The sequence below is a fragment of the Ochotona curzoniae genome, unplaced genomic scaffold, assembly GCF_017591425.1.
Source record: "Ochotona curzoniae isolate NIBS_2020 unplaced genomic scaffold, NIBS_Ocur_1.0 contig_1302, whole genome shotgun sequence".
NCBI lineage: Eukaryota > Metazoa > Chordata > Mammalia > Lagomorpha > Ochotonidae > Ochotona > Ochotona curzoniae.
The window spans coordinates 7647479-7719567 of record NW_024465035.1 but is presented as its reverse complement, the minus strand read 5'-3'; positions in this window follow the sequence as shown (position 1 = coordinate 7719567).

Sequence of the window (72089 nt, the reverse complement as noted above, 5' to 3'; positions counted from 1 at the left end):
TATAATCAAACATGTATGTCAAATATAAGCATGTCATATACACGTGTGTGTGTGTGTATATATATATGCTACAAGCTAGATTAGTCAAGATTGACATTCTTGAAGCCTGCTGCGATTTGTGTCTTCAAAATTCATATGTTCAAAGCTTACTCTCAGCGCGGGACTGGGAGGCGATGAAGAGGTGATCGGCAGCTTATAATGCCACTATCATGGAATTGTATTATTTTGGGAATGAGCTCTTGATGAATGAATGAATTTGGCCTAGATTTGCTCATGAGTTCTGTCAGCATTGAGAGACACAAAGGCCTTTACCAACTGCTTGTGCCATTCTAGGCTTCAACTATTCTGGAACAACAAAGAAGAGATTTTATCATTTATTCCATCTGTGATATTCTGTTGTAGAAGCAGAAAATGGACTAAGACTTAAGGTTGCAGGATTCTTTAGCCTGAAAACCCCAGTGTTAAATGGACTAAGACTGAAAATTTCCTTACTTGCAGGTTTCTTCGGGTATTTAAAAATCAACGGGTTTTACGCACGCGGAAGGATTAAAGTCTTCTCAACTCTTAGGACTGTTACCCCGGAGGTCTCACCACCTCGCTGTCATGATCCCGAGTGTATATACTTAGATGTCATTAAAGGATAGGGACTTTCATGTAGCAAGCACTTCATGCACATGTTTAATTCTCAGTTGTCTGCTATGTAAGGCATTACTGTGTGGTGTTGTGATTAAAGGAAAAAATTCAGAGAGGTTAATGAATTCAACTAAAGCCACACAGCCAGTAAATGACTTGAATTTTCAATCTAGATACAAACTCTAGTTTCTTTACATAAGTATTGAATGCCAGGGGTGCTCCCTTTGTGCTGGAGAAGGTAGCATTCTTCCATCCATTAGAATTATTTTTGAGAAATGTAATGCTTAATTTACATGACTATTATAAAAGGCAGACTGATAAGAAAACAAAGGAATGATATCATTCCGTATGAAACAAGATGTAACCAAATTGTGATGTGAGTAAGACTTGAAAATTATTTTCAAGGCCACATGAATGCATCAGTTTACTGGCTTTCCCCTGGCTTAGGCTGTTTCTTTGCCAGATTCAATGATGTGATTTAATAAGCAACAATTTAAGAAAAGCCATTTGTGAAATATGCTTCAAATGCTCAGAAACACGTATGATTCGAAAGCATCTTGGAGAATTCGTTAAGTCACAGGGAGTATCCTGTGACTTAACGAATCCTTTCTACTTCACCTTTGTTTCAACCACGTTAAAGGAGACACAACTGCAAATCCAACCGCCTTCACCTCCCCAGGCACACCTCGTCATGCGCCTGATGGATGGTTTCTAACTGTTAAATACATGCAGTTTCCTGAATCTGGTGCTTTCAAACCAAAGCATATTTTCCTCTTCATTTCAACTGCATTGTGATTTTCTTACACTTGGTTCTATGAATTCAGAACTTCCCAATTATCATTAATGGTTCACGTTTTTGTGTGGTGACACAAACCATCTTCAAACTTAAACTCCTTATCTAGGCTGTCTATTTCAGTCATAAATGAGACATGATGAGGCTCACAGATCACTTACGGAGATGATTTTTCTGATTTCTAAGATGGTTCAGAGCCTAGGAGCACAGGTTGGGAAACTTACAGATTTTTGAGGGTTATCAAACCAGCATACCTCTTCGAAGAATGCTTCATATTTACTGCAGTCGCTTTTTCATTGTGTTTGTGTGTGTGTGGTATTAGTACTTATTAGATATATACCCTATTCAGATACTAACAGTTCTATTTGAGCCAGAGAGTATTCATTCATTGGATCACTCCATAATGCTCACAACATCATAGGCTGGCCTACACTTAAACCAGAAATCATAAGCCATAAACTCAATCAAGGATTCCCACATGGGTGTCAAGGACACAACTACTTGAGCCATCATCACTGACTCCCAGGGTGTGCAGCAGAAGGAAGCTGGAGTAAGGAGCTGAGTTATGGACCAAACCCACATACTAAGATACGGGATATGATCATTCCACCCACAGACATAACGATTGGGCTAAATACTTGTTTCACATGCTTTGTACTATATGTTATTGCATTAGAAATTATAGATCTAATTGATACGGCAGCTCTCTAACACTTACTTAAACTGTCTAGCTAAAACTGTATGAGCAATGATTAGTCACATGGAGCAATTTGTGTCACGAGGTAGAAGATGTCAGGAGAGGAAGGAAAAATTGTCCTGGGGATGTGACTAGGATGCTGAAAGTACAGATGCTCAATGAACTTTGAAATTCAGATAGAAAATGAAAATAACATGTATAAATATGTTCCATATAAAATTAGATTTAAAAAAATTCTCCAGTGTTTTCAAGTGCATTTTTGTTTAATAAATCTGAAACCACAGGTAACAAATCTAGACACAGCTCAAGGTGTTCTTGGGTGAGAGATGTTGAATTGGGAACTGGGTTTATCTTGAAGGGATTGGAACAGAGGATCCCATGAGGCAAGAATGACAGGAAGGCAAAAAAATATGCTTCTGGATTCCAGGAGTTACACTTCATGGAAATATGTAAGAAATAGACTAAAAACGTAATGGCTTTATAAACAAATGTCATTATATAAAACATCAAATATTGTTCTATCACATTGTCATCTAAAACATCAACTTAGGGCATTTGGAAATTCTGAATTAGTGTTTTACAAATCATTTTTCTTTTTATGTAAAATCATGACAGCAGAGCGGTAATTTGTTAAGTTTGATTTTTTAATAAAAATGTACCTTTAGAGAAAAGTTCATGTTCCAGGATTTGTGTGTGTGTGTGTGAAGCTAGTAATCTGTGTGTTTGCTACTTAAACCAAGAGGATGATTATTCAACACCTTTTCGATTATTTTACAAATAGACCAACAATGTATTCTGACCAGGTTGGCATCTTCAATTCCCCCAAAATTATCTACTCAACTAGGAAAAGCCTAATAAGTCAATGCTAAGATTATTTTTGAAGATAACTGGAGACACCGGGGGGTGTGCAGTTACTAAAGCAACAGTCATGAAGAAATCCCTTCTTTGAACCAGGGCCGGGAGGCTCTTTTTTGTAAAGCACATACACAAAACCAGCCTCCTACACTAGGTAAAATTGCTAATGTGGAGCAGTCAGACCTGAAGGGCGCCTGGGCTGTGTTCCTATGCCTCAGTGGTAACTGTGATGCATGGATGGCTCATGACTTTGTGACATCCTCATTCTTAGATTTCATCTAAGATGTCGGAACTTCTGCATGCCACTGGGCGAGGGGGTGGTCCGTGGAGTAACTGTGATTAAATTTCCCACCATCACAGCAGGATGACTCAGAATTAAGTTGATTTGAGAAAATAAAGAGTGAAATTTCCTGTACACCTGTGACCTAAGATTTATACTCACACCACATATTTGCTTCATTTGAATTTTGCATTTCTCAATTACTAGGAGGAAATCTTTTTTTTTCTTATAATTATGCCAAAGTTATCATGATATGGAATATCAATTTCATAAGTTTGTTCCTAAGATATTGTGAGTTCAGGAAGAACTTCTGAATTGTTTGATTTTGATGGAAGTAGAGCAGACTTTAACTAATTGTGTTGCCTCTAAGATTCTGAAATCATCAAATCTCCATTTTTGCCTTTTATTCAAGTCTTACAGTGTAGTTATCAGTTTAATAATATTTTCCCAGCATTACCACAGCAGTCAGAGAGGAATATAATCCAAAAAGCCCCCTGTATTCACAGAGACAATGCTCTTATGATGAAACCACAGAAAGAAGTTGTAATTAATGCAAGAAATAATGTGAACAATCTATTAACATAATCTGAATGAAATCCTTCCACTGTTAAATGCAGACACTAAGTGCTCATATAATACTTTATTAATTAACAAAGTATTTATCCACAGGGAAATGAGGATAAGAGACCATACACTTTGTCAGACTACAGGAAAATGTATTAGTGCTTCATAAGAAATGCATACAATTCAAACAATAGCGCGATTATCTTTTAAAAGCAATTACATTTTATCTCAGAAGAAAGAATAAATACATTAATTCTTCCATGTCCCCTGATAAGCCACTGAGATACGTAAGTGATCATTTTCTTTTTCCCGCAGCTCTGGAAGCTGGTGGCAATCCAGTCTGTGCTGCTCAGACAACTTATGCAGTGAAATGCCACTTAGCGCACAAAAACACATTATGAGATTAACTGACTTTGGGCTGAATAGAATTCTCTTTCCTGGGAAGCTGTGGCTTGTACTTGACTTTACCCATTCCTTTTAGCTTTACAGACTCGGATGATGAGGAGGTGTACTGCCAGTAATCATTGTGTTTGCTGCTGAACTCCAAGAGTTTTATTAACTGGTGGTGTGCTCAGCTGAACTGAATATCATCCCTGAGGACACCTTTCTCCTGTAAGGTTCCTAGTGAAATGGTATCAAAGAAGCTCACTCCAAGATTTCCTTCTCCTAGCTCTTCTTGATCATCTACGGACAGACAGCTCATCCCTCATCGGCTCTGGCTGACTGACAACTTCATGATGATCCTCTACAGGTCATGCGGCCAGAGACAATGAGAGAGAACTCCTCACAGCATCGCTCCAGCTGACCACGTCCTGAGCGGTAGGTAACCTGGTGATCACAGCTCCCACTGCCCTCCTCACGTCAGGCCCTTCTCTACACTCTCCAAAGGCAGGCTCCAGCCTCTCCTTGCAGGCGCTTCATCTGTTGCCTGATGGCTCCTCAAATTCAGCCCTTCCCAGTTTCTGTTAAGTAACAATATCAAGCAGAATCTGCTTTGTAAATAGATAGCACCCTAACCTGAAATTGAGAACACTTTACACTTAAACAAAACCAGATTGAAATCACAGCGTTTTGAGCCAGCGCGCGCGCACACACACACACACACACTTTTAATATATTTATTTATTTATTTATTTATCAAGAGAGAAGAGCAATTTCCACTTTCTGATGGACTCCCCAAAGGGCCACAACAGCCAGCCTGGGCCAGGACCAAGTCAGCAGCTTCATGTAGGCCTCCTGTGTGAGTGGCAAGGCCCCAACCACACCTTCTGCTGCTTTTCTAGACGCGTCAGCAACCAAGACATGAGATGGTGCCCTTGTTGGATGCTGTCTCTGGAGGTGCCACAGTGCCAGCCCCAAGCATAGCATAGTTTCAAGATGGGATGACCTCATCACTTCAGGGAAACTCATAAAAGATCTGTTGAAGTAGCTAAAATTGGAATGATAATAATTCTCACACTAATTCCCCAGTTCTTTGTACAGTCACTGAAAATCACTATTAATTGTACTCATTAGGAGTCACTACTTTATGTCAGCAATGGGGGCGAATTAATCTGCCTGAAAGGCCTTCCTTCCAAAGCGGCCAGGATGTACGCTCTCAGGAAGACTTTCTAGAAATACGCAGAGGGATCACCCAGCTGCACGCTCGCAATGAGCTGGCATTTCTTAGCAGAACTTAACACAATGTCATAGATGAGCTTACCACTGAGATCTTTCCATTTTTCAGTTTCTGGACTTGCCCCTTTGCAGAGAAAAAACGTAATGACCACTCTATATCCTTCAGGGTTTCCAGAAAATTTTTGCACTGCTGGTGGCAACACTGCTCCCAGGTCAGTTTGGTCAGCTTCTATTGTTTAATTACCATGCCCATTCACAGCCCTGTCCCTCTTGCCTTCATCCTCTGAGCATAAACAGTACACTCTTGAGGGTTCTTCTTGAGAAAATACTGAAGAAGTCCTAAGCCACCTCCGTTTTCTGAGACATTAACCTACAGTTTTCATATATACATATGAACATTGGTAAACAGTATATGAATATTACTGTATATATATATTTATATATATTTATAATAATGTACCTGATATCTATGTCATATTGTATTATATAGTGTGTATATACACCCAGGTGCGCACACATGCAGATATGTACATATGCATATACATGTGTGCAATATGTGTATGCATATAATAAACATAGATACATGTACACACATGCTATGCATACATTATGGCAATGTAATACATAATATATACACAATACATGTCCTTTGCATCAGAACCTAGAAGATTTCCTTCTCAGCTTCTTTGGAAACTAGACAGGTGGTGCGACCGACTCCCAACTGATGGAAATTGTGTAGACAATTCCTTGGAGACAGTCTTTGTGAGAAAGTCAGATCTCTGACTGAGGTAAATCTGAGGTCCACAGTACACAACTGGCACAGTAGTTAAGGCGTCCTCTTGGACACCTGCATGCAATTCCAGAGGACCCAGGACTGCAGCCAGGCTCCATTCCAATCCCAGTTTTCCACTAATTATTATAGTGCTATAATACACTTGGAGGCAATAGATAATGGTTCAACTATTTGAGTGCCTTCCACCCACGTGGGAGACCAGGTTAAGTTCAGGGTTCCTAGCTTCAATTCAGACCAGTCCTGGTTCTTGCAGACATTTGAGCAAACAACCAACAAGTGGATGATCAGACTGTCCCTCTACTTAAAAAAAAAAAAAACATTTAAAAAAAAAAACAACTGTTTAAAAGATATATGTGCACAATAACATTAATTGATTTCTATAACAGCATGATAACTTCCAAATTTATTTGTCATTATGGTGTAATATTTCCATACCTATTCAATGTATTTATTCAAGGAGAAAAGAATATTACAGAGAATTCAAATAACTTCCATTTAATAATAGCATGTAAGGCCAAAACTGAAATTTCATTTATTCATCATGATCCCCCTTGTGGTTCAAAAAGTCAACTTACATTAATTTATAAATTATATACATTTATACACATGAAAATAAGTTGACATATGTAAAACCCTACTCTTTTGAATTTATTTGTGCAAAGAAAAAGGAACTGAACCCAGTGAATTAATGTCATCATCTCCAGAGACATGACGGCACAGTCAAGATGGAACTGGACTCGACTCCATTCATTAAGACGTGCCTCAAGGCCGCATTATGGGATTTGGGACATAAGTCTCTTATTGTGCCTTTCATACCTTCAACAAGCAGGCTGTGTATATAAATTGTGTTAGTCTCTGGAGATTACGAAGATGACCAATGTCCTAGCTGCATAGAAATTCCATAAACTGACCATGAACACGCCATGCTCTTGAGCAACTTTAGAAATGAACCTAGGTTACAACATGGCACTAAGAAAGAGTGATGGACTACGTAGGAGATGACTACATGCCACGTATGAAGCTCAAGGAAAAGACAGATTGCTATTGGTGCTCAAGAACATTAACTCTTTGTTCTTATTCTAAAGCTCTGTTCTAGCCACTATAAAAGCACTTTTGTTCATACTGGAACCTTAGCTGTCTTTAGTTGGGTGCTGGTGAACTCTTCTCCAAAAGTTAGTCTTCGTAGCATTTATCAACTTGTGTGGTATAAATATTCCCATTAATTTCAAGCTATCACACAGAGTGGTTGAACATTGCTAGAGTTTATATTTTGTTCTTTGCTTCAACAATGGCAGGGTTCAGACTGCCAGAAAGTTGAGGGTTGGTGCACTGACTAGGAAGCAGACCTGACTGTGGTAAAAGGAGGGGAGGGTGAGTTGGATTAATGTACTAAAAGAGAAGGTGGTACGCTCAGTGTGGAGTTGTTGAACCATGTTCACCTACAGACAGATGCAAAGTGGCTGTGATATTCAAGGAGTGACTCATGGCTGTATCTGTGTTCCCCCTGCTCAGCCATACATAACACTTAGGAAGAAAGAAGAGATGAAAGATAAAGACTAGAAAGAGCCCTTACCATGTTCTGAGCAAAGTTTCATTCTCCTGAGAGTTAAGTGTTCAGACTTCCCCAGGAAATCCTAAGGGGAATAGGATGCAGAAGGCTTTGCCCAAATCAAATGCAACACAATCAGTCATGAGCCTGACACAGCACACTGTCTTTAGTGCCGATCTTCAGTTACACCATTATTTGAAGTGGATTAAATGTGTCTGTCCCCAATAGCAAAACTATGAAGGCATATGGGGGGAATCAGGAGCAATCCCAACAACCTCTTAATAGGAGGTCATATGCACAGAGCAGGGGGGGACCCCAGAGTGGAGCAGGCAGACAGGAGAAGCTTGTATCCCAACTCTGAAGACTCCTAGATCCTCACCAAGGACTATCAGTATGCGCTCCGAGGACTACATCCCAATCACCAAGGAGACTACGGGGAATTGGAGTGCCTTCGGAGGCCGAGAACTCTGAGGTCACCCATTTCCATTTGGGTCTCACACATGGGAGGGAAGAAGCCCAAACCCCGCCTTGCAGGATCCAAGGTCATCGGAACGACAACCAGGAGCACTGAGCGGTCCGCAGAAACAAAACAGTAAACTTCCTTCAGGACTAGGGAGAGGAGCTTTCTCTGGCTCTTGCCTGGTTCTAATGTTGGGTCCCCACTCTCTCTCATAATGACCATCTGGATTGCTCCAGAAACCCTTCAAAACAAAGTAACAAATAAACAAATAAACAAACAAAAAAAAACCCCACCCTAGAATAGATGGAGAACAGCAAGGAAAGCTTAGAAACAGGAAATGGGCAGGGGGGATGCACTTATAACTCACTGGGTGGGACACGAAGATTGGTTGCTCCTCACTAGGGTATGGAGGATTTTTCTGCACACCCATCCTAAAACCGTTCACCTAAACTGTTGACATATGTCTTGTTACAGTTATAGAGCTAGACTACCTGAAAAACAGCCAGGTTCTGCAAAATCAGGCTTCAACACTATGAACTGCTAAATACTAAAATTAAAATAGACATGAGACAGCTGAATAGTAATCTATAGCCATTTTAAGGTGTATAGAACCCAGCTGTATATAAACTAATAATTGTAATGTCAATGTAGAAGTCATAGGATGTGGTTCAGAACTTGTACTCTTTTTTTTGTTGTTGTTGTTTTCACTCTCTCTTTGACCATGCTGGTTACACAATATCATTTCAACTAATTCTGGTACATTATAAATTGTTACTGATGTAATGTCGGGGCTTTCAATTGATTGGGATGATACTCTTTCGGCTGTACCTTCAGACCAGAAACTGTCTCCCCATGAAACTGATGAACTTATCTGCACAATAAGATGCTGGACTCTATGTTTTGTAGATGCTTGCAAGGAAAAAAAATCTCAACTGAATTTGATCTGTGCTAATGAAACAAGATGGAAGAATCCACCATGGGGGGGAGCGGGTTTTGGGGAGGGGAGGGGGGAATCCAAGTGCCTGTAAAACTGTGTCTCATGATGCAATGTAATAAAAAAATAAAAATAAATAAATAAATAAATAAATGTGTCTGTCCCTAAGTTAGGAGTCAAATAGCAGGTTTGATGCCGAACATAAAGCAAAGAGAAGAAAAAGATTAGAACAATTAAAATGGGGGCAGATTTTGGGGAAAATGCTAAGCATGTTGCAGAGAGATTTTTTTTCTTAGCTAATGCAGAAGGAATCAAAAATTAAATAAATGCTAGCATCATGTTCAGTATGGAAAAATGTGTATTATAGCAGAGGAGGACCTCATCAAAAATGTTGCTTTTCAACCACATTTAAGCATCATAATGGTTTTATCCCAATATAATTGTACTTGGAGTTAAATTGATGAAGTGGAGAAAAAAAGCAGTGGCTTCTGGAGGATAAGGTGAGGCCAAGGGCTCTGTATCTCTGCCTCATGTTTTGTCCTGTAGCTGTTCTTGTAGCTCTGCCAGGGAATCCTTGCATTCTGTGGGACAAACATTGGAATGCTATAGCTTTCATCCATTTCCCAGTTTCACAAATATCAAATACTATTAGTGTCTTTTCCCCCAGTATACCTGCACAAAAACTTGGAAATGCCCGGGGTCTCCTTGCCTTTCATGTGCATCGCTCCACAGCTTTAAAATAGAATTGAACTATGCAGTAGGCTGAAGGATGAGATTTGAGCCAGGCCATCTCACATTTCTTGACATTCCTGCTAATATTGGCAGGGACAACTGTATGTAGACGATCTGTAATATTCACACCACACCAGTAATAAAATCCTCGCCTGCCCTTATGGTCAGATGTGTTTAAACTTCCTGTCGCCTCTCAGATCCTTGACCCAAGAACTGTTGGTAATTTGCATTGCATCTGCAGAGTAAGTCTGATACATTTAATATTTATCTGGAGGAGGTTGCAGACCTTGGGTGAACTCTGTATCTGGTTAGCTGAAATGATTAATTCATACAGCCAAAAGCTAAAGGGCACTTTCTGTGAATTGTCTGCATTATTCTTTGAAATGCAGCAGGATGGTTTAATGGCTTAAATGCACTGGTTATGAAGGTTTGAGGAGGACTCAGCACTGCTCAATCCCATGAGGAAATACAGCACAGAACCAAAAAAGGCTATTTGGTCCCTGGAAGCTGCAACTTGGGATGCAAGGGCTGTGGCCCTGTAATTTAAATGCTCATCGGTCTCTGGTCAAGAGGAGGAGGTGGGTATCTATGGCTTCAGAGAGAGTGAGCTGAGGAATGAGAAAACGGCATACAGCATATTCTTGCTTAAAAGCAAACAGTGGAGGGCGCAGGAGCTGTGAGAAACGCAGACATTTACATTTCAAGGCGTCCCTGCCTGCAGCCTGCTTTCTCACCTAAAGAGGGGAGCAAGACTGCATGCAAAGCAAGGTTTGATGAGCGATCAGAACAAAGGCACTGCTGGTCTGCCATCCTCATGGAGGAAGCGAACGTCCCTCTCACATCAGTGTTGGGTAGAGCCATGAGGCTGGCCTCACGCCAAGCAGAACGACCTCCACTGAGGTTTGCTGTAAGGGTCGCCATGTGATGCTCTTGTCGTGAGAAAGATGTGCACCAGCTGTTCTACTGTCCTAGGAAGAAGGGAGACTCCTCAGTAGGCCTGGGTTCAAGTGTCAACTGAAAGCCCCACACAGCTGGCATCACCAACTCCCAGCTTACTCATATTCCTTGTTGGAGTGCATGGTTTGAGTCTGCTCCACTTCCCATTCAACCTTCTGCTCAACTGCACACTGCTGGGATTAGAAGCGGGGCACATATGGGATCCCAGCGCATTCAAGGCAAGGACTTCAGCTGCTACGCTATCATGCCGGGCCCTGCATTTCTTTTGAAAAGTGATATTTAATGACAACTCACTGAAATACTCTTTCTTCCTCAAGCCTCCCTGGGCGTGGAGGTTGACAGCACCAGAAAGTGGCCTGCTATTGGCTCTGCTGTTGGCTTTCCTGGTGCTGAGGAAGTTAACCCCCCTGTACTGCACTTCCCTGATTTACATAATGGGGCTGATTATAATTGCCAACCTCACAGGATTGTTTTGTGAATTAACTAATGTTTGTAAAGTGCTCAGAGGGCCACAGATGAAAGGTGCTATATAAGCCTATTATTATGTCATCAAAAATGAAATGCCAATAAGATCACACTTTCATTTAAATTTCCATTAATTTTGTCATCATTCTAGATGAATTCTCACTGGTTTTCTAGAGCCGATAAATAAATAAATAAATAAATAGGAGATAAGGGTGATATGTTAAAATACGAAGCATTCAGATGGAAAGGAAATTAGCTAGAAAAATGCTAGCACTTAGAAGTGATTTTTAAATTATTATCCTCTAATGAGCCCTGATCATGTAATCAATATTATGTAAAACCTAGATATGGTCTCTGAGTTTACAAACTAAATTATGAACCTGACTGATTAAATAGCTTCACATTTCCCATTTCAAGTATGTAGAAATGAATGCTATATAAAGGTCTATAACTTAACTTGTTTTTAAATTGGACCTCTTGTTACAGGAAATAAGCTCAAAAGATTTAAAAAGATAGTAAATATTTAGAGAGACAAATTAAAGGTTTCTGTGTCTCCAAGTCTGTATTGGACCATGTGAGGTAGCTTTGATATTCAAATCTACAAAGTGACCTGAGAGCCCTGAGAATACACATTACTCATCTCTGTTGGAATATAGATTGTCTTCCACTTGTACTTGAATCAGGGGTTCAGGAGTTGCATTTTTCCAGATCCTTTTGCTCATTGAAGTAAACTTCTTGTATTATTAATAGAACAACACTTAGACCCATTTGGATGTCATGAGGATTTAAGAAAATAAGACATTATCCTGGATATCCTACATACAGAGTTCTTTTTCCAAGATTGCTGATAAATAATGGAAGATGGGACATGAAAATCAGTATTCTTCTTTCCGAATGCAGGGGGTGAATCAACTATCACCAACCTCTCAAACAGAGGCACATCTGAGATGCCAGGTGGAAGGAGGGAATGGGACCAGATCCCATGCTTATATAAAGGAGGTTTCATTGGGTCCCAGTGAACTGTGGTACCAGAAGGAAATAGGTGCTGCCACCTCATTTTCAATTGAACAGATGCCCCATACAGAGACTACGGTTAACATCCAGCTAGAGACCCAACGCACACTTATTTCTTAGGTTGCCTCATACTGCTAATATCAGATAGTGAATATTTTCTTTTTTAAATTGGGAGTGGTACCAAGTGCAACTAAACTTCACTAGGTTGTGGATGGGGAAAATTATGTTTCATTTAATGACTGCAATGACTGCAGTGATGCCAGAAAAAAACATTCTGAAAGACAAATGCTTGCCTTGAATATTGAGACAGAGCTCGATGGTCTGGTGGAAGCACTGCAGGGCGACTGTAGCGAGGACTTAGGCTGCTGGGAATCCGACTCCTTTCGATCGGATGTCTCCTTCCACTGCAGGGCCAGCTTTGCCCACGGATGCACTTTCTGTTTCTAAGAAATGGTCAATGTTGATTGATGAACCTCAGGGTGTATAATCTTGGGATTTCCTCCATTCATTCTTATGTTTATTCATTCAGGACTTTTGGGGGCCTTGTGACAGGTACAAAAGTGCAAATATCACTGTCAATTTTTTAAATCATGTTTCTTAAGTGTCAGGCACTGTTCTGTGTATTACATCCACAATGCACATATATAAATTCATTTAATTCTCACACCCCCACGATGTTATAATAACTATGATGCACTTTTTGCCGACAGAAAAGTGAGAAAGCTACTAGTTCAATGTTATTGAATTAATCATGCTATATCTTTTCTGTATCTTGTGATAATTTGACACTGTAAAAATCTTGATGTTCAAGAAGAGATTGCCCCTTGCGGGTCAGCCAGTTCCTAGAGATAACAAACAACTAGAACAGGAGTAAGCCCATCCTATCCAAAACAACAAATGCCACGCCAACTGCACAGCCACCTGCTTTGTCAGACTCACAGACACCACGTCCACTCCGACGACAGGGGGAAGTGAGGGAGGGGGCTGCTTAAGGTTTGAATTATGCTGTGGATTGTGTATACTTGACTTAGGTGCTTTGTGAATAAAAGTAAGGCACTTGCTATAAAGGTCACCGTTACGCAGGGGAAGGGTCAGAGCAGTCCAAAAACAGCCAGGAAGAGTCCTTTATTACACATCGAAACCCTACAGTCCTGTCCGAGTTAGAAGAACATATATCTTGGTTGAATTAATTTTTCATAGAGTTCACACAAGAACTTGCTGAGTGATTTAGTCTACCCAATTATTCAACAAATATTTAAGCACCTACTGTGCACAGGCAGTTTGTTAATTACTGGAGACACAAAAAGGACAGCAATAGAATTCAGGATTGAGTGTTGGAGAAAAGAAGAAAGACATCCGAATGGGTAAGTATAACAGGTACCATACATGCGAATACAGGATGACTGTGTCAGGGAGATTCAGGAAAAGGTACTTTGTTCTGCTCTTACCAAGAAGTTGGGGCTGGGAACCAGTAAAACCACTAGGACGAGATGAAAGTTAGAAACTAGTGTTGTGTGAAATGTCACAAAGTGGGGATATGGGGGTGTGGGGTTCCATCAGTTGGAATAAGAACTGTAAGGGTTTGAGACGTGTCATTATACAATCTGACATTGTTCTGCGCCTTTAAGGTTCTGAATGTGTTGAATGTGAGAAGTGAGGCTGGACAATATTGAGACTATCAAGCCCAAATCAAAGACCACCGAATGTAGCAGGTGGAAGGCCAGAACATGAGCAAGTGTCCATACTCAATAGAACTTAGCTCAGATCTTCACTTTCGAGCTAACTAGCTCTGTGTCTCTGAATCATTTTCTGAACCTTTCTGAAGCTCAACAGGAATTATTTTACTTAAATGGTGTTTGTTAAGTGCCTACTATATAATTAAGGTTAAGTGAAATTTACGTCTATCTTCCGGATCCCTCTCTAGTTCTAGTCAAAATATAAATGCCTAACATCCAAAGATCACATGAATCTTAAAACTATTCCCCAAACTGCAAGACACCTTGTAAATTTCCAGTAACACCCACTGCAATCAAGAGGGATTAAAAAAGTGAATCAAAACTGGCATTGGGAATGGCTACTGAAGCTCCCCTTGGCACACCCACAGCCTATATTGGAGTGCCTGTGTTTGAATCTCAGCTCTAGTCTCAATTCAGTTGATGACTCCATTTGTTGGATCTCTGAAATTCACAATGGAAGCCTGGACTGAGTTCTAGGCCCCTGGTTTTGGTCTGGCCCTGCCTCAGCTGCAGTAGGCATTGGGCAAGTGTAACAGGTGAGAAGATGCAATTTTTCTTTTTGTTTTCTTTCTCTCTCTCTTCCTCCCTCCTTCCTTCCTTCCTTCCTTCCTTCCTTCCTTCCTTCCTTCCTTCCTTCCTTCCTTCCTTCCTTCCTTCCTTCCCTCCTTCCTTCCTTTCTTACTTCCTTTCTCTCTCTCTCATCATTTCAATACATTGAATAATAAATAAAAGTTAAGAATCTGAGCATGGGGCCTGGTGTGACAGCCCAGTGGCTAAAGTCCTCACCTTGAATGCACTGGGATGCCAAATGGGCAGCGGTTTGCATCCCAGCAGCCCCACTTCCCATTGAGCTCCCACTGAAGCCTGGGAAAGCAGTCGAGGACAGCCCAAGGCCTTGGGACCCTGAACTAACATGGAAGACCCGGAGGAGGCTCCGGGCTCCTGACTTGGGATCAGCTCAGCTCTGGCCATTGCAGCCACTTGGGGAGTGAATCAGCAGATGGAACATCTTCTCCCTGTCTCTCCTCCTCTCTGTATATCTGATTTTATAATTAAAAAAAATGAATAGAACCCAGTAAGCACTCCAAAAAAACACTGTTGTTATTGTCACAGATAACTCAATTGTGCTATTCAATACAGTATCCAACTAGCCTCTAAATTTGAAGTTGGTAAAATTGAAGAATTAGACATTAGACCCTTAGTTGAAGCCATATTTCAAGGGCTCAATAGCCACTTGTGATTGCCGGTCACCGTACGGAATGGTGCAGGTACAGAACAGGTCCATAAACTACACGTTCCATTGGACCAGGGTGACTAACATCACCATCACATCCTATAAATACCTAAAAGAAAAACGTGAAATGTGCAATATAAAAAAAAAAAGAATTGGTTATGTATTGTATTGTGAGCGAAGGACAAACTTCAAAGAAATATTCCAGAAGACCACGTAGGGAGTTTTTCAACCTTTGAGACAGTAAGAATCGCTTTCCATGTTGTTTCCTCATTGCTCCCCACTCCCTCCCTGCTTCCAGTCTTTTTCTGCTGGAGTTAAGATCGATATGTAATATTGTTACAGGTGCAGAGTTGTTTCCATTCTGAAAGCACTTGCACATGTGCAGTGACAGCCTGAAGGCCAGCTCACTATTACTGCGCGTCCAGGCCTCTCTCTCTCACTGTCTGTGGGTCAACAGCGTTCTTCTATGCTTGCTAATGCTTTATTGTCTCTTAGTATACATCGGAATAATAATGGTAATTTATGCAGATATTTTGTATGCATAGCAAATAATGAGAAACACCTGCAGAAATTTCCCTCCTTCTCTGAGTTCAGCAACTAATTATATTTTTAAATAATGGCTACCATTGAACACAATTATCCAAATCATTTTAAGTAATGGAATCTTTTTAAGGTGTTTTTGAAAATTTTAGCACAGTTTCTAAACACTCATTTTTATACAGAAGATGGGAGGGAAAAAAAAAAGGATGAGTGGGTGGTTTACTCACTCAAAAACCCATTTTCCTAAGAAGAAATTGCTCCTAGATGTTGGTCTAGGCTGTGGTCTTGGCTTCCAGGCAATGACCAGTTAATGACGACTCAGTTTTTTTTCAGAGTTGTCACCCTGATTTGGGGGTCTCTTGCTCATTTTTTTTTTCAAAGTAATGAAACACAATTAAATTAACCCTAAAAATTTCCTCTTAAAAGTGTAAATTACCACCTGATCTGCCCTCTGTTCATTTGATTATTTGAACAGGAAAAGCACCGCCCAGGGAGCTGAAGGTTCAGGTTTTCTTATCCTACGTCTATTTGCTCTCCCACACATCTAGAAGGTGGCAGCACACACTCTCCAAGCAGCTCTCTTAAATCGAAAGAGCTGCAATCCACCACAGCAAGGCCTTCACAGAGGCCAAGCCCACTGCAAACCAAGTTAGCCAAAAAGAATCTGCACACCAAAGAGACAGAGTCCAGAGCAAGCCCAGTAAGAACCCCTATTTCCCACCCCCCATATTCATTACTATCTACACAGTGACTGAGGGGCCATGGGGCTGCGGGTCCTACAGCTTCCTCTTTGCCATCTCTTTTACTTCTAGTTTGATGCCAGGGCATCCAAACCACTTCCTAACATTGCTAGTCCTGTGTCTTTGTGCCTTTAACACATGGTTCATCATAGTGAGGTAAATTCCGTTTCGTTTTTGAAAAACTCTCATTTGGCTCACTTGGCCAACTGTTATTCATAGATGGCTTTGCTTTCTTTTTAATATTTACTTGAAAGGCAGTGCCACAAAGAGAGAGCAAGGAAAAGCGAGGCTGAGCTCTTCCATCGAATGGCTCACTCCCCAATGGTTGGGCCAGTCCTGAAACGCCATCCTTGCCTCCCACGTGGGTGACGGGGCGAACGTACTTGGGCCATCCTGTGCTGCTTTTCCATCCACTCTGGCATGGCAGTTTACCCTGCTGTACCCCAACACCCAACCCTATGCAAGGTTTCTCCTTTGATTTTTTTTTTCCTGGTAGACACGCTTTATTGAACACCGGGTATGAGCATGGGTTGGGCCTATGCGTGGGGCAGGGCAGCAGCGAGAGGCTCAGTGAAGTCATGGCAGGTGCCGTACCCACCCACGTCAGAGTCACCATCATCTTCACCATCCTATGGCTGCACCAGTGCTCCTTGCTATGGGGAATGAATGGACAGGTGTTGGCAGAGACCACAATGAGCAGGGCCCCGAAGAGCTCAAGACACAGAAGAGGTGCGTTCCGGGAGCAAGCAGCAGTCTGCGCTGGAGCTGGCAGATCAAGGTGGCCACGACATAGAGCAGAAGCAGAGGGAACAAGCAGCCATCGTTTGCAAAGTTGGAAGTAAAACCAGTGTAAAAGAAGCCCTTTATTATTTCTTTTCTTCTAAGATTATATATTTTTTTTACTTTTGTGGTTAAAGTTCCTTTTTTATCAAATCATGCACAGAATATAGAGCAACATCTTTTCAGGCTCGAAGGAAGAAAAAAAGAAGAATTTCTTGTTAAAATTAAAAGTATTTGTCACGCAGAGAAGCAGAGAGAGAGAGAGAGATCTTCTACCCCTCCAATTGCTGCCTCGGTGGTGAGAGCTGGTCCAGAAGCTAGGAGTTCCTGGGAAAACCATTTAGCAATTGGGTCACCCTGTGCTGCTTTCCAAGGCCACAAGTGGAGTAGCTGGGACAGCAACCTGCACCCGCATGGGATACGGGCACCGCAGGGGGCGGGAGGGGTCAGCCTATGTGGAACAAAGGTCACCTTTCTGGATCTTGAGCTTCTGAAAGGAATCCCACTGCGAAGGCAAGTTCAAGTGCTTCCAGTTAGCGCTGGCAAGGCCTGTGCCTCCAGACTCAATGGGGGCTGCCCAGTCAATCATCCAGGCAATGGTGTGAAGAGAGGGCAGCTGGGTGAAACCAGGACGATTCTGTTAGACTCAAAAGGGGTTCTGGTCTCAAGGTCTTTTCTCCTGCCATTCCCCACCACAGGCAGCCACAGGTCCCACCCCACCTCCTCCCTTAATCTTCCCAGTAAGCCAACCCGGGGAGCTTCCCAAGGGGAGAAGTCTCTGAGGGTGGAACAGGGCCGCCCTGGAGGAAGGCTGAGCAACACCAACAGAGCAGAGCAGGTGCGAGCTAACCCCTCTTCAGACAGACCTTGATCATCAAATGCTGGAACGCAACAGCGTCTGAATCGATCCTTGATGTTCGTGGAAAAAACACCTTTTAGGAATGCTGTCAGTGCGCAAGTTCTAGAGTCATTTCTGAGGCCCAAAATGGAAGCCCAAATGTCTGCTCCAATGCACATACCAGAAACTGTAAGGGCGTCCTAAACTGTGGGCCGAACAGCACGGTTTTCTGCTTTTGTGGTTTTTTTTTTTTTGATGTTTTATAACCCTAATACCACTAGCATACACATAGGGCTCTTTGTTCTTTTCCCCAATATGCCAAAGCTTGCAGCTTCATAAGGTGGTTAAGACAGGCCCGAGTATCCTGGAAAGGCTTTCAGACACAAGGTGCAAATGCGGTATGCTCCCTAGAAATCCGATCTTACATCGCAGGAGACATTTAGGGTAAGCCTTTGCGCAAGCCGCAGTACTGACGCATGACCACAGGAGGGAGCCATTGTTTAAATGTTGGAAGGTGCGGGTCTTGGGAGGCATTCTTTCTTCTCCAACCTTTTTAATCTAAGAACCTGGTCGAACGGGTTGAACAACAACAACAAAAGTAGAGACAGTTGTAATCACCAACGCAGTTAATCTTGAATAGCTGAACTCTCAGCTCTTAAATATCCAAGTACTCAAAGGTGTTCCTGCCGCTGGAGCCAGAAGACGGGAAAACGCAGACCCAGACTTGTACCCTAACAGAAATTCACACAATAAGGAAGCAACCGAGGAAGCTTTATTTTTCCATTGGTTTTACTTTGTCGAAAGCAAGACAAACTTTCGTCTTGCAAATAGAAAAAAAATTGAAATCTACGGAAACAAAGAGAAATCCAAATCTTCAAGCTCAGAGCCTTGCCTATCCAAATGAATAGCAGATCATGTTGACAGCGATGGGTAGGCAGAGAAGGGGAACAGCCGTGGTAAAGGGAACTCCTGCTCGGAGCCCGGGAAGCCACACAATCGGGACATGGAGACGGATGGGATGACAGACTTAGAGACTGGCTTCTTGGAGGTTGTGTGCCTCCGGGCTGGCACCAGGCCAGTCTGGGCAACAACAGAACTGCAAAAACAAACTGGGAACTACTTGATGCCAGTACGGCTTTCATAGGGAAACAGATGACGGCTGCGATTATTAATCTTGACAGTTTCCTGATTTATTAGGACGTTGTCATCGTCTTCTTTTGTATAATTTGGCAAATGATCACAGCATCGGGCTTGGTGGAGGCAGAGCCGAGAGCTCCCGTCTCCGTGCACGGGGGCAGCAGGTGAGGTGCGGCCAAGCGTGCCCCAAGAAGAAGGTGTTGGAGATGAATTTCCACGTGCACCTCGTCATCTGAGGCAAACCACGTCCACCCACAGAAGGCTGGTTAACTGAAATTAGCCAGGGCACCGTGCCTTCCTGCTCTAAACCCGAAGAATAAACCAAAACAAAGTTGGGGGAATTTGAAACTGAGTTCTCTGACAATCAGGAGTAAGCGGTGCGGCTTACCGGGCAGGCGATGAAAAACAAAGAAAACAATGAGACAATATTAGTGGTTTTTCAAAGCCCTTCCGAATGGGCCCACCCCCTTATTGTATAGAAAGACACACGGAATTTCTTGCTCTGAATCACTTCAGAACAATCCCGTGTGACTTCAGAACAGACTCAGAGTAAGAAAGGATTTGACTGATTTTCTTAGGGATCTCTTTCAACACGACACATACTATTTTTATAATCCCCTGCATTTAAAATAACTGCAACAGAAATTAAGCCTAAATAAAAAATGTATCACAATTAAAGATGCTTCCAATTAAACGATGTTATCCCCGAGACAGTTTTATCAAAATTAAAAAATCCCCAAACTCAAAATACTATAATTGAGCACTTTTTTTTATTAAGAAAAGCCATGTCTACACCTATGCTACCAGACTGACATATTGTGCAATAAACAGCAATCAGCCTAAAGATGCTATATTAAACAAACCAAGTTTTGTTTTGCTAAACTAAGCAAAATTAGTTGAATGCCCTAAGTAATAGTTGCTGGTATTTTTTTTTTTCTAAATTATTTCTCCACTTGTTTTTGTGTCTATGCATAAATTAAAAATCTGCTGAAATTTATTATTCATCTGAGATGTAATTAATATGCAAAATTATGCAAATTAAGATGCAATTAGGCTTCAATTCTCTAGTGGAATTTTCCATTATAATTTAATACAAAGTAATAGAGTAATTGGTGTCACGTGTAATTACGGTTACTCACGTGTACTTGCAGACGTGCAAATGATGCAGTATACGTTAGTTACCCTATGCAAATGGATCACGCAATCTCCTAACACTTGAGAACGGAGTACACAAAGCTGGTCTTGGAGAAAGGGTGAGAGGGGCCTTCTTTCTTCTCGGTGCTACCATTTTGAAGAACTCTGCAAACAACTGCAACCCATTTCCCTGCGTTTGTGTCTAGGGACGTTTCACTCGGGGGTTAAGCAGTATCTTGTTTGTTACTTCGGGAAAAATTATTTCAGCACAAAACGAATGTTTCAACAGACACCTGGGAATGCCATGGCTGCCACGCCGATGTGTCCCGAGGCTGGCCACAGCCCCGAGCCCTGAATCTGAGGGCGCAGACCGCTCCGAGAGCCAGCCTTGCCAAAGAACCCTCCTGGCCACGGTGTCCGGCTGTCTCCTGATTGCAAAGTTGACCCCTTCGTGATGCAACCCCTGTAGGGGCCATACAGCTGTGAGTTTTCACCCCACAATTTCTTCCATCTGATTTTTCTGAATTTTCAGAGAATTCGGTGTGGTTTCTTTCTCAAGGAACAGAGCACACAGCAAATCAAACTCTACAATACAATTCTGTCAGTTCCTCAGCCTGCCACATTTGATTCAAGGGACTACCCGGCACATTAAGGGCTCTCTCTCTCTCTCTCTCTCTCTCTCTCTGTCTCATTTCCACCACCCCCTCCTCCCGTATTCCCCACGCTCTTGATTCCCCAGACAGATGTAAAGAAAAGGTCTCCCTGGTGCTTGTCCTGAGCCCGGAGCTGCTGCTTCTAATTTCCCTATGAGAAATGATTACCGCTTGTTTTAAAACACCCATGCTGTGTTGAATCCCGCACAGAAAACATTATGATCTCGACACTTTCCTTCTCGGAACTGAAGCACACACTTTAAGACGAGTATTTTATATTCTCAGCTCCAATTAACCTGAAGTGTTTCTCTTCCCTAGGCCTCCCCCCCACCTCCAGCCCATGCACCCGGGCCTAGCCCTCCACCCCTTCCCTAGCAGGGGCTGTTGGATATTCCTGACTATGGGGAGTCGAGTTCTGGCACTGACAGGACAAAACCTCGCACAGAATAGCGGATAAGTAGCTCAAGTCTTTTCTCCAACACACCCGCATTTCCAACTGGACACGCATTTGAGAGAACAGGTATGTACAAACCATCCTTAGTTTCTAGAGGTGCCCCTGTGTGCAACGCCACCCAGACCTCCCAGGAAAAACACCAACCACGGTGCAATCACCCATATTTGCCGCTCACACTGGCCACTGAGACGGCAGTCTGGGCAACACGACCATCTTCCACGACATTGATTACACAGCTCTTGTACAGTCACTGCAGACAGAATCGGCGTGCCCGGTAAGTTCACAGCATCCTTTGTAGCTGTAGAAGGTGTGCTGGGACAAAGGTGACCTTCACTTTTGCCTCATCTTCTGTATCCTGACTCTCTCAAGGCAGAGGAGAATAGAACTGGCCCAAATAAAGAACCACAAGCTGAAATGCTTTAGGAGCTTTGCAACTCGGGTTCAGTAGGCGCCAGGAGACACCGCACCTTCAGACTCGCAGACACGGGGCTCCACAGGGACCAGCTGTGGCCACACACCCCGGGCCACCACGGTGGACCTCAAGGACATGAAGGTTAGAGTTGCCTCTGGGATCTTCCCTCATTGCTGGCCATGTTCTCTTATCTGTTCTCCTCTTCAATGGGCTACATGTATTGTCCAGAACAAACACTACTTGTCTGTTGTTATATATCCAAGGAACTTCACGGGTTAAATATATGCCGTCTGTAAATGCCTTGCCCCTCCTTTCTTTCCCCAGGTATGGCTCTTCTAGCCACGAGGTTGAGATGGGCAGAAATGTCAGACCAGTGGCATCCTGTGTGGGCAACATTCTCCCTGATACTGTCTTGCACAATCGTTACAGGTGAGATGTAGGCTATTTAAGGGACATTTAAGGTTCTTCTCTTCAGGCCATACAGAAAATACAAAGGCTCTTCAAAAAGTTCATGGAAAATGAGCTATGAAAAAAACAGATGCACGGATTTCAAAAATTTTTGCACCAAAATAAACTTATCTTCTAATTCCATTTTCCCACAATTTTTGAAGTGCTTTTGTACATGATGGAGCCGAGACTTAAATAGAAATACTAAGCTTTTTTCTTCTATAAAAATTTAATTTTTATCAAACCCTTTGATACCACTTTATCTTCTAAGAGCTCTGCAAAGACTCTATTCAATGTAATTTAATATGCATTTCTTTCTTTTTTTGTTTTACATTTTAACATCTAGAAAACCTGAGTATTTTTAATTAATGAAATTTTGACAGTCACTCTCAACAAAACAGCAGTAATTATGTAGTTGTCTATGTTTGCACATACACAAACTTTGTTTTGAGTGAACAACTGAAATCCTTTAACAATTTAGCCAGCAATCCTTAAGGACCATGTAAGGAAAAAAAAAAAATAAGTCTTTTGACAATTCCCCATTGACACCTTCTGGTAAGTTCAAGAAAGTACTTATGGGGGTCAGCAGCCTGGGAGAATCCAGGAGGCAGAGTCGAACATTCTTACAGGAAATGCATCACTACCCGTACTGTGGACAGCAACCACACTGAAGAACAGGCACGAAAACACTCATTGTCATCAGACTTGTAATTCATGACCGTTTCAGAGACTGCGCCCAATAACTTTACTTCTTGCATGCACATGTCGAGTTATACATGACAAAGTCTAACTCTGAAAGATTTTTTTTAAGAGTCATTAATTTCTATTTGAGAGGCAGATAAAAGGAGAAAGTGGATGATCCTCCATCCTCTGGTTCACTCCCCAAGTAGCCACACTAGCTGATGCTGAAGCCAGGAGTCAGGAGTTTCTTCTGGGTCTCTCATGGGTTAGCAGGGTCCCAAGGACTTGGGTCATCCTCGGCTGCTTTCCCAGGCCATAAGCAGGGAGTTGGATCACAAGTGGAGCAGTTGTGACTAGAACTGACATCCATATGGGATGCTAACTTTGTAGGTGGAGAATTAGTCAATTGAGCTACTGTGCCAGCCTCAGAATGCTAAATAATTGCCAAGCAAAAATTTGAAGCAAAGCATGTTTGGAAGACTAATTAACAGCCTCCTTCCCTTTCTCAGCAGTACATAAAGTACAGTGCATCTCTCAAGTAGTAACGTCTTAGAAACCAGGACCTGTGTTAACAGCTCAGTGGATGGACCTGGCAAGGTAGCCTAGCCACTAAAGCCCTTCCTTATAGGTGCTTGTTCTAATCCCAGTGACCCCATTTATCATCCAGCTCCCTGCTTGTGGGGTGGGAAAGCAGTCGAGGATGGCCCAAAGCCTTGGGACCTTGTACCCGTGTGGGAGACCCAGAACAGGCTCCTGGCTCCTGGCTTCGGATTGGCTCAGCCGCAGCCACTGTGGCCACCTGTGGAGCAAATCAACAGACGGAAGATCTTCCTCTCTGTCTCTCGTTTCTGTATATCTGCCTTTCCAATAAAAATAAATCTTTAAAAGCTTAATGGATCTTCATGACCATTGCCCAAGGCTGATGCTGTTTCTTGCATTTTACAGTCTGGCAGAGAGGGATGTGACACCTGTCAGTGGTGCTGTTGCAGGGTCCCAAGGCTCACAACCATGACTTTATTCATGCATCTGTCCCACTCCCCAAATCAGTATTTGATGTAATATTATTTTTCCTTCCTACAATTTTTTTATCATATCAAGAAACTCCTTTTCCAGACATATCTAATTAGTAATTTCTATCCAATTATCTTCCTTGCTAAAAAGAACAGTAATATTTTTTTGTTTTTAATTTAAAAGATATCCAGTTCTTTTCTGATGATTCAGTTCGGTTCTTCCAAGCCCAACAGATGTAACAGTTTAAGCCATAATCAATATTAGTCTATGACATTTTATGACTAAATTTGCCTTCATTTTTTTCTGCCTGTGTTCTGATCACATAATGATAAACACATACTAATCTTAGTGAAAAGTACAAATCAGAAGAGATTCTTGGAAACTGTTCCAACATGTTATTTTAAAATATTTGGTCCTCGGGGTAGGCATTTGGCACAGCAACTAAGGCACTATCTGGTGTGCCTGCAGCCCGCTTGGGGTGGATCACCCTCAGCTTCTAATTCCACATTCCTGCCAGTGCCCACCCCAGGAGACAGAAAGTCACTTCTCAAGTAGTTGGGCACCTGTCATCCATGTGGGAGACCTGGACTGAGGTCTTGGCCCCTTGCATTTGGGGAATTAAATAACAGCTCTCTCTCCAACTCTTTGCCCCTCCCTTCTTCATTCTTCCTTTCCTATCCTTCCCCCTCCCTTTATCTTTGTCTCTTAAAATATACAAACAAGATATTTCTTAAAATACTGAAATTTGCTTGAATATGTAATTCCATTGAGTAGTAATTTGTGGGAATTTCCCCGTCAACTTGTCTCATTCATGTTACTAGGTTTATTCTTTTTATTCTTTATTTTATGATACAGTTTAATAGGCATTGGGGTTTCCCCTCCCCCTCACCATCCCCCCCGTCTTATTCTCCCCTCAGTCTTTTTAAATTTCTTAAGAAACAAAGGGGGAAACATTTCTAATACATTTCACAGATGAAGAGGAATAAAAATAATTGGATGCTTTAAGAAAATTTCCCTTTGATATCCATTTAAAAAATAAGTTTTCCTTCCTATCTGTTCGATAGTTATCTGTTTTATATGTCTTCAATTGTCATCCTGTTTTTTTTCTTGAAAGCCATATATATATATGGCTTTATAATCTCATTTCATTACAGTAAGTTTTCTTCAGACATTGAAAATGGTACAGCCTAAGCAAAGAACAGCCTAAGCAAAAACTGTCACTGAAAATCCATAGTTAGAATGTTAGCAGGAAGAAATCTAATATCCAGACGTGAGGGCGAGTACATGAATGTTACTGGAGCTGCTGCCACAAAGTGCTGTAACCAGGGTGGCTTGAAGAACCACGGTGTACTGCCCCGTGTGACTGCGGGATGGAAGTTCAAGACCAGAGTGGTAACAGGGACTCCCTCTTGGGGACTGGTCTACACCGTCTTGTTGCTTACAGTTTCTGACATTATTTGCTTTCCCTTGACTTGTACAACGCTCCTTCCAGTTTTGCCTTCAGTTTCATGTGGTATAAGCTCTAGGTGTATATCTGTTCTGAAAGCTCCTCTTTTCTAAAAAAGAGAAAATATCAGTGTGTATCTGCATCTATATGTATGTATATGTGTAAGTATGTATGTATATGTCTGTCTGTCTATCCATCTATCTATCTTTGCAAGTTTGCGTTGCAGAGAGAGAAGGAGAGACAAAGAGAGAGATCTATCCGTTGACCACAATGGTTAGGCCTGGGCCAGACTGAAGCCAGGAACTGGGATCGTCTTTCAGGTCTCCCACACGGGTGTGGAGGCCCAAACACTTGGCCTAGCTTCTTTGGCCAGGCCTTTGTCATGGAGCGCGATTGGAAGTGGAGCAGCTTTGATTTCATCAGCTGTGCCACAATGCCAAGCCCTTCTCTTTCCTAGGTGGACACACGTCCTATTTTGGATTCAGAACCATCCTATCGACCTAACTGCCTGAGCAATGACCCTATTGCAGAAAAACAATCTCATCCTTAGGTGCTGGGGGCTAGATTTCATTGTGTGAATTTCAAGAACTAGAATCAACCCATCACAACGAGGATAGATGCCACGGGACTTGGGTTTTGCTGAGGTTACAGGCTGTGAGTTACACCCGTCACAGTTATCTGGTCGGCAGACGCAGTGAGCAAAATGGGCAGTCCCCAGAGTAAAAGGAGCAAGCAGTGTCCCGATGAGAGCTCAGCAGCAGCAAAGCTCAGAAGGCATTGCCTCCGTTCCATAAACTATGTTGGGAGGAAAACGATGGGGACCGTCTGGAGGAGTCAAACTGAGTGAACATTTACCTAAATGAGGAGGTTTTAAACTGGGGAAGAACAGGTTCTTGTAACTGGCAAATTTACGCTGTTCTTCAATCATCATTCGGACTTGAGACTGTGACGTGTGTATGTGGACATGTCATAAAAATTTTTGTGAATGACTGTAGACATGCATGATCTATTATACAGAAGAAATTCTTCCCTCTTTTAATGCAGAATCTTCTAAATGTGTGTATTTAAAGAGGTTTTTGATGTCCATACATGGTCCCTTCAGCTAGGATTAATGTTACATACATTGCCCTCTAGGGGGAAAAAAAAGATCCTCTGTTGCTATTAGGGTTATTTATCACATATAAATACATATAATACATAAATATTTGGTTGTTTCCCAGTTCTGAGTACTAAAAAAGGCTCAAAGGAACGAAATTCTACTGGCAGTGAGTACAGCTTAGCACTCAGATGTTGGTGCCTAAATACTGAACAACACTAAAAAGTCTCAGGGATCTGTAGGGAAAGATTAGTTCCAGAGCTAAAAAAGAGCATCCTAAATGAGTTGTTCAAAAAGACAAGAATGCCCTCAGAGAATGTTAGGGACATGCAAAGGGACAAAGAAGCCAGCTTGAAGGGGACACAAATATTTGAAATCTCATAAATTTATCAATAAATAATATCAGTTCTATTTTTAAATAAAATGTTAGAAATGGATTATCCGTGATTAGACAAAGTGAAAACCCACAAATTCAACTTCATTGTCCCCAGTTTTATGCGAATATAAATAAACCAATGAATGATGATCTCAAGTGGCAGAGCGGTGCTGGGAAATGGGGGGGGGTCTGAAGGCAGGCGTGAGATCATAGGAAGGGGGGGCTTTCTCCCAGGCCCTGCTACTGCTCACGGTTCCCTCTGCTTGGAATAACCCTCCTTCCCTTCACCAGCTTGTATCCACCTCCCCTCATCCCTCCGCAAAGCCCAACTTAAATGCCAGCTGCTTTGGGAAGTTTTCTTGGATACTTAGAAGCACTTCAGTGAAATAATTATCTAGCATTTGTTCTCTATGCTGTTTTGCACAATCCCTCTCTCAGAAGAGCCAGAGCAGAAGCTTCCTATATTTCTTTGAGCTCTCTTTTCTGCCAGCTTTGTAAAGCTTTCTACATTTGCTATCTCCTCTCCCACCCCCATTCTACTGACTGATGAGCACATAAGTTTATTACTCATGTTTTAATACTTTACTATGAAAGACCAGGCAGCATTTATTGCATTGTATTAAATTGTGACCCATCAGCTGGTGTGAGCTAGTGAAAGTGAAAGCAACAGGGGTCAGTTTAAGTAAAAATAAAATGGTTTATCCTGACGCCAGTTGTGAAAAACATAGAGGACGGGCTGGGCGCCATTCACGGAGGCTCTGTACAGTGCATCCTTCCACCTGTCTGAAAAAAAACCCACCTTATTTAAAGAAAAAAAGCAATATCTTCAGATTGCAGCCCTCTCTCCATCCTATGGTAGAGATGCTTTTTCTCTTGCTCCTTCACTGGACAATTCTAAACAGGATTCCTGAGCTACAGGTGTCTGCAGCTATCTTTTGGCCAAATGAGGGCATCAGAAATAAACTTCATAGTGGATTGTCTGCCCCTCTGCTCTTCTCCTAGGACCCTGATCATGATAAATTTATACAGATGCCCAAGACAATCCCACCACTAATTGTCCTTTATGAATATTAAATACAAGGATAGGAATAGATCAAGAGGAACAGACAGCCTTGGGAAAGGTGGGGGAATTCTTCAATATGGGTTTGATACTGGGGCACAGGGCAGACCAGTCAAAGCAGCAGAGTGCATGACAACCACAAGCCTTCTCCACCGATTGGGCGAGCAGCCGTTCCAGAGTTTTGCTTTGCTCGGACGAATGCCATCAGTGAGAGGAATCTGATCTTATCATTAGAATGACAACTGATTGGAAAACTGAACATCTGTTTGAGCCAAAACCCAGGAATCTGCAGTTCTGGAAGATGGGTGGAGCTCTAGGGTGGAAGGGCAACATCTCAACAGCCCTGGAAAAACTGCGATTCGGATGTTGTTCCTGGTGTTCTTAGAAGTTTCTTCAGGCTAGTTTGCTGCAGTTTCTGTTACTATACTTTTCCTACACATGATAATAATCATTATTAATAAGATAATTTCTGCTTTACAAAGTGAGATCAGAGTGTCATTTTAGCAGTTTAGATAGTGTGGTTGACGTGAGTTCCACAAAGATGACATAATATGTATTTTGTAGATTACAGAGAGTTGGAGAACTGAAAGCATTTCCATTGTAAAAGGAAGAGAAGTGGGGACCGCCCTGTGGCATGGAGGGTTACACCTCCACCTTTGGTGCTGGTGTGCCATACGGGTGCCAGTACCATCGCTAAGGCTTCCTCTTCTAATTCGGCTCCCTCCTAAGGGACCTGGGAAAGCAGCAGCAGCAGGTGGCACAAGCGCTTGGACTCAAGAAACCACATGAAAGGTCCAAGTACTGGCCGTTCTATTTGGAGTGTGAACCAGTGAGTGGAAGATAGATCGTGGCCTCTCTCTGCATTGTAGCTCTCCCTTTCCAATAAATAGAACAACAACAACAAAAAAATTAAAGAGTGGAGAATCATGCAATGCTGGGTTAAAAAAAAGTTAACAAAGAAAACTGTGTGGGACAGGAAAACATCCCCAGAAGTTTAGGTTGTTAGCTCGGAATTTTTTCAACACACGAATTTTGGGGTGAAATATTCAAATCATTGCCAATATAAACAGAGACAATTGATAATCTAACTATGCAGCTTATCAATTTTAGATGAATCTTAGAATATTTAGGAAAACTGACCATATGTTAATCTTCCCTCCTCCCAAATCCTTAATCCATTTCCTATTAAAAATAAATAGGAATCACTAATACAAACTTCTCTAACCCCTGTGCATACAAGAAAAAGATCATTTGATCTGGAATTATTGAAAACATTTCTTCAATGCCTAGGATGAAGGGGAAATGAAAAATGAAATTGGAGCAAATACAGAAAATATGTAGTGAAGCTCTAAATTCTATTCAATGTGGAAGAAAAAAACAGGGTTAATAGGAAAATTCAGAATCTTCAAATACATCTATAAGAAATGTGGGTTCAAACGGAGCTAGCACTCAAATTTTTAGAAAAGAGAGAGGAAAATAAATTGAAACAAAGGAGAGCAAATTTGGCGGACTGAATTTTGGTCCATCAACCTTGCCTGCAAATGCCCTTTGCCCTTGACTTTGAGTTAAAGCACAGAGATTTCCTGGGCAAATGAGATTCAGGAGATGGGACTCAAAAGGAAGCCTTCAATGTGGTTGTGCAGGTCAGCAGTCGCCTCTGGGCTTCTGACCTTATCGTGAGACCAACGCTCCACAGGCCTTCCCCGTTCTAGGAGGAGGATGATCAACACCCAAGAGTCATGCGAGTAGACCCAGGTGTGAGAAGCTCCTCCAGCCACTGGAATCTGGAGCGAAACCACCGCCACCAAGGTTGAGGTAGGAGAGAGACAAAGTGCCATGGAATCTTGGCAACTGATCACTTACTGGTAGTACAACAACGTCACTTAATGAAGCGGAAGACAGAATGATGGTAAATTTAATTCATATGTTTTTATTTCATAAACTTGTTTGTCAATTTTGTAAATTATTTCATAAATTTTTTATACGCCTTTGCTTGAAAGGAAAAAAAAAACTGTTGAAACTGTTAACCTCTTTGAGTAACAGAGAGAAAGAGAGACACAGGTAGCAAGAATGCATCAGAGAGACAGGTGGATGGGGGAATGTTAACAGCGTTAACAGCAATAATGGAAATCTGTATATAAGCCTGGTACCAAAGGAGTAAATTCTAAAATAAAATTTCTGGAGAAATAAAATGCTTTACTTTCTGGGTAGACAAAATTTTCCCAAATTGATCTCAGATGCAATCGAACATTTAAACGGATTCGATGAAAATAAGAATAAACCAACTCTCAGAAAATACCCTCCACAGGTTTTAAGAGGAATTGTGCTCCACTGTGGTTAGTAGACTAACTAATACTACTTGCACTTCTCCAGGGAATTAGAAAAACAAAAACAACTTTCTTGTTTTGTAAACTATGTAACACAGATGCTAAAATTATGCAAATAAGAGTAGTGCAAAGATGAAGGGATTAAAGCGCAATTGCATGCATGTATATCAATGCTAAAAATCCAATAAAGCCTAGACAAATGGAATTCAGGGGAAACTGAGCTACACGCAATCCAGAAATGCAAGGATAGTTCCATAGTAATACACCATAGCACATTTACAGAAAAAACTAAATTTCATTTACTAGTCAAGTAAGATAGTAATGAAAAAATATAACATCATAGGCCCAGTGCGGTAACGTAGTGGTTAAATTCCTTGCTTTGCATGTCTGGGATCCTATGTGGGTGCCGGTTCCAATCCCGGCTGCCCCGCTTCCCTTCCAGCTCCCTGCCTGTGGCCTAGGGAAGCAGTCAAGGACGGTCCAAAGCCTTGGGACCCTGCACCTGTGTGTGGGAGACCTGGAGGAGGCTCCTGGCTTCAGATTTGCTCAGCACTGAACTGACCATTGTGGTTACTTGGGGTGTGAACCAGTGGATGGAAGATCTTTCTGTCTGTGTCTGTCTTTCCTTCACTATGTGATTCTGAGTTTCCAATAAAAATAATTGAATATAGATATATGAATATATATATATACTAAAGTCTTGATAAACTCATTTGGTAACAAAACGTTCAAGAAAATTCTAATAAAGAAGAGCACTGGAGGCAAATTAAGTGCTTCTATAAATGAAAGAATCATTAAAATATCATTGTATTTAAAAACAAGTGGAAAAAAAAATATAATTCCAGAAATAAGTTCATGTACATACACAGAAACATTATATAATAGGGACCATACATTAAATATAAATTCTGACTATGTGTTAAAGCCAAATTCTTTCTTAAAGTTGGAGCCATATTTCACTTCATACACAACTGTATGTACATAAAAACTATGATTATGTATAGAAAATAAGTATCAAAATACACATATAAAATAAAAATATTAAAGAAAATATGAATTACAGATTGAGAAAAACACATGTGACTAAAAATCAAGAAATCATAAGAAAAAAGACTGGAAAACTGAATTGCAGAAGGAAAACATATACATAAAGATGTATTCACCAGAAAACCAGTAAAAATATAGAAAAGCAAGATACATTTGTATATGATTGCAAAAAGAGCTAATAACTACTTTATAATGAACTATAAATTAAGCAAAAGATCAATAACGATATAGAAAAATCAGCAACTACTGTGCGCAGATATTTCATGGGACGTAAAATGCAAATGGAAAGCGCAGGCAAAAACAAATTGTCTCACAATAAAAATATGTATTAAGTCAAAGGAGGCTATCATGTTTTAGCCAATATTGGGCAAACATCTTTCATTTGCAAAGGTTGTAGAAACAGATTCGGTGAGAACAGATTCTTATCAAAAGAATATAGTGTTTTTTTTTAAAGATCTATTTCCTTATTTGAAAAGCAGAGTACCATAGAGGGAGGGAGAAACAGGAAGAGAGATATCTTCCAGCAGCCGGTTCACACCAAGATAGCGTCACGAGCTCCAGGGTTGGCGGGGACCCAGATACTTGAGCTACCTAATGCTCCAAGACGTTTGGCACGGAGCTGGGTCAGGAGCAGAGCGGTTGGTATTCCAATACAGAAGGTCGGCACTCAAGTAGTGATTACCATGCTGCACCACTGTGCTGGCTCGGCAGAGGGCTTTTACAGGTAATCTGACAACATGGTTAAAGCTCTAAATACATTTGCTCCTTGACATAATCATCCAATATCGTTTAAAAGGAGAAGCACTGACACCTGCATTGTGGCTGAGTGGAATTAGCTCCCACCTACAAGACCGGGGCATCCCGTCTGAGCACCGGCTGCAGTCTTGGCTGCTGCATCTCTGATCCAGCTCCCTGCTGATGCCCCTGGGAAAGTGCTGGAAAAGAACACGAGTCCTCGCCTCTTGCCATCACATGGGACACCTGGCTGAAACTACTGGCTCCTGGTCTCAGTTAGGCTCACTAGCTGTTACAGCCATTTGGGCGTGAACTAGCAGCTTGAAGATCTCTCTTTGTCTACCTTTCCTTCTCACAGTAACTGTGTTTTTCAAATAAATCTTTAAAGGAAAGTATAAGGCATCTGAATACATGTGCATGTGTATTTGTTTTGTTGTTACTCAAATACAATATCAAAACTCAAAAGTCAGCTATCAGGGCGAAGGAACCGGGGAGGGAATGAGAAACAGAAAGGGGAAATCAAGATATGTCCCTGTGCAAGAGAATATAAACGAATGTAATGAATGTATCTATTTAGAGGAAATGTTGTAAGAGTAATCACAGCAACCAGAAAAAAAAAATAATGGGAAAACAATGGCATTCAACCACAAACACACTGATGGGTGGATGTGAAAGAAGCAAGAGTAAAATTAATTTTAAAAGTTTGGGTATAGCATTGTGTTGTTTGTGGTCCAGACTCTGGTGCCTAGCAGCTGAATTTAACAAACAAGCCGGTGAGTGTTTTGTTTTTTTTTTTTCCAGCCAACACGTTGTGGTATGTATCTTACAATGTACATGAGCCAGCACTTTCACATTGTTTTCATTGTAAACAGTTTCTAATATTTTGTAAGCACAAAATAAAAATATTTGCATCTGAAATGCCAATGCAGAGTTACTTATGACCATTTTTTTTTAAACACTGACCGTACAAGCCTTTTCCAGACCCTGGCCCAAGATCCCGCTCCACTATAGACATGTTGGGTTCTAGAAGCCCAAGTCTGAAGAGACGAACATCTGAACCCACTGCATTAGCCGTCAGGACACAGCAGCACAAGCAAGGAAAATCTGTGATTCTACCACCTGTAACCTATTTGACCTGTTTGTGAAAGCTTTTCATATGAGAACCAAATGTTCCCCTTAACATTTGCTTAAAAAATTAGAAAGTGCATTAGTAACAGCCTTATGTCCTAGGTTTGCACAGCAAAGGACAACATGACCTTTTAAATATTCTTTTTACTTAATTCTTAAGATCAAGATTGAGGAAAGAAATAGAGAATAAATATTGGAAAAAATATGACTGTTTAACAGCCAAACCTGGAAGAGCAAGCCCCACAAAAAGGAAAGTAATTGATAGATGAATAATACAATGTGTAAAGATGTATTAGTGTTTTCATTATTTTGTACTATTTCTATTCGGTAGAAACTGATTTCCATAGTAATATAGTTAGCTAAAAATCTGCCTTTGTATATAAGGTCTCCACAGGAAAAGCAAATATGAAAATGGCAATTTTTGAAACAATATTCTATTTTTTGTTTAATAAAACTAACGTTTTCAAATCTGCTTTTATTAAAACACAATAAATACCATCAATTTTTTGACATGAAATCTCGTTAGGTACTGTAAATATTTATCACTTTCCAGGGGGAAGATTATGCAGTAGATGTCTTCTCATTGATTCACTCAGAAAGCTGAGTTAGAAGTGAAACTCCTTTTTATTTTCATGAAAATAAGAGGGACTCAGAATTTGACATCCATTCCATTTGAACCTGCTAAGCAGATGAAGTGCAGATGGTACACTTTTCAAGTGCATTTTTTTTTTTTTTTACTATTAGGAAATATAGAAGCGTCAGTATTAAAATGTTCATGGTGAAAGAGGCTAGAAATGGACAGTGCTCTCGCATGGATGAGGCTGTCTCCATTCGCGGAATGTATTTTCCACCTACATTTACAGTTAACGTACCACATATTATATATTAGATGAATGAGCAGTAGCATACATACCTGCTTATGTTTATGCATCCTCAAAGTAATCAGAATAAGAGTTAACACATCGCAAGGCACACACGCACACAGTCTTGACACCGACTCAAAGGGCTCATGTCTCTTTGAGTACTCCCATAGCTATGCCACGGTTCAGTTTTTTGCAACCTTAGGCATTATCAATTGCAGCATTTATTAATCATTGATGCCCCCCCCCCAGAGAAGTAAACTATTGAGACATAAACATAACTCAGATTTCCCAGTCTAATTTATGACACCATGACTCAAAGTAAAATCATGGGGCAGAAGAAAATAGAAAGTATGTCTTTTAAGAATCGGTACTGTTGGGCCTGGCGGTGTGGCCTAGCAGCTAAAGTCCTTGCCTTGAACATGCCAGATTCCATATGGGTGCCGGTTCTAATCCCGGCAGCTCCACTTCCCATTGCGCTCCCTGCTTGTGGAAAGCAGTCGAGGATGGCCCAAAGCCTTGGGACTTTGCACCTGTTTGGGAGACCTGGAAGAAGTTCCTGGCTCCTGGCTTCGGATTGGCATAGCACCGGCCACTGCGCTCACTTGGGGAGTGAATCATAGGATGGAAGATCTTTCTCTCTCTCTCTCCTCCTCTCTGTATACCTGACTTTCCAATAAAAATAAAATAAATCTTAAAAAAAAAAAAAAGAATCGGTACTGTTAGTGACAGCAAAGAGACAAACAGATGAGTGAGTGATTCTCCAGGCAAGGACAGGATTTGCGGCTCAGTTGCTCAAGACAGCTCACGCCGGGGGATGTAGTCCTCCTTTTGAGTCTCCCTTTCTCCACCCCTAACTTCAGAGTATTAAATTACATTTGTGACTCAAACATTTTGTGACCTCGCCTTCTGAGAATTTGATGAAAAGCAGATACACACACACACATCTATAAAGTTTTGGATACAAATTCAAAAGAGGCCCAGACCTGCAGAAATATTCTAACTGAAGATCCTGTTTAGGGCCACTGAAATAAAAGACCTTTGAAAATGTTGCTATGTCTATGGGTCTTATTTTTGTTTCTGAGTCAGTTTCATTCTCTTTCAGAAGTATGTGAGTCATTAATTACCTGCAAGTATTCCATAACATAAAATCTAAATTTGACCTCACAATTAATGTGCTTATACATGCAATTCTACCTCTCAGGTCTGATCATAAATCTTTACTTTCAAAATCATTCCTGGAGCAAAAGAATGACATTCTTTATTGTATCGCTTTTGCTGTTTGAGTTAATTGGGGGGAGGACGGATTGTACAATCTTTACCGAGTAAATGAAAAATTTAGCCTAATGTGTAAAATTTTAGAAATGTAACCTTCTTTTTTTCCCCCCACCAAAAGGTATATTTTACTTATTGAAAGGACAGAGATAAAGAAAGAGACCTCCCATCTGTTGATTCATTCCCCTAATGGCCATGATGGCAAGTGTTTGGCCAGGTAAAGGCCCAGAGCCTAGAGCACATGGTGGCAGGGATCTGAGTACTTGGGGCCACCTTCTGCTGATCTCCCAGGCATATAATCAGGAAGGTAGCTGAAAAACGGAGTAGCCAACACTAGAAGTGACATTCCTGTTTCAGGATGCTAGTGTTATTGGCAATTGCTTAACTCCCTGAGCCACTAATTTACCCTCTGGAAATTTAACTTTCTATACTAACGCATTATTATTTTTTTATAGGACCAAATAATATTTACATATTTAATTGTATCTTTTTTTCGTTGGAAAGGCAGATATACAGAGAGGAAGATCTTCCTCCTACTGATTTGCTCCCCAAGTGGTCGCACTGGCTGGAGCTGTGCCGATCTGAAGCCAGGAACCCAGAGCCTGTTCTGGGTCTCCCACATGGGTGCAGGGTTCCATGGCTTTGGGCTGTCTTGACTGCTTTCCCAGGCCACAGGCAGGGAGCTGGATGGGAAGAGGGGCCGCCGGGATTAGAACTGACACCCTTATGAAATTCTAGGTGCTTGCAAGGCAAGAACTTTAGCCACTAACTACCACGCCAAGTCCAATATTTACATATTTCTTATTTTTTCCTTGAAAATAATTTTATTTAGTAACAAAAGCTAAAAACACAAAAGAGAACACACCAGTTAGCTTCAGAATACTATAGTTTATTTTTTATACTACAGTTTATTTTGATTTAAGTCATTTGGCAGAAAAACTTGACATATCATAATTTTTAAAATAATTTCTTTCATAATTCCCTTTTACACTAAAAATTTGTAAATGTAACTTTTAGAGGAATCTACTCTTTTGCACTAAAACAATTTGTCTTTTAATAATAGTGAGTTTTCGGGCCCGGCGCGGTGGCGCAAGTGGTTAAAGGTCCTCGCCTTGCACGCCCAGGATCCCATATGGGCGCCGGTTCTAATCCCGGCAGCCCCGCTTCCCTTCCAGCTCCCTGCCTGTGGCCCGGGAAAGCAGTTGAGGACGGCCCAAAGCCTTGGGACCCTGCACCTGTGTGAGAGACCCGGAAGAGGCTCCTGGCTTCGGATCGGCATAGTATCGGCCCGTTGCGGTCACTTGGGGAGTGAATCATCAGACGGAAGATCTTCCTCTCTGTCTCTCCTCTCTGTATATCCGCCTTTCCAATAAAAAAATAATAAAAATAAATCTTAAAAAAAATAATAGTGAGTTTTCAGTTCATACTCAGTGTCAATCTAAAAGAAATTTTATTTAATGAAAATGACTAATTATTCAGGATTACAAGTATTATGATAGGGGAAATTAGTGTGGGGAGAGCACTTGGGGGGGAGAGAAAGGGCCATCCCAGAGCCTATGGAACTATATCACAGAATAGATAGTTCAATAATATTAACAGAACGTCTAAATGCCCCAGACCCAGACTAGCTTAATTTCCAATGTCAGTCCAATTTGTCCTCAGACTCACAGTGTTTCACTCAGACCCCAGACTTGAAAAATAATGAAATGTATTCTGCTTGAACATGGTACCTCATTATTCTTAAAAGCCAATGTCCTTCAACGTGCCCTGGGGAAACTGGACCAAGTGTACAATTATCTTTCACCCACCTTACTATTTCTGAAAATGATGGAAAACAAATTCCCTAAGAATTTAGCTAATTATTGCGTGAAAAGGAAAGCATGTTATAAGTTCTGTAGAAAAAAGAAGAAAACGATATTTAATATTTACACTCCAGTTACTGCAGCAGGATTTACAATAGCAAAGAAGAAAACACTTATGCATCCATTCACTGATGAACAGATAAAGAAAATGTGGTACATATACAAAATGGAATATTAGTCAGCCATAATGATGGATAAAATCATACTTACAGCAACACGAGTAGATTTTGGAGGCCATTAGGTTGAGTGAAATAAGTCAAGCATAGAAAGGACAATATCATTTGATCTCACTTGTGCATGGAGTCTGAAAAAGTTGCCCCACAGGACTTAAAAATATAATGGTTATAGAACCTTTATTTGATATAGAGGGATAAACTGCCCCCGCAATGTAAGCCTCCAATATGTATGCAAATTCGAGTCCTAGATACGCCAACTTCTGATACAGTTTTCTCTTAATATACCTGAGAAAGCAGTAGGAAATGACCCAAATCCCTAGACGCCTGTACTAACATGGAAGGTTGAAGCTCGTGTTTCTTGGCTTCAGCTTGGTCCTTGGCCAATCATTTCAGTCTCTTAGGGAACGGACCGGGAGGTGGTAAATCTCTCTCTTTCTCTGTGTAGCTCTGTTGTCAAACAAACAAAATAAGTCATTATATAGTAAATATATATTTGTATGTACATAAACGTGTGTATATGTATGTATGTATATATTGTGGTTACCAGAGACTGGGGGTAGAAATAGAAATGGGAAGGCACAAGTTGAGAAAGATTCGTTAATGTGTTCTAGGTTATAGCCAGCTAGGAATAAGGAGTTCTGAGGTTCTGAGCTTGTTCAGTAGAGTGACTACAGTTATACTGTTAATGTTATATAGTTACATAGTTAATGTGCTGCATATTTCTGTGCTTAGAAAAACATCTCCAGAAAAGAGTATTTTGAAGTTTTCAGTATAATGAAATGTTAAATGTTTGAAAGAAACAAATATATTTGCCATGGTTTGACATTAAACAAAATATATGTGTAATGAAACTTGACATAGCATCCCACAAATATATCCACTACATTTTTTAAAGTTAAAAAAGTTCCCAACACAATTTTTTAAATTTCTCTGAGAATTTACCAGGGATACAGATAAAAAAATGGATTATGAAAGCTATTGTAATAGTGCTAGAAAAATTATAGCTGGAGCTATGTGAAATGGTATCTTGATATTATGAAATAAAACATCAAAAGATTGCTGTCTTTTTCCCAGAAAATTTTCTGTACCAAATGGTTTGTTGCTCATGTATGTTTTATATTTGATAAAATAAAACAAAGAAAATAGAAAGGAAATCCAATGAAAATGGACTTTTGGCTCTGAGTCATGAAAGGAAGAGGAAATGCACTGAAGATAACACATAATTCATTCATTCAAGAAAAAAAAGAACAATGTGACAAATAGGAAACATTAAATATGGTGACACAGCTTATTGCGACATCACAATAGTTGTGGATGTGATATATTTCTCTATTAAGATACAGACTCTCTTTTCTGTTACAAAGGATAATTCCATTACTGTTTGCAAATAACATGCAGAGATATGTAACTGACCTGTGCGGGGATATCCAAATACTTCTGATAAACTCCTTCTTTGGAAATCCTTTTCATTTATAAGTCTTTCTTCTCTATGGTAAAAGTACTGTTCTATATTCCCAGGATTGATGTGACTAGATTAAGTATCTGAGAAATTTTAAAATGACTATATAATCAATTACTAATTTTAGCCCTTTATAATACCCTTTCAATAACAGGTTTTTAAGAATTACACTTCATTTCCATGATAGTTTCAGACAGAAAAATTGAGCATAAAGGACAGAGCTCTCATAGACATATGGCCCCCTTTCCATGGGAACTACCATATGTCTTTCCTCTCCCACACAATTTCCCTTATAAACATCTTGCATTAGTGTGACACATTTATTACAATTGATGAATCAATATTGATACATTATCATTAACCAAATAGATCTAACTTTTGGTGTTGTGTGGTATTCTTGGTTTTCATGAAGGCGTGACACTTTGCATCCACCACTGCGAGATCATGCAGAATCGTTTCTCCAGGATGACAATCTTCTGTGATACACCGGTTCATCTCGCTCTACTTTAACCCTGGTTCCACTGACCTTTTTACTCTCCGTAGACCCTTGTTTTTTTCTAGGATGTTATATAACTGAGATTATGAAATATACAATCTCTTCAGACTGGCTTCTAGCACTGGCTAGTGTGTATTCATGCTTCCTTTTGTGTGACTTTACAGCTCAATTCTCTTATTGCTTTTCTGTTGTGTGAGCAATCATATATTGAAGAATGCCTTGATTGCTTCTGATTTTTGACAATTACAATTCAAACTGATATCCATAGGCAGGTTTCGTGTGAACATGAGTTTTCAACAGGTTGGATAATTATGTAGGAGTACAAATACTATAGTGTATGTTTACATTGAGTGTTTTAAGAAAATATCGGCGTTTCGTATAGTGGTTACGACTCCGGGATGCAACAGTGGTTTCCTCTGTTTGGTTGCCAGTTCTGAGTCCCCTACCTGGCTTCATCCAGGTACAGTCTAGGAGACAATGTTGAAAGCTCATGTAGTTGTGGTTCTGCTACTTTCCTAGGAGACCCAAATTGTACCATACCCATCCATTCCTGGTTGCTGAAGGCATTTATTGAGTTTAGTGGTAGGGTTCTAGCTCTTTTCTCTCTTCTCTTTTTCTTCTTCTTTTTTAAAATAATTGTGCACTTGGAATTTATATATATATATTATACACACACCCACACATATATATATCTGTGTATATATATATATATATATATATATATATAGAGAGAGAGAGAGAGAGAGAGAGAGAGAGAGAGAAATAGGGAGAGCTCCCACCTACTGCTTTACTTCTCACTGGCTAAACAAAAGCTGAAGCTGGGATTGGTAATGGTCTCCCACACGGAAACTCCGTTATTTCAGCCATAACCACCACCTCCCAGTGTCCATTTTAGCAGGAAACTCTAGCTAAGGAATGGAGACAAGTATCAAGTCTAAGTACTCTGTCGGAATGCAGGTCAAACACCCAAACACTCACTGTACCTTTTGCTGTTGTTTTGACATTGTAGAGCTTTCACTTCCGTGCTACCACCCTTACATAGTTTCTCAAGAGCAATCATATGTAAAGCTTACCATTGTTCCTTTACAGCTAATGTTGATTTTCCCCTGTGTCTTGTCTCACGACCACCTCTCCCCCACCCCCACTTTTGTTTTTTGGCATCTGCAGTTCAAATATAATATTCTTTGGTGTGAAAATTCTGTTTCTTCCCTCTTTCTTTTCCTTCTAATGCACCTACTTGGCCTGTAGGTTTTTAATCATTCCACAGTTCTTGGCTATTTTTACTTACTACAAAAAATTGAGATTCATTTATTCAGTGGAAAGATAGAGTTATATAGAGAGGGAGAAACAGAGAAATTCCAGTCTAGGGTTCACACCCCAAATGGCTACAATGCTCAGGACAGTATCAGGCTGAAACCTGCGGTCAGAGGCTGAATATCCATCTGCATTTCCGACATGGGTGCTGAGATCCAACCTGCTGCTTTTGCAGGTGCATTATCAGAGAGCTGCATGAGAAAAGCAGCCCTAATCACTGTGGCCACTTATGGAATGAATCAACACATCAAGGCGCTTGCTCTCTCCCTAATTCTAGCTTTCAAATAAACAAAGTAGGTCTTTTTCCAAAAAGCAAAAGAAAGTAACAAAATAAAAGGTGTTTTGTATATATTTTAAGGAAGACACTTTCCTCTATATTTAATAAGAGATATGACACTCTAGAATACAGTTTTCGTGAAAACGTCATGTAGCTGTATAGCAGCTGTAAGAGATGTGTCTGTTGGTGAGGACTAAGCAAGGAAACAGGTGAGAGCCAGAAGTTTCTTGTTCTCCCATGCAGGAGCCGTGACTCTGGGACTTGGTCCGTGTTCTGCTGCTTTCCCAGGTGCATAGGCAGGGAACTAGATAAGAAGTGTTACAGCCTGGACTCCTACTGGTCCCCACAATGCAGCCTGATACTGCCTGCAATGGCTTAACCCACTACACCACAATGGCAGTACCCTTCCTTTCACTATTAAAATATGGTTGGAAATATATCTTAGCTCTCCTATTAGCTATGTTACAAAATGAGAAGCTTCTTATGTTCAATTGCTTGAAGCACTTATTGAGAAAAGTGCTGGGTACAACACAGACATTCTGTAATGCATTTTCAACCAATGAGAGAATGTGATGTACAAACATGAGAGATATTTGGTGAACATGACAAAGTCAGTGCTCTAATGGAGGTGGCAATCTTATGGGGAGACAGCCACCAACATGAGACGAACCTCAATCCAATTGTGGTCATTGTAACTACAGAGAAGCAATCACAGATCTATAAGTGAATGGGGGGATTAATTTTAAAGCCAGAGTTCATTTAGATCTCAGTTTAAGAAAGAGAAGAAAATGAGATTTTCTGATTAAACATAATTTTACCATTACTAAAATTTAAGAATTAGATTTGCACAGGGATCTGCCACAGGTTTAGTTACTGCCCAATAGTTTGCAGAATCCTTTTATGATGACTATTCTGGAATCCCAAGGACTGGTTTTGGAATCTGAATTCTCTCAGGATTTATCACTGTAAAGGCAATCCACCTCACTTGCATGATATGTACAAAGTATCCCTGACACCTTACCTCAGTGCACACGACCAGCAACACCTTCACGGAATACTTCTGGATAACCTTGGAAGCATTCTGCGTGAACACAGAAATGAGTCAGGCTCTCTGATTTGTGACTTTCCTCATAGGGTCGGGCGCCCAATCAGTGCTGGCCCATCAGTCAGGCTCTCTCCCAGCTCTTTTCTTGCAGTGAAGCCGTTTAGCTCCATGAGCAGTAAATGTCTCAGCCCCCAACACTGTGGGGCCCTTTGTGAAACCAGCAGTGCTGTAGCTCGTGCTTTCATAATTCATAGTCACTCACACAGACCCCCACACCAACACACACACACACACACACACTTATACGCACACATATATACACACATACACCACACACGCATACACACTGTCCTTTGTGAAACCAGCAGTGCTGTGGCTCGTGCTTTCATAGTTCATAGTCTCACACACACACATGCACACCCACACCAAAATATCTACCCACACACTTCTACACACACATACACCACACACACCAACATACATACCACCCATATACCTATGCATACATGCATGCATTCACACATACACAAATGCCCGTACTAACACACCCACACAGAGACACATTCTCATACATACACACATATGCACACACACACACACACACACACACACACATACACACTGTCCTTTGTGAAGCCAACATCGGTGTGGCTCGTGCTTTCATGATTCATAGTCACACACACACACTATATACATACACACATGGACACACACAGTCTTTCTGTTTTTGCCTTCATTTGAACTCAAAAGGATATCACTGAATCATCTTCAAAGACTATTTCCATTTTTCATAAACCTTCCTTATTTCTTTCTTTTAGACATGAACCCTCTCTCTACTCTTCCAGCTCAGGCCCAAACTCTCCTTCTAATGCCCAAGACGTAATTCATCAGCCTATCAGGTATCTTTGATCACTTCTAAGCCCCAGGTCAGGAAAGGAACCAGTGTTCACACACACACACACACACTCTCTCTCTCTCTGACAATCATTCTTTTTTGCTTTTGAGATCTTTCTTGTGTATTCGTTCTCTGGGCTTCATTTCACGTGTGGGCTATAGGATGGCATCGCAGGCCTTTCTGAGACCTTTGCCTCTGGAGACGCACTGCTTGCTCAGACGCTGCCAGGGCGAGCGCGCAGAATGTGGCTCTTACACCTTTGGCTCACTCGTTGATCTCATTCCAGAGACATCTGGTTGCAGGGATGAGGAAAAGGGGTTCCCTCTTCCTCTCCTGTTTGCAAGCAACTTTGCTACTTCCTAAATGCTATTTTGCTTTCTTCCTTGCACCTCTGTGGAATGCATGTGGATTCTGCTAAAGGCTTAGGTTGAGAAACAAAAAGCCAGGAAATCATGTGGTTTCAGGCTCGCAGCGTGCGTCCCCCGAGGCGATGCCAGACAGGGAAGTCTGTGTGCTGGAAATGAGGACGGGACGGAGGCGCCATATGAGGATAGCACAATGCTAAAACACACCTCAAATATTCACCAGCTACATGATCTATTTCAACAGTATTTTAGAATTGTAAATAACATGAAAGACAGCCTACTGCTATTCCAGATGAAGAGAAAAAAGAGGCTCAGAAAAATAAAGTCTATTTAAAGATATAGTTCTATTTACCTATTACTGTGTATGGAACCATTTCCAAACCATTGTGGTTCAAAATGCTGATTGTTGTTGTCAATATGATTATTTCTAAGAATCTTGGAGTTGACTGGATTTAGCTAAGCATCCCTCACTTAAAGCCCCATTAAACCTGAGTCAAACCATTGGAGGAGCCAGGATTTATCCTGCTCATTTAGATATCTATTAGTTGAGGCTGCCAGATTGGGCTTAGAATAGCTGGGGCTGGGTCTCCTCCATCCTTCTCTGACTTTGTATGATCTCCCTACATGGTACTGCTAACATGACAGTTCCAAGGTAGCTCAGTTTCTTACGTCATGGCTCAAAACTCCAAAGACACATGTTGACAGGTGGGTCGGGGAGGGGAACAGGAGAGAGAGAGAGACAGACACAGAGAGAGATGGAGAGAGAAGCTTACTTTCTATAAGCCAGCCTCAGAAAATAAATCACCAAAACAAACCAAGATAAAATCTAGTTCTTCAATGGTGAAGAAGTACTCTTACTTTTAAGAATGTCAAAGCATTAACAGACGCATTTTAAAACCCTTACAACTGTATTTCTTATCCAGAGGGTTGATCAAGCCTGCCTCCTTGACATCTCGTGTTACTACCCATCCTGCCCTCCCTCTCCAGCTTCTAGTTTATTCCTTTAATGTCTTCCAAATGGGGAATTTTTTCTTCACTTTTATAATTAAATGCCTTATTGGCTTCCTCGTCACTTCGCATGTGAAGTTCAGCCAATTTCTGTCTCACTTTCTTGCCTCCTCTACATTTTTGCTATTTTTTTTTTCTGGCTTCAGCCAGGCCTACATAGCAATGTTAAGATCATCTTTTAGATTCTTAGACTATTCTTTTCACTTCCTTTTAGATTGTTTTAAATGTAATAGATGTGATTTTTGTAGGAATACAAAGTCTGATCCCAGAATGTCATTCTGCTCAGAGTCTATTCTTGCTCTTGTAGAAGAGTGTGATGCTGATCAACAATGAGATGTTGTTCACAGAGGGGAATCAGCAAGAGAAGACGGTAAAGAGTCAACTGTAGATAATCCAGAATGTGAAAAGGAAGAGTCCAGGACAAGACTGGCCAACATCTGGAACGTGTGTGACCATGCTCTTTTTCCTTTCCCCGGAAACATAGGACTAATGAACCACAGAGCCACAGTTGGAAATGGCCTCAGCTTAGATCCTCGGAGCTACTATCAATGCATCTCTCAGAGTTGACACACACGGGTATTTCAAAGAGTTCATGGATAATGGAAATAAAATGTGTTCATTTGAGTGCAAATAATTTTTCATAGTTTCTGCATTTTATTCATTTCTGTAAATTTTTCAAAGACCTCTTGTATAAGATAAAACTCTGCTTGACTTTTTGGCATCAGAAATTAGAGAGAGATTAACTCAAGCTAGCGTTAACAATTTATTTACAGAATCCTATGGGAGTAATTTTGCTTCAACCATGTGTCCACAGCACAAGGCATATTTACAGTGATATAAGTAGGGTGGCTTTCTGGCTAACAGGAGACAGTTCTGCCAAAGGGTCCATCTGAACAGATGCAGTCAATAATCACTTGTGTTGATTGTGACATGTGGCACTTTCAAATTATTTTGTCCTCAGCCTCTAAGAGATTAATCACCTTGGGTGCACATGGGGACATGGCTTCCTATTACTCACTGCTTACTCAAGCCTCTACAACTTGTCATTGTAAGTGGCACAGAAATCTTTTAGCACCAAAGTAATGGACGCACTTGTGCTAAATCTGATTCCATCCTCAACATACTTCCTTTGCAGAGTTTCCACACTTCAGGTTTCTTTGGTGGAAAATTTAACACACCGTACAGGCACAAGGATTGATGATAATGTGATCACAATTTTCCCTTTTATATCCTCCAACATCCTACAGAAAAATCAAAGAAACCCAAAATTATACAAAGCATATTGCAGATGCCATTTTGCATACATGTAGTGTCCTGATGCTGCAGAAAACTGCTTAGTTGTTCATTTTATTAAAAGAAAAAAAAATAAGCCTTGTAAGAGCTAAAACTGAACCACATTCTTGTTAAAATGTTTACAAAATTGAAAAGAACATTTTGGCAAGGCCATTATTATTTCTAGTTTTCTTAGAGAACTCCTGTTCTGGGGAGAAGTGTTGATAAGAAACAAAGCATAGAGAATCGATTTTCAATGCTATTAATTGGATGCCAATGCCACACAAAAATAAATGACCATTCTGTTTCCTGCCAGCTCCTCCCACAGAGGGCACAATGTTAGAGCAGAAATGCCTGGGCAACCTTTAGGGTGAATCCCCGTGGAAGATCTGAGGAACACATGCTAGCTGGGCGTGCACATTTATCAAATGATTTGCACAATTTTTTTCCTAGTCTATATTACAGACATGACACAATTACTAGATTTATTAATTCCTTGTTGCAGGGACTAGAGATTTCCCCATGTGATGGACTAATGCATATTGCATTAGCTCTAACATCTGGGGCTCTACACCCACCAACACTGGGAGATTAAATGTAACATAGAAATACAACTTTCGCCTTTGCCTCAGTGCAAGTCTCCTCCCCCCGCCCCTCATCTTGCTCTTTCCCTTCCTCTCTTAGGCACTCAACAGGCTTTTCTGAGTAAGGAAAGCAAGCAAGTGTTTGATTTACAACCTCCTTTTGTCTCTGCTTGTATTTCATCCTTCCATCTTCACATTTCTTAGATGGGGGAGGGGAGAGGCATACAGACTATCTATTTTCCTCTCAATCTTCCAAGTCTTTGGAGAAGCACCAATCACCATTCAGGTTGTCAAGTATTCTATCATGATGTAGGAGCAGGGCTCAAAAGAGCACAACAACATATGGTTCTTACATTAGACCTGGGGTCTGGGGGCCACTTCATCTTTTGGTGGGGCTAAAAGAACAAGCAGAGAATATGATGGTCATATGCCTACTGGGACCACTGTCCTCTCATCACACCTGCTCAGATAAATGCCTTCTGCCATGACGATTCTTGTTTCTCGAGATTCCTTTGCTGGCAGGATTGCTCTGTTGTTATCTTTGGCTTTCCTTTACCCATATTCCTCCAACCACTGTGTGCTATCTTCGTATTTTTGCCCTAAAGAAAATGTCTAAGGCCACAGTCTGAGCATCTTAGGCAGGACTTCCAATCTCAGTTATTTGCAGGGTTGCCTACTAAAGGAGAGGCCACAATATTAATGCAAGGGAGAAAGTGTTGTGATAGATAATGACGGGCACATAGTCTCCGAGTCATATAGGCAACATCAGAAGCATTGACTGATTAAATCATGACCCACTTAAATGGGAAGCTATAAATCCCAGTCATTTTATTATTTTTTTACTTTAATTTTTAACAGACATGTGAAAAATTGTATATAATTATAGGCCAATTTGTTACCATATGAGAATATGTGCCCTAAGTTGCCAGGTCTTTTGATATTTTTCTAAAGAAGCCAGAAATCTGGATTTCTATGTAAACTCTTCCTATTTATGAATGTTGGCAACTTATTCACATTTTTTAAAAACTGTAGTGCAAGCCAACCATAACCCATCTGTGAGTTTGATTAGACCCATGGGCTGATAGAGTGCCACCTCTGGTTTGGGACTCTATCTCGTAGTTGGCAAGGAAGAAAATATCAGGAAATTTTGTCCAGAAGATCATAACCCTTAAAACAACTCTTCTTTGGACTTGTACTAAATCTACTTTCATCTAAGCATCCTTTACTCTCTCATACAGTCTCTTTATTTATTCAAATTCTCCAAATGTTTGAGAATCTCTGAAATGCGAGCTCCTATGCATGAAACCCCTCAAGAAGTGAAACAATAGGTTTATTAGTGAGCATGGGTCCTGCTGCTGTAAAACTGATTCAATCAGTAATGTTTCAACAATATAGAGATTTATTTGTTACATAAATCTCAGGAGGTTATAGATCTGAACATATTACCTTCATAGTTTCAGGAACCTAGAATTCCTCTATAGCTTAACTCCAGCATCCCTAATGTTTGAATTGGACTGCATAGTTCAAGAAAACTGACCTTTTATTCTGGTCAAATAATGCCAGGCTATGCTGTAGGAAAATAAAAGGGCTTGAGATCTGAGAGCTTTGTGTTTGTGCAATGATCCTTGTTCTTGCAACTGTAGAAGTGGAAATAGTGTTCCCTAAGGTAACAGTGGCAAAGCAGAGAAATGAAAAAAATATATGTTGGATCATAACTGTTTCTTTCTGTACATGGCATAGCATATGCAGCATACAGTCATGCAGGCTTAATCTATATGGTAAATGTAGAGAACTAAATGTAAAATTAGTGATTATTAATGGTCTTTGCCACTCTGACACATATCAAGGATAATGTATTGGAGAAGAAGAGGGCATGTTCACAAAACAGTGGATAATACAGCATTTATCCCATCATTGGGATCCTTATCACATGGTCATCTCCAGCCATAAGGAGGCTGAAAATACATTTCAATTCTGGGTGGTCATTTCTTTAGCTAAAATTTGAGATTTTATTTTTGTATAAACAAGAATAAGACAGATACTGGGGGACTGACTAGGACATTTGGTTAGTCTGGAATGATCTTTTACCCAGGAGTAGATCTTTTAACCAGGAGTAGTTTACTGCTAAGTGAAATAAATAGTTGTGGAAATAAAGCATTATATTGAAGTTAATTGTGTTCCACCTTAGAATTTTTAAAACAGACTTGCTTGGAAGTAAAAAAAAAATTAGGAGGAGAGCTAAAGTATTGTTGATAATTTACAGAATCAAAGAGATTAACAGGTTTGAGAAACATTTATTCTTTTGAATACTTGGGTTTGTAGAGAAAGCTCACTGCCCAATCATGGGAGGTTATGGTACCAGCAGCAGGAGACAGAACTGCATTTACCATGGGGCAATTTAACAGTGGAGAAAAGTCACACGCTGACAGACTGCCCTGTATCTTGGTCTCTTCCTCATGTTCCCATTTTTTAGCTTCTGGCTCCATAGTAATAATTAATAGCATTCTTTCAATTTCCTAAGATATGGAGTAGGGAAAAATAAATCATTTGATAAGCCTATTGGAGAAGGTCAGGCTTTGGTTAGGTGGCAGAGAATGTGCAACAGGATCTTGGAAATTTGAGAAGGTTGCATGATGTCCAGTGCGATTTCTTCCATAGATTGCAATGGTCCGCTAATGTCATTAACTTTAGGAAAACATAGTTATGGCTGGATTTCTTGTGTGAAAAAGAGAATCGGATAAAGTTCCATTAGAGTCATTCCAAGGTGGCCTTGGTTAGAGCACAACAGTCTCAGGGTGTGTAAGGCCATCCTACTTGAGATTTGCAGAAATATGGGGAAAGGTACCATATCTCTCAGTTGTGAAACTGAATGTTCAAGCTAACTTTAGTGTATAGTGAACATGAATATCTAAGCATCATGGGTATAATATTGTATACTTTGTAGTAAGCAGTATCTAAGCAGAGCACCAAAGCATTTTTTATTGAGTAAATTTGCCTTCTGCCAACTGGCCTCTCATCTATGCTCATAGATCAACAGATCCCCCTCAATTTCTTTGGTCCTCAAAATCATTTTAATGGCATGACCCACAATCTTCCCAACTTATATTATCTCAGATAAAATTGCACCACGCAGCCAGCTTCAATATTGACCACTAGTACTTCCTTCTCCACTCTTCTGCGCGATACATTTAGACAAATGAAAATGGTTGGAAAATCACTGATTTAAGCAGTTTGACTCTCACGCCACTCAGTTAAAATATCCAGTGAATTGGAATACACAGTTTAAAAGCATTCACAATTATTGAGAACATTTCTTCACCTTTTTGAATTTGAGTTTCTGAATTCGTAAAGTGATGATGGATGATCTCTTCAGATCTCAACTAAACACGATTCACTAAATAGTCTGCTGTCCTTCAAGAACATATTTCTACCCAAGTCACAGAATTTCAAATTGCCTGAGACTTTAAAAAAGATTATTGGAAAATCATATATACAGAAAGGAGAGACACAGGGGAAGATCTTCCATCCACTTGATTCATTCCCCAAGTGGCCATAATGCCTTGGAGAAGCACTGATTTGAAGCCAGGAGTCTCTTACAGGTCTCCCACGTCGGTGCAGGATCCCAAGCCTCTGGGCTGTCTTTGACTGCTTTCCCAGGTCACAAGCAGGGAGCTGGATGGGAAGGGGGAGAACTGGCACCCATATGGGATCACTGTGCATGCTAGGCGAGGACTTCAGCAGCTAGGCTACCATGCTGGGTCCATTTTTAAATATTTATTTATTTAATTGAAAATACAAATCCACAGAGAAAAGGAGAGAGAGATAGAAAGATCTTCCATCTGCTGTTTTACTCCCCAAGTGGCCACAATGACTCATCTCAAGGAACCAGCAAGCACCTTCAGGTTTTCCTCATTGGTAAGGGTGCCAAAGCCTTGGGTTGTCTTCAACTGCTTTCCTAGGCCACAAGCAGAAAGCAGGATGGGAAATGCAGCAGCAGCATAGACCAGCACCCGTATGGGATCCTGGCACATGTGAGGTGAGGACTTTAACTGCTAGGCTACTGTGCCAGGTCTGAGAGTTCTTTTTGTTAATATTTTTTTATTTATTCAGAAGATATAATAATATAGGAAGAGAGAGAAAGATCGAGGGGTGGGGTGGGGTGGGGAAGGATATCTTCCATTTACTGTTTCACGTCACCAAATACCCACAACTACAACAGCCAGGCCAGGCCATGCAGAAATCAGGAGCTAAGCCATGAACTCATTCAAGTTTTTCACATGGGTTTTAGGAATCCAAGCCGTAGGCCATCAGGTGCTCCTCTCCCAGTCCCATTAGCAGAAAGTTATATCAGGAACAGAACATCTGGAATTCAAATCAGCTCTCAATAAGGGATGCTGGTGTCATCACTGTTTTTTCTAACTCACCAATTCAAAGTGCGAGGCCCCTCTGAAGCAGTTCTCGACCTGAGAGTCTCCATGTGGTTGTGTTAAGTCTAATCTTCTGACATCTCATGCAGAGAGGCAAAGGTGACTCCCTCATTTGGATGCTTACATGGATGCGAATCCATACACCTCTCTTCCCCTCTACCCTCATCCTGTTTCCTTCTAGTGTTTTCTTCCCCTTGTTTTTTCCCCCACTATACGTTATTTTTGAGAAGTTAGTTGAGTCAGTACTGAGGCAGCTTTATGCAAGTTCATTAGGCTAGTTCCCTCTCAAGGTCATTACTGCAGGCCTCCTTTAATGTAAAAGATAGCTAATGCTTCTGCTATTTTCAACTTTATTTAGAACTGTTTTATTTAAAACTTTGTTTAGAAATTTCATAGTTTGAGCCACAATATAGACAGTATCTCATTTCTTTAAAATTGTTGGTTAACATGGAGCACTTATTCATTATTGTATGATACAGTACAATGTTTCTATACGGAGACACAGTATAAGACAATTAAACCCAGTAATTAGCCTTTATATTTTCTTATCCATCCTTCTTAAATGAAGCTTAGCATTTCCTCTTTTCACATCTTTATAAAGTATGTAACACATTATTGTGAAGTTCTGCCATGTAGTCACACCGCTGTGCTATGGAACACTTGATTTTAAGTTCACATCAACTTATATTTTTAAATTTCCACAAATGAGAGAGAACATATGGTATTTGTCTTTCTTTGTCTGGCTTATTTCACTTAACATAATGATCTCCAATTCCATTCATTTGTGGCAAGTGTTCAGATTTATTCTTTATTTCTGACTGAATACTGTTCATTGTGCATATATATATATATACACTATATTTTTTGTAACAACTTGTCTTGCTTTGAACAACTCCAAAATAGAATAGGTAACTATGCTAGCACACTGGTATAGTTAGCACAAATTTGGTACTAACCAGGTTTCAGAATGCCCACAGGTTAGCAGGTGCTTGTCTCCTAGCAGTGTAACACTTGCCTAGGTATCAGGCAACCTAGGCAGTTGACTGCAGCTGGGATTGGTACCCAATTTAAGCTATTTTTATGCCTAGTTGCTTGATTTAGCTGTGCTGGTAGAGAGTAGATGGTAAATTTCAAAGAGTATCACACTACTCCTCTCGGCAGTCTCCAAGATTTTATTGGACAATGCCTGGTGATAAAGTCTTTTTTTTTTTTAAATATGCGTTAATTTATTTGAAAGGCAGAGTTACAGATAGAAAAGCAGGACAAACAGAGCTCTAATTCCCAGGTGGCTACCACACCTGGAGCGGAGCCAATTCAAAACCAGAAACTTCTTCCAGGTCTCCCATGTGGCAGTAGGAGCTCTAGCAGTTGGATCCTCCCAAGCACATTAGAAGGAAGTTGGATGGGAAGGAGAGAAGCCAGGACTTGAACTGGGATGTTGGCTTACCTGCTAAACCACAACATTGGTCCCCCAGCTGGTAAGCTCTTGAAAATGCGTCTATCCATTAAGTGTATTCACATTATAATGAGAAATGACTTTAATCATCTTACACTTTTAAGGGTAAATTACAAAAATATGTTCAGACAAAGGTTTTTCAAATGGAAATCGTATGCAACTTAATGAAGACACCTTATATGTCTTCTTAAAAGATCTTTCAAGTTGATCTAAGCCAGAACATCGGTGAAAGCAAAATCTCAATTTGAAAAAAAAATTAGTCTTCTATCACAAGAAAAGATGTTTAAACTTTAGGCTTCTTTCTGCATAATGGGCTATATTTAAGACATACTTGGCTGAAATACTAAAACATTTTCTGATTTTCAAACATCTTTGACTGACAAAAGTAGCAGCTACATATTTCAATCCCACAAGTAATAATTGATGAAGTAGCACAGGTCACCCAAACAAGCTGGATGACAGGAAGACTCGGCAGGACTCAAGCCTTCCAAAACGGAATGTGGGCATCCAGGCAGCAATGTAACTCATGATGTTAAGTTTATTTTCTTAACTTACCTTCTGTTCACCACTTAAACAGCACCCCTGTATTCCCTTGCTTTTCTTTCTTTCTCTCAAGTTTCAGTCATTCAATCAACTTGAAAGCTCAGGACCATTTATCTGAAAGCTCCTATTCATCTACCATAGCTTGTAAATGTTTCCTAATAAAAAATAGCTAATTTTCCACAGAAAAGTACAAAAACTAGGAAGCACAAAAATATTTAAAAAAATGATAACAACTCATCATGCATCCATACCCCCAAATTCATGACTTATTTTCCAATTAAACTTTTAGGTATGTGGAAAAACATAAAAATAAAACACTCAGGGATCAGCATTAAGGCACACGGGGTTAAGCTGCTGCTCTCAAAGCTAGCATCCCACATCAGAACACAGTGTCAAGTCCTGGCTACTTTGCTTCCCTACATTTCCTGGCCAGCTCCCTGCTAAAGCATCTGCTAAAGTAACGACAGGTAGTGCAAACACTTGTGGCTAGATCCGCACAGAGTTCCAAACTCCGGGCTTGAGCCTGGACCAGCTCTCACCATTGCAGCCATTTGGGGAGTGAGCCAACAAAAGGGAAAGTATTTCTGTTTCTCTGTCTTTTCTTCTCCCTCAGTCACTCAGCCTGTCAATCAATCAGTCTTAAACGATGAAAGTAAAACTTCCAAGTACATATGAGTGGGAAAAGAGAGCTTTCATTTTTACTTCTCCAAGAAAGTTTACAATTGTGATCTTATATCATGTTGCTTCAACATATGATTAATATTTTCCATGTAGTCAATTTGTCTTTTACTGTATTTTTAAAAATAACATACTACTTCAAGAGGCACTGACACAGAGACAGACAGATAGACAAGGACTCCAACCAATCATTTCACGCCTCAAATGCTCATGATAGCAGGAACTGGGTGAAGCCAGATCTACAAGGTGAAAACTCAGTGCAGGTTTTCCATCACACACTGTCTTCCAGATTGTACATTATCAAGAAGCTGGAATCAGAATCCAGAAATGGTCTTCAGATATTCTGAAGGAGGGTAGGGGCATCTGAACACTAGCACAAGTACACTTCCCTATGTGCCTTTGTAAAGTATGTCCTTCCAGCATCAAGCAGTTGAGATCACATAAGCACTAGCTTCTGAAGGGTTTGGGTAAAAGGAAGGGAATGTACAAGCCATGCAACCTAAGGGCTTCAAAGAAGAGATATTTTCTGTCTTGCATACCTAGTTTCTAGCTAGGACTTGTATATGCCAAAGCCCACCCCATAAGCATGTTTTCAATAGTTACATGATATTATGTTTTAAACAGATGACAAAAAATGTTTAACGAACTCCTAGCTAATTTACAGGTGTCTTCTTAAATAAAAAATATCATGATAACTTTACTAACAAATAATGTCTGGGAACAACCCTCATTCTTTGTTAAAGCTAAAAATTAAAACCACAAATGGTTGGTTAAAAGTCACACAATTGTAATATTTTATTTAAGACATCACTCCTCAGAATGATTGTACCAATTTATAAACCCAAAGGTAGTTTATGCAATTATTCGTTACCTATACCAGCCACTCTCAAACATTCTAGTCTCAGACCCCTATACACTCTGAATAATTATTGAAGGGCCCAGAGAGCTCTGATTATGTAGATAGTATGCATATCTTAATGGTTATCATATTAGAAAACAAAGCCAAGACTATTATACATTTTGTGTTGATTTTAAATAATTTTTACATTATTCTTAATAACAATATATTATGCAAAATAACCATAGTTTTCATACCAAAATAACATAGAATTCTATTTCTCAATTTGCAAGTCTCTGTCATATCTGGCTAAAATTAAGATGGCTGAATTTTCACATCTGGTTGGGGTTGGCATGTATGAAGTTCTTACTCCATCACCTGGTTAGAAAAGTATTTTAATAAAATTTGCATGTAATTGTATTATATTATTATCTCAGATTTATCAAGTAGAAACTTCTTAAATATTAATGGTAATAAGCGATTTTAAGTTCAAGCATTGTACTTGGCTACATTAAAACCCATTCATATAATGTGCACTTAAATATGCCTTGCCTTTCAGGGATTTTTAAAAGTACACATTGGTCATTTGGAAAATACTGTTTTTCTGAATTATATAAATCTTCACTTCTATGACATATTTCATTATGTAATATTTAAAAATCACATTTACCCATGCCACCGTCTATTTCATTACAAGACCTGGAGAGCCAAACATTTTATTATTGACTGAAAATATTTTCTGTTGCTTTCCTTAAAGCTACAAGTCCCTTCATTCATTCTCAAGAACATTATCTACCCTTGAAGAACCATCTTGGAAATCTGTAGTTTGTCCATCACCCCCCTAGCAAACATGGTGGTCCTTGAAACCCTGGCTATTCCAGCTGGCATCTCACATGATCCTGGCCTGGAGAAAATGTTCACCACCTGGCAGGCAGCAGCTCTGCTTTAAACCTTCCTTCCATTTCCTCACACAGAATATCAGAAAGACCTGTACTCCATGATGGGAATCACACACACACACACACAAAAGATTTTCACCAAGAACTTCTTAAAGCTTCCTTTTTCCCCCTGCAAGGAAACAGTGGTAATGAATAAATTACTATCAGTACAGTTTGTTTTCAGGGTCTTACTTTGTGCTAAGGAGCCTGTGCTTTTTCATAACAAACACAAATGTGAATGCATTAGCAATGCATGGCATTGCTATGAAAACTCTTCTGACCTTATGGCCCCTGACAAGGACAGAGTGGCTCTTGCTATTCTATTACTGCTGGTAGTGTGATTACTGCAAAGATTCTTCCTAGTCTCTCTTCAATAGACAGGAACAGGCATGGATTGAAAGCGTTCCCCCCACCGTAACCCAGCAACATTTACTCTTTATAATACTAATACCCAAAAAATATAACCAAAGTTCTCAACTGATCATAATACAACAACAAGCATAGGTTCTTGAATTCACAAAGAACTAGGAGAAAGTGGAAAAACACATCTCTTACAGAAATATTATTATTTATGCATTTAAAGAACAAATAGTTTGGTGAGGAACATCTCATGCCTGTTTTATTTCCATATCCCTCAGACTGACAATGGGATGCCTATCAATTAATTCATTTAGAGAGCCATACACCGCAAGAAATAAATTATTTGTCCTCTGGAGCTTGTCACAAGGGGATTTTTCAAAAACCATTAAACAGAAAGGCAACTGTTCATCTTAGAAAGATGAAAGGCCAGTTCTTCCTTGTCAGACGACAGGCTTTTACTAAAGGTCTACCTACCACGTAGGGTGTTCAATGTATTGTAAAACATGTTTGCACATTTAGTATTGTTAACACATGCTTTCTTTATGTGTGAAATTGGGTGAATAGTATATTTCAGGTCTTTTTAATAAGATAATGTGTTTGAAGGGCTTAGCACTTTTCTTGGCACCTAAGTAAGTTCCCAGTGACCGATCACGTTGGGTGGTGGTAACAGAAGTAGCTGAATCAGCAGAAACAAAACAACAACACATTTGTTGGTTTGTCTGTTTTTCTGAAGAACATCTACAAACTTACACAAAAGGGCAGCTAGGAACTTCAAACTAAGGTATTTTCATCCCTACACCAAATTTTCCTCTCTATGCCACATCTTAGAAAAGTTCTAAGAAAATATTATCTAGAAAATATTATCAGCTCCTTCAATGGCATGGTCCCCTGCTATCTGTCTGATACTGGGCTTCTCAGGAATGATCTATGTTGCAGGTAACTCCAAACTGCACTTTGTACGCCCAACATATTAGTTCACTATTTCAACAGCTTGGACAGCAAGAGCACATGATCATTATGTGGGGGTAGTGTGTAGAGCGAGTACTTTGGAGCGAGCAAACCGGAATCAAAACCCTGGTTTCCATTTTCTCTCTATATATGATGTTGTGTAACTGGGATAATCTCTAAGACTCTAACTCTTTCTGTGAAGAAAAAATGGTATGTTAATGCTTGCTTCACAGCATTGTGGAGACTGAGACAGCAAATAGCACTGGAAAGAGCTTAGCAGAATGCCAGGCACAGGGTGACCAGTCCATAAATGGCTATCTAATGATTAACTTACAAAGACATTTGCCCATCGGGGTCTGGTTTCTACTCTCCTAGACTAAATAGCTTCACTGTTTTCTTCCCTGCTCAGTTCCCGGGCACATCTCAATATTAGGAGAATATTAAAAATGCAGGACTGTACCTATACAGAATCTTCTATAACCCTCTTTATGCTTTGAGCTCCTAAAGCGATTTCAGAGAAAAATGACCTTATTTTTAAATAGAAGGGGCAATTGAAAATCACTGAACGGACCTACCCCCTAATGATTTTTTTCTCAGACATAATTATAATAATTAGCATTATAAAGTGCTAATTATCTTTGGACACAGAGGACCTGCACACCAGAGACAGAGGTCCGCATTAAGTAAAGTGGATTTCACTTTCTTCAGTTACAAGATTCCGCTTTTTGCGTTTTTCTAATGTTGCACAGATATTTGGTCCACTATACCTCTTTAAAAGTTTTTTTTTTTTCAATAAAAGAAACTATCTGCTAGCCAATTTACACGTGTAACTTCTGGGCTTCTGGATTTACAGAGAGAATACTGTTTTTTTTTTTTTAAATCTATTTCACTTGAAAGGCATGAAGACAGAAAAAGAGAGAGAGGAGAGCTTCCATCAGCAAGTGCAATCCCCAAATGTCAACAATAGCTGGGACTGGACCAGCCCAAATCCAGCACCCAATCCAGATCTCCTAAGAGGGAACCAACTATTTGAGCCATCACCTGCGGCCTTCCAGGGTGCGCATGGGCGGAAAGGTGGAATGTAGCCAAGCATTCTGTCATGGGATGCAGAAGTCACAGTGGCTGTTATGACCAACTTAGGAGAGTGGTTTTCTTTGTAGATGCTCATTACTTGTTTGGGATGGTTGTTCAACAGTTCTAGGTCAGCAGCTAAAATATGAAGTATGGATGGAATAAAAACTCGTGAGGCTCTTGGTTTTCTTGTTTAGGTGAAAGAACACTCTTCAAAGAAAACTGGTAAATCCCCATGCTGCTCTGAGTCCAGGGAACTCCGGTAGTGATTGTTGAATGGGTTCCATGAACAGGATGGGAACTCTGCATTCCACAGAGTTTCAAGTTACATGAGGTTTAAGGAGCCCCTATTTCAGAAAAGAAACCCAGGCACAGAATTACTGAGTAAGAGATCTGGGCGTGAACACTGGAATAGAAGGTACTCGCAAAATAATTTCTGTCCCATTGCATTGTGTTCCAGTTTAGAGGGCTCTGTTCATTGAGTAAAATCAGGGTCATGGATTAAAGGTTGAGGAATCAGACACTGGGAGAAAGCTATGGAAAGTATCTTCTCGGACTTCCCTTTGTCACCTGTCATCAGCAAAGGAACAAGTGTGGATATTACCTAGTTCTTACATCAGTAACCCAGAGATGCTGGATACTGAGGCAGTGCTGAAGATATTATTACCAATGTTGAACTATAATGAATCAAAGGCATATTCATAGCCCAGCTCCATCCAATCCAGGAACGTGCCTCAGCTCCAGAATTGAGACATCCAGTCTTTCTGACTTTCCAGAAAACTCCACACAGCTACAAGTTTTCACCTGTTTAGGTCAAATTGTTCTGTATATTTAAAATGCAAAGAAGTAATTCTCATATAAAACGTCTATCAAGAATTTAAAATTATAAGCACAGTTTCCTTAAATGGTGTCTAAGCCAGTGTTATCTAACGTCTCTGCCTCGGAATGCCAAAGGAGGGCTTGTCAACACACAGACTAGCGGTCCACATTCCCGGAGTTTCTGATTCAGTGAATCCAGCATAGGGTCTGAGAGTTTGTATTCTTCACATGTTCCTGGTGCTGCTGATGCTGCTGCTTTGAGAACCACAGTTGGGGATGCACAGTTTTAAGCTCATCAGTCCTCTCCACCGTACCTTATAAGGCAAGTTTCCATTTAAATGCCTTTTCATCAGTCCTGTTCTGAATATTTTAGAAACTTAGCAGATTGATTCTTCATATATTCTCTTTTTCTTCAAACTTTCCTTAATAGACATGCATGAATTTTTTTTATTCAAGGGAAATATTTTTTAAAAGTAACATTAAACAAAACATCTTACCCTATGAAATAGTGTGACTAAAAAAATTTGTCTCATTACGTTTTCATAGCTCGTAGAGAAATTATTTGACTGAAATGCATTTGCTAAGAAAACTATTTCTATTTCCATCACTAAACAATCAATGCTGTGGTGATTGGGGAAAATGCCTTTTTGGTATTAACTTTATTTTCATGTTCTATAGTTTATGGCAATACGAAAAAGCCTAAATTTATAAGCAGAAGAGCTGATTCTGAAATCCTAGGACCTGGATTTCTGGGAGCTTGAGGTACATTTTGACTGTATCTTTAGATAACTGTTTTGTTTCTTAATCTTAAATTTATTAAATAACTATGGCTGACTTTTACATTCTGTGTAGAAGGTAACTGAGGTACACCAACTGAAGTTTTACACGTCCTATGATCTCTAATAGTTACGCACATGCTGCCTCCATTTTTCTTCTGGAATTTCACTTTATGAAGACAGGTAGTCTTTATAATGAATTACTCAAAAAGGAGCAAAATATTCATGTTCTTTTAAGTGCCTTCAGGCCAAGGGCCTCCATTGACGAAGAACATTTTCTGCATTGCTTCATTAACTTTGTCTACCTGAATGAACCTCTAGTTCAACTGAGCCAGTGACCATATACTGTGTTGAAGGGATCTCCAAATACATCCTTCTTGCCACATGCACTCTGTGCCTCTTAGCCCATACGCTCAGACCGTTGTACTCATGAGACTTTACACTACCAATTCCATCCAAGTTTTCAGTTCACACCTGCTGTTAAGAAGGAACAACAACGATTTGTGATCTTCATATCTGGGAGGAGGCTGGAACTCCGCAGAAGTGTGTATTTGCAGTGAAGCACCAGTTCGACCATAGGCCAGTTTTATGGCAAACTCTGGGCCACAGCTGAGGTTGTGCTTCCTTGGTGTGTGTAGCCTGTTAGCAACCATGGGAGGAAAAGTAGGAAGAGTTGGGTCAATGGAATTTTCCTTCATCAGTGTGATTTATAGACTTAGCTTACACAACACTCCCAAGAAGACGGTTCTGGAAAAGGTCCGCTGCTTGTCTGGGGGCAACTCACGTTAAAATTCTTTCCAGCAAAAACAATGCTAAATAAACATACTACAAGAAGTGATATTTTGACATTTCCTGTTATAGGCAATGACACACTCACTAATTTACTCCCCGGAGTTTCTAATCAGAGAAAATCACATGGATCCATTTGAAACACTCCCATGCTCAGCTGAGCTGAAAATAATTCGCTGTACATATGGACACCAAGTGAGAAGTCGAGGAAGCGCCATTTGCACGATTCCGTATTCTGGTGTGTGTGTGTATGTGTGTGTGTGTGTGTGTGTGTGTGTGTGTGTGAATGTGTGTGAGAGAGAGAGAGAAAAAAAGAGAGAGAGTGTGTTTTGTTTTACTTTATGTATTCAATAAGATTCCATTGCTTAGTCTTTATTTTGTCTTTAAACACATATTTGTATGCCGTGGATATATTTTTAAAATCTAGTTTAAGAAAACCAAGAGTTCACAAGATAAAAGCAATTTGTGAATAAAATAAGAGGAATTCCACAATATAACTTTGTTGCAATCCTTTCTCCATCATCTACCAGCTTCTATTAAGGTTTTTCTTCCCACTGTGTTGCCATAAGCTTTCAATTAATTTCATCTAAGTATAAGTTGTACTTGTTAACCTTCAAATTATTATGTTACTTTTATAAGCATACTTGCATTCCTCAATTTATGTATATTGCTCCTCTGATCTTTAAAATTACTATATTTTTGTAGAAAATATTAGCTGTTACCATATATAACTAATTCAATATCTAATTATTTTGTTATGTCAGATATAGATAAAACATGTCAGAGGTTTGTCCATTTTGTTTTAATTTGAATTGTAGATTTTACAGAGAAGTAAAAACACGGGGAGCGAGGTCTTTCATCTGCTAGTTCACTTCCCGAATGGCCGCAAGAGCCAGACTCAAGCTGATCTGAAGCTGGGAGCCAATAGCCTCTTAGGGCTCTCCCATAGGTGCAGGGCCCAAAGACTTGGGCCAGCTTCTTTTGCTTTCCCAGGCCTCAGTTCTCTGTCACTGAGGCAAAACATCCTAATGGATTTAGGCTCCTGGTTTCTTTCTGACTGTATGACTGGATATGGTAGGTGTTTCCGTGAGAGAACCAATAGATGGAATCTCTCTCTCTTGTCTCTCTCCTTCTCTTTGCCCTTCAAATAAAATAAATAATACATAAATAATAGCCATGTTTTAACAACTTTTCTATTAGGGATAGAGTTCAGGAACAAGCAAAAAACAATCAAACAAGATAACATTGCACTTATTTTAAAGTTTACAGCAAGAAAGACTTTACTCAGGCAGAGATTAAACTTTGAACTTCAGTTGCTTGATTCCTGAGGAGAATCTTTTGATTCTTTTTTTATCCCTCAGCATTTCTGTCATGCCTTTGCCTCCATGTCCAGCTTCCCAAATACCTGACACTTGAATATTCAGCTCTTCGAAAGACAGGCGGGCTGGATCAGCTGTTGTCTCAGACTGTCTTTAAATGTACTTTCAGCATGTCTTCGGACAGTTATTTTTCTTCTGTTCAATTTTCTTCATCTTCTCACTTAACTTTCAAGTACTACTATTTCATTTTTAAATGTAGCATTGAGAAGTGCAAACATTATTGGAAGAGAGAGCCTTACTAGCATAATTGTGCATTATCTTCGTTTTATATTGCAGATGGAAAACATTAAATCTAGGGGGTATAAAAATCTGCTCAATCAGTTATTGATAGTACAATTTGCTTTAAAAATACCTGTGGAGAAGAAAAATAATGAGTGTTTCTAAGGCAGCGAGTTTCCATCATTTTCTAAAAGAGTCAAGTGACTGAGGGAATTAAAATTCTGTCTTCTGAAAGTCAGACTTCTGCTGATGCTGCCCCTTCCCGTCTTCAGTTTGATACTTAACTAAGAAACTGAGTCAGGGTGGGAAAAGGCAAGTGCTCCTGGTAGGCAGCTTATTACACTACTCTACGAAGATCTTTCAGTGCTCTTTTGAAAAATTCCAAACTCCACAACCATTTCTTTTTAGCTGTCATCTGCACAACCTTCACTACGGGTAATGTATTCCAGATGAAGTTTAGAACTGGAAGAAGCTGTGTTAACTGTTAAGACCCAACGCTATTGGGAAGGCATTTGGCTTAGGGATTAACATGTCCCACGTCAAGAGTACCTGGTCCTATTCTCAGTTCTGATCTTTACAATGACTCTGCTTCATGCACATCACTGGAGGCATCAGGTGATGGCTTAAGTGACTGGGTCTGTGCTATCTATGTGGAGACCTAGAATGAGTTCTTGTCTTCCAGATTCCATTGGTCACAACACTAGGCACTGCAGAGAATGAGAACTCTGTATGTCCATCTGTTTGCCTACCTGCCTCTCAAATCAACACGTTGAAGAAGTAGACTGTTCTGATTTGAAAAGGGAGGGAGATTAGGGTGGGTAGGCTTAGTGGCACAGTTCATTAGGCTGCTGAATGGGTTGCCCGCATCCTGAACTGGAGTTTCTAGGATCAGGTACAATCCTCGCTTCCGATTCTGCTTTCTGCCCATGTGCACCATGCAAGGTAGTCTAATTCAAGTAGTTGGGTCATTAACATTATGTAGAAGACCTGGGCGGAGTTCTTGGTCCTAGCCTGGTTCAGCCTCAGCTTTTGTTGTCATTTGGAAAGTGAACCAATAGAAGGAAGATTTCTGTGTGTGTGTGTGTGTGTGTGTGTATGTGTGTGAGAGAGAGAGAGAGGGAGAGAGAGAACTGGCTTGCCTGGATTGCCTTATGCAGCATAAACTTTTCACAAGCTGCCTGTTCAGTCTTTTTCTGTAGAAGGGGTTATCACTAATCCCAACGATGGAATCGCCTCTATCAGTTCAATAACTGTCTTAAAATTGCCTCAACTCATTGTTGTTCAAGCCCTGACATATTGTCTTCATTAGCCCAGCCGTGGTGTCCATCATAAATTCCATCAAAGAGCTGACTGTTTTCTCCACACTATTTTGAAAGTCTAATTTGAATGTTAACTAGCCCAGCAGCAATACAATTCGAATTGTTAACAGTAACCTCCAGACTCAGAGACAGTTCAAATGACCATTATCCAGGGGGGGAAAAAAAAAACAAGATGAGTGAAAAGCTGTTTCTTATTATGAAGCTTAATTCACAAATTAAAAGCTCTTCAAACTCCCATTTCAGAGCTGGTTCTATCTGGGCAGTGGGGATGGATAATGAACACTGTACTAAATAATAAAATTGTTTAAAAACATAGATTGGCAAAATAATTATACTTAAATTGACCACTCTTGTCAGTTCCTCGAAACTTACAACCATGATGCAATCAAAATTAGTGGAGACCCTGTTAGCCTATATGTAAACAAGTGGAATAATACGATATTCTCAGATTAATTATCATGTTGTAGTATTTCTGTCTGGTCCATTTTCTACATTGAAGCTGTTTGCCTTTAACATGTAGACAAAAGAAGATGCAATCAAAGTTGATGTTATGAGAACTTATCTATTCATCTGAGTATCATTTATAACCCTGCCTATTTTCCTGCTGTGCTACGGTCTTACATTTTATTTGCTGAGCTTTTCATTTAGAGATTTAAACGTAATGTGAATTGAAAATACATTATTTCAAAAAAGTAAAATATTAACTTGAAAAAAAAGTATATGCATAAGCAGTTAAGACGATATAATCAGAGATCAGACAGAAAACCAGCAAGACTTTCAATGATGTCTTGCGTATATAAGATAAAACTATAGAATTAGGAATACGGGTTTCTTAGAGTTTTATGGGGAAAATTGTTACATACGGTCATTTGCTTATTCAGTTTACTAAAAATGTATTTATTGTGTGCCTTCTGTGTGCTAATTTTCTGTGTACTGGGTATAATGAAACGTCATTGAGCTAGAACCAAAAAAAAAAAAATGTGCATCTAGTCAGGATTTTGCCACTGAGGAACTATAGGAGCATGAACAGGGCTTTGGCCCCTGTGGCTTCATTAATGACTTGTGAAAATTATGAATGATGATTCACGCCTTGTGAGTCTACAGAATTTCAGAATTTTATCATAGGAAGAAATTTCATTTATTAGATGAGTATGTTCTCAAAGGTCTGTATGTTAATTTGCATGTCAGATCATCTTCTCACTGTTATTTCCTTGCTTGCTTAATTTCTTCATTCGTACAGGGTACAATGTACCTCTAATGTGCTTCTAGGGTACAAAGGTACAAACTGTACCTCTAATGTGCTTCCAACCAGAGAACGAAGTTAAAAAAGGGTTTGCATGCTACTGTTTATGCTGTCTCAGCACATAAGACCCCAAAGTGCCACTGTTTTGTGAGGAGTTTCTCCTTTCTGCTGGCTTTCAAGGAGCAAGTTGCCCTGTTGTGAAGGTCCCTACGGAAAGAGTCTCATGGCAGGAAAGTAAAGGCAGCCTCTGGTAAGAACATCAGGCAAGAAACTGGTCCTTTATTCAGCAGTGTGCAAGCACCTGATTGCTGACACCTGCTGCGTGAGGGAGACGGCACATTCTCTCCCAGGTGAGTTTCAGATGAAGTCACAGTCTAGGCTGACACTTTGAATGAAGCCTGCTGGAGGAAAGACACAGCTACACTGTACAAAGACCCCTTCCCAGAGCATTCAGTAGAACCTAATAGAGTAGAATGAAAATATAAGCTCGTTTCATTCAGATTTTACCTCGGTTATACTGCATACATAAGGGTCACATTATAGGTAGACTTTATAAGGTAGGTTGTAGTAAAAAGAACATTTGGAAAATCTAGACAAGATTCCTTGATGTTTTAATTGTCTAGATGATTTGATTTATCATTCTTTCCCTCTCTCTTTGGGTGTAGGTGTGTGTGTTTGTGTGTGCTTTCCCCTCTCTCTAATAAATGTATTATTGAAAAAATAGCGATCACAGATCATCTTTGTTATTACATGGGCTGCCTAAAGTCATACTTTGTCATTCAATAAAGACAATAAAAACATCTTAAGGTCTGATAGAGGAAAGAAGAAAATAAAGATATCCTGTTGATACACACATGAATATGTAAGATTTTCTCAAAAAAGTTGATGGAATAAAGCTAAAGATAGGTTTATTAGAGTGCAAAAATGGTCTGATATCCATGCATTGCTTTTTCATAACAATCACCATAAACTTTTTTTTTACAGACTCCGTGTAACCATGGGTTACAAAATTTTGTACCAAATGCATTTATCTTTTAATTCCAAATCCCATGGACTTTAAAAAAATGGCTTCAAATTATATGTGTGTATGAACGTGTACCCCACACTCCTCAACCTATAATGGTTTCAGATAAAGACTATCCCACTATACAACTGTGTGAAAACAACTCACATTCACAGTATCTATGCCTCCAATTTTGAATTTTGGTCATCCGCCAGGTAATGATATTCTCCTGTTCACCTAATCCTCAATCTTTCCTTCTGATGCACCCATTTCCCAGTCTGTCATGTAGACACAGGGGGAAGCATGTCATAGTCTTCAAAATACCATGTTGTTAATCTAGGATGCTTAATTTGGGTGTTTTCACTGCATGTTTGACTTAAAATATTTTTGGCTTACCATGCATTTGCCCAGATGTATCCATAGAAATTATTTTGAAAATTAAATAGTATATAGAATCTGAAATTCTTTAGCATATGGCCTGTTGCTACCTAACGCTCTTTCTCCACAGTGTACACTAATTTACAATCGGTTTCTGGCTACATAGTATTCTACACTAATGAAGGTAGGCACTGGCATCTGTGTGACTGCGAGTGTAGCAATTCGTAATAGGCATTGGTGTCCATGATTTGATGAATAAGAGATTGCATAGGCAGTAATTAGGTGCCTCTTTCTTTCTGTGTAAAATATCATCCTACTGAATTTCTTCCATTTTAGACCATGTAAGATCAACTGTGGAATGCTTGGCAGAGGGTATTGGGAGCTTTCATAGTTTTAAGAATCTGAAACTAATTCTTAAAATTATGCACATTGATAATGAGATAAATCCAAAAACTTTGTGTGAGTATATGGTACTAGATACTTATCTAAATTTTTTCTTTCAAAATGATGATAGTCATGTGTCTATGTATGTCTACAGATAAGTACGTGTAAACACACACACACACAAATCCATACATAAATATTAAACAACTGGCTGTTTAACCCCTGAAACTGATACTTAAGAATTTTTGTAATTCTTGCAAATTAATTGGACACCCATAACTTAATTGAAAACTCTACTAACATTGCAGATAATACCTTCTACTGCATCCTAGATAATCTAAAAAATAAAGAAAAATATTGCATCTTGAGCATTTAATCCAAATATAAGATAAAGAGCTCTTCCTCTAGATACCTTGAATTTATAGCCTCTTTGCCACTTCTAAGAAGGTCTTTTCCTCAGTAAGGCAAGAAATGCACGCCTTTGCTAAAATTCATTTTCGTCTTTCTTAAAACCCTTCCTAATCCTACTATATAAGCATAATATTACACCAAATATCTTCCCTATTAATTAAAGTCTTTCACTTTTAGAATGATATTTTTAAAGCTCTCCAAACTTCTCATGCTTTTTAAAATGTATCTCTTCAGCTGAAACATTTAGTTCATTATTTGACTCCATAAAACTTCAAAAATGGTTTATCCTAATCAGTTTCTTATTCTTTCTCAGCCTCCAGACTTCTCCACAAATGCTCAACAAATAAGATGGGGATGTAATGGGAATCTCAAACACATGCTCAGAAATCTATGGAAATCCTTGCTTACCAAGAAGGCTACTTTGTGTTACATCTTCTCCCGTCAAAAAATTGTAATAATCAGGATGTTAATGACTGAGAATTTAAACTATGCTTTCTTATTTCTAATCATTATGCTATGATCACAGAGATAAATAATCTTTAGCAGTGCACCGGGAGAGAAAAATCTTTTCAAATTTACCCAGTCAAGTTATTCCACATCCAATCTTTGCATGCTTTGTAAAAGCAGCTATTTCTGGTTGTTTTCATAATTCCATGATTAAATATGTCAATAGATTTTCTACTGCTCATTCTATTTATCTGGAACATTAATGAACTTCTCCACCTCCTGTGGATCCATAAATGTTTCTATTTTATTATCAAAAACAGCCCTTAATTGAGCTAAAAAAAGGAATGTTGCTCTATCACACCCGAGTCCGTGTATTAACTTTATTGGCTCCAAATTCACCATTTACTTATCCACACACTCGCTGATATTTATGGCATGCCCACCATTTATCAGACAGTATTTCTGATGCTCAAAGTTAAATGGAAAAGCTAAGTGGGATTGCTGTTCCATTGGAACTGAGGTTAAGAGAGACAGTTGTTTAACTAGTAACCAAATAAAGCAGCAACTTCTTATGATAATGCTGTGTATGGGACTATAAACAGGACAAACTGGGATATGATGAGCAGGAAGGTCAGAGACTAGAAGGGGGTCACGGAGTGGTGATCAAGGAAGTCTTTTTTGCAGAACACACGTCAGAACCACTGCCAGGAAAAGGAGGACTGATTCAGGCAAGGAGGTTGGGGGAAGATATGCACACAGTGGAAATGAAGATCCAAAGGCTCAGACGCTCAAACAAGCTTGTGAGCCTTACGAGAAAGGCCTGTGTGGCTGAACAAAACCAAGAATTCACTGCAGTGAAGCTCATGGTCATTTTCCAGCCACCTATCTTTAACAACAGTGACTGAAATGTAATGAGTCCCCAGTATGTACCAAATACTTTGTGCATTCTTTTTTTTAAATCTCAATTACTTCTCAACCCCAGCATAAATTTAATTATTTCCATATTACAGTAGACCGGATTAAAATGCAGTTGCTGAAGAACATTCAGCAAGTATTCTGAGCTGACCAATCTACACAAGTGAATTCTGCTGCCAACCTGACACCTTGTCTTCTAATTACTTGAGCTGTTTTCACTTTGTTGGGTGTGTAACATCTACGTTTAGGGTCCTACTTTTTTTTTATACTTTTTAAGGAAATGACGGTATGCTGGTAGTTGTTTAGTAAGGTAATTCCTTTCCTCTACTGATAAAATCCCAATTTGTGGCATTGATTTCTCTAATGTCAACCCTCCTACAGTGGCTTATTTCAAGCTGATGAGCGTCACATGTGACACATGTAATTGAGAAGAAATGTGCTCCTTTCGTTCTATGGGAGTCAGTTTTCAATACTCTGCTTCTGAAATAACCAAAAAAATATTCATTTGAAAAAAAAAGCTGATCACAAGTAAGTAGTTTCAAATCCCTTTCATGAAAGTCAGAATCACAAAAGCTAAAACAAGTTTATTGTATTACTCTCTATCCTCAACATTTGCTAGCAGAGAAAGCTAGGAGGCGGTACATGCATAAATAGATGTCTCTACGCCTGATTTATGCAAGTGAGATTTTTATCACGGCCACCTGAAACGTTTTGCAATTGAGTTTGCTCATTGAAGAGCAATCTGCTTTCCTGGATATGGCGTGCACAAATGGTTATTTCAAAATGAAGAGGCATAGCACCTTAGGTGCCTATATAAGTTCAGGATGGTTTTTGCTAATTGAGAATTTAGGAGACCAAGTCAACGGATGCAGCACCTAAGGAATTGTTTTGCCACATGACAGCCATTAGACAACATACACCTTCTAAGAATGAGCAGGGATCCTTGCACTGGGGCGGGGAAACTGCCTTCCAAGTGCAAATTCCAAGGTGGAATCGCCAAACACTAATTCATGGCGGAGTTGCAGCATATGTTCTCGTGGTAGAGTGGGGGGTTAGAGGACACAGGGAGCCAGTAAGCAGCAGAAGCTCCGTGAGTTACAGCACCTCGTTGCCATTATAAAACATCTTTATGGAGAGGGAAAGTACAATATTTGGGTAGAAGGAGATGAAGGAGGTAGTCTGGATTGCTCACTTAAGGTAGAGTGTGCAATTTTACAGCTGGGATATGCCGTCTGCTTTGTGTCTTCCCTGCTCTCAACCTATCTGGAACAGGCATTGAATGTACACAATTTAGTCCATAAAGTGATCAAGGTGCTTAGGTAGAACTTGGGAAATGAGAATTTTTACAAATAGGAAGCCTCTATTTTCTCTAAGAAGTTCAAAAAATGCCACAGTCTCTACCCCCTTTTTCAAGTTAATTTGATTTATGACACCTGTAGAAAGCTGGCTTAGTTGTCTTTGTGTGTAGGTGTGTGTTTGAGAGAGAGGGAGAAACAGAGAGAAAGAGATATTTCAGGACAGTTAGATTAATTCACCTGTGAAAAATGCATACATTTTATTAACTTGTAGAGGGTAGTTGGGTGTTGTTGCCATTCTCTCTGAAATGTCTCAATTTTAAGAACCCATGCTTGGGGTCAGGTGCAGAGCCCAGCAAGGACATTTCAGGGTTATAACAAATGTCTGCTTTCCTTAGTGGGAGGAAGGGGGCCTAGTAAAGCCATTAGAGATTGGTACATCAATCCAAATTTTTAAAGCTGAAAAGAAATCGACCATATGAAGCCTTCAGCAGGTTCAGTGTATCAGAAGAGGGTGTTTCCTTGCTTGGTGGGTTTTCCCCGATAGAGAGGGAAGGGACCTTGTACTCTCTCCAAGAAGAACCTCCAGTCAGGTGTTTCTGTGCTTTTTTTTTCTTTTTCATGAAAGCACACGTTACAAGACTTGGAATCTTTATCTGCTTAGCAGATCAGAATATCAAAATGACATGAAGAAGTTTATAGCCAAGGACAGGAATCTCAGCAAATGGAGTTGGGACCCAAAGCCCTTTACTGAAAATACACAGTATCTTTAAATACCTAGTGTTTACCTTTTCATTTTTTTTATCAAGAATATAATTTTTTCTATGCAAACATACAGGAGAGGATTCTCACATTGATTCTTTATTAAATAAACTTATAAGTTTCTTGCCATGATCCTTCAAGATATTTTTAACCTGAATTATATGTTGATAAATTTGGGGAACAAAAGGTGAAGTCAGCAAGTCATGCTTTCAGTTCTAAGACTCTTTGAAATCTTTTATTTTCCTTTTGTAAGACTGATATTTTTAATCTAGTAAACTAGCATATAGTGGAATACCATAAAAAGTTCACAGCAACTCCCACCAAGGTGTTATCTGCATCTCCATGTTTGAAAACTCAATATTTCAAGGGATACTTGGAGTGGATAAGCATTTCTGGTAAGTCTTTATTTGTTATTGCCTTCTAAAAAGCATGAAAATGCCTTCCCTATTTGAAGTTGTTTTCAGGAAAGGTAGACTCTTTTCTCTTTCCCTACCTCCTGGCTACAGTCACTTTCTATGCTATTTGTGTATCTACATTATTCATGCTTACAAGCCCAGCTGTAAAATAAAAATAGATGGAATGAATGAGTTCCAAGGATCAACATAAAAACACGGCCTGAACTCCAGCCAAACTTCTCATAGAATTTATTTTGTATAGTTCACCACTTTCTTGTTCACAAGGAATTCTATCAGCCTATTCTGAAAGCCTGGTAGTCTGAAATTAAGGTTTATGTCCTGGACTCTTAATTATAAGTACAAATTCTACATTATCCCATGTCTTCTATACATCACTAGAAGCCCTTTTGGAACCTCATTATTTTTTTGTTTTTGTTTGTGTGTGTGTTTGTTTTGCATTGATCAAACCATGAATAAAAATGTGTGGTTTTGTGTATCTGCTTCTGAAAGACCTAGTTCTCTTTGGTGCATGCGTATTTTATTTACTCACTGCTGTGAAGGTATCATGTGTTTTTATTTAAAGCTATTTAAAAAATTAGCACAGAGTGGCCTGAGCTTCACTGTGCTAGCATTCCATGAGGCACGGTCCTAAGAGACCATCCTCGACTGTCAGCTGCTGCTTCCGAGGGTGGCAAATTGAGAAACAAAACACTTCCAACACAGTGAAGAAACATGGTCAAGTTTACATTAGGCTCCATTGTTTCTGCTGTAATGCACTTCTTTCCACACAGAACAGTGACTGATCGGGATGATCTTTTTCACTGAGGGGGAAAACATTTTCTAAATGCATTTTGTCAGCTCAGAGTTTCACGGGTATAAAACGGAGAATTATATATGTGACAGAGCTCTACACTACACTGGGACTTAGATATTTCCAACCCTGCAATGAAAAACATATAGTTGCTGGCAATTTGAGCCTTTTGTCAATTCTCCTCTCAAGCTGATGAACCCCAACCCGTAGCTTCCTAGCTTTCTGCAGTCAATTGTAGTGAAATCATTGTCAATTAATCAACTGGAAGAGCAAACACCTGCCCAATTTATTATTTTTTTTTACAAGTAATTAGGGGGTCCAATAAAGCAGCAGGAGTGGATATATTTTTCAGGTAAAAGCATATGTCAAAACCTGCATGTTTCTAAGCAATCCCGCAGCAGAGAGAGAAAGAGGGAGACAGAAAGGGACAGACACAGAGAGACTGGCAGGGGAACAAAGGAGGGCAGATGAGAAGGGGGGAGCTGAAAGAGGAATAACATACTTCTTTTGACAACAAAAAGCCACAGAATATTCTAAAATGTGGAATAAAGAAGCGTGTGAAGCAATGATCTTTATTGCCTAGGATCCTGCACCTGCACGCACATGGAAACTGTTCAGAGTAACACGCGCACAAGGTGGAGATAGGTAGGTCCCTGTTGTTTCGGTGCCATAGGTACTGTTGGCTGGGTATAGACAATGAGCCTGTATCTACCAGTTTCATGGATGTTTTGTAGGCGACACTACAGAGCTGGACTCTAAACTTTGTCTCTTCTTCACTGAGAGCGAGAGAAGCAGCCGGGTGGCAGAAGCCCATGTTCACTTGCACAAAACAGGTGGTGTTCTAGTTAGGATGCCATGTTTGCTATTTAGGGTTCCTGTGATCTCTGGAAGGATGGGTAAGCTATAGGGTGCGTAGGATGAAGCTACACAAAGCATCCTTAGCACTCCAAGCCTACAGGCTCCGAGCGACCTGGCACTCCACACACCACAGAGGGTTATCTCAGCAAGCCGGCTACAGCATCTCTGTGAATTTGGGTTACCACATTTAGCTGTGGGATTACAGCACGTAATACCACAGATAAGAGATAATGCCTCAGGCGTGTGGCTGGGGCATGTAAGCCCTGCAAGACTAATTATGGTACATTTGGGGGTTGGAGGAGACGGAGGTGAGGCAGGACGTGGAATGGATAATCCGACGTGGCTTGTGGCTTCGGGTGGCTTGTCATGGCATATTCTCTCCC